This window comes from Nycticebus coucang, chromosome 5 (assembly GCF_027406575.1).
Source record: "Nycticebus coucang isolate mNycCou1 chromosome 5, mNycCou1.pri, whole genome shotgun sequence".
Lineage (NCBI taxonomy): Eukaryota > Metazoa > Chordata > Mammalia > Primates > Lorisidae > Nycticebus > Nycticebus coucang.
The window spans coordinates 140,688,742-140,741,343 of NC_069784.1; the positions used below are offsets into that span (position 1 = coordinate 140,688,742).

At 50.2% G+C, this 52,602-nt stretch overlaps 1 protein-coding gene and 1 long non-coding RNA gene across 2 annotated transcripts; one reads left to right on the top strand and one right to left on the bottom strand.

Moving 5' to 3' along the window:
* The first annotated feature begins 1,252 nt into the window (after window positions 1-1,252).
* On the top strand, window positions 1,253-9,081 carry LOC128586275 (uncharacterized). The gene is made up of 3 exons (XR_008380213.1): window positions 1,253-1,430; window positions 5,905-6,167; window positions 7,390-9,081. It is a non-coding gene; the product is annotated as an uncharacterized LOC128586275 (long non-coding RNA).
* Window positions 9,082-21,148: 12,067 nt separating this feature from the next.
* Window positions 21,149-30,646, bottom strand: DACT2 (dishevelled binding antagonist of beta catenin 2). The gene is made up of 4 exons (XM_053592844.1): window positions 30,201-30,646; window positions 24,872-25,004; window positions 23,887-24,165; window positions 21,149-23,098 (listed from the first exon to the last, which is right to left on the bottom strand). The coding sequence occupies exons 1-4, from the start codon at window positions 30,435-30,437 to the stop codon at window positions 21,438-21,440; spliced, it is 2,310 nt and encodes a 769-aa protein (XP_053448819.1). The 5' UTR covers window positions 30,438-30,646; the 3' UTR covers window positions 21,149-21,437.
* Between the last annotated feature and the right edge of the window lie 21,956 nt (window positions 30,647-52,602).

Below are 52,602 nucleotides of genomic sequence, written 5' to 3' on the forward strand. Positions count from 1 at the left end.
GTGATGGGCATGGCCCCGCCCCCCGTGGGCTTATGGCACGTGGTGGCGGTGATGGCATGGCCCCGCCCCCCCGTGGGCCGATGGCACGTGGTGGCGGTGATGGGCATGGCCCCGCCCACCCGTGGGCCGATGGCACGTGGTGGTGGTGATGGGCATGGCCCCGCCCCCTGTGGGCTGATGGCACGTGGTGGCGGTGATGGGCATGGCCCCGCCCCCCCGTGGGCTGATGGCACGTGGTGGTGGTGATGGGCATGGCCCCGCCCCCCGTGGGCTGATGGCACGTGGTGGTGGTGATGGGCATGGCCCCGCCCCCCGTGGGCTGATGGCACGTGGTGGCAGTGATGGGCATGGCCCCGCCCCCCCGTGGGCCGATGGCACGTGGTGGCGGTGATGGGCATGGCCCCGCCCCCTGTGGGCTGATGGCACGTGGTGGCGGTGATGGGCATGGCCCCGCCCCCCGTGGGCTGATGGCACGTGGTGGTGGTGATGGGCATGGCCCTGCCCCCCGTGGGCTGATGGCACGTGGTGGTGGTGATGGGCATGGCCCCACCCCCCCGTGGGCCGATGGCACGTGGTGGCGGTGATGGGCATGGCCCCGCCCCCCCGTGGGCTGATGGCACGTGGTGGCGGTGATGGGCATGGCCCCGCCCCCCGTGGGCTGATGGCACGTGGTGGCGGTGATGGGCATGGCCCCGCCCCCCGTGGGCTGATGGCACGTGGTGGCGGTGATGGCATGGCCCCGCCCCCCCGTGGGCCGATGGCACGTGGTGGCGGTGATGGGCATGGCCCCGCCCCCCCGTGGGCCGATGGCACGTGGTGGCGGTGATGGGCATGGCCCCGCCCCCCGTGGGCCGATGGCACGTGGTGGTGGTGATGGGCATGGCCCCGCCCCCCCGTGGGCCGATGGCACGTGGTGGCGGTGATGGGCATGGCCCCGCCCCCCCGTGGGCCGATGGCACGTGGTGGCGGTGATGGGCATGGCCCCGCCCCCCGTGGGCCGATGGCACGTGGTGGCGGTGATGGGCATGGCCCCGCCCCCCGTGGGCCGATGGCACGTGGTGGCGGTGATGGGCATGGCCCCGCCCCCCGTGGGCCGATGGCACGTGGTGGCGGTGATGGGCATGGCCCCGCCCCCCGTGGGCTGATGGCACGTGGTGGCGGTGATGGGCATGGCCCCGCCCCCTGTGGGCTGGACCCGTGAGCAGATTTTCCTGGGCTGATTTTTCTCCCCGGACTGCCCCTACCTACCTAGGAAGATAAGACGTGTCCGGTGCAGCTCTGGTATTTAGTGGAGCTCCAGACCAGAAATGTGGGACACACAGGAAGGATCACGGGGCTCACAGTGCTGGGGGTGAGAGGACACCCCTGGGGAAGAACAGATGCGGCCAATTTCAAAGTCTCCACAGCGTCAGTCCAGTGACGGCCACCAGGTGAGGAGACCGACAGGAGAAGGGACAGTGCAGAGGGACGGGAGGCCTCCGCCTGCCACAGCCAGACCCCGCTCAGGGCTCCTCTCTCCGTGTCGCGTGGGCGGCAGACACAGCCATCTTATTAAAGGAAAAACACACAGCTGTGAGCACAGACCACACAGGTGTGAGCACAGACACCGTCAGGCTTTACGGGTGGACAGGGAGGGCAGCGCGCGGCCCCGGCTTCCCTGCGTGGTGAGAGTGACCAGAGGGACCAGGGCGCCTTGGATGCGGCGCGTCTCCCGCTTTCTGCTCAGGAGGCCTCCTGGCCCGTCCAGGGCTGTCCATCAAGAGCAAGGCGCAGGGGTAGCCCCTCCTGTGGGGACAGGGCGGGCTCAGGAATTCCTTACCCGAAGTCATCCCCAAGAGCAGGCTACCGGGCCTGCCCGGAGGAGGTTTTTGCTGACAGAGGTGTCTGTTTATTTTAGGTTTCCCTGGATACCTGGCTACTCCAAATCCCCATAAAGGGCTGTAATTGCTGCCAATAAATACTTCTGAACATGGGTTCCCAGAACCATTAGGTATTTTGAGAAGAATTAAAAAAAAACAAAACGCTTTATCTTTTCTGACTTTAATTTATGGTTTACTCTTATTACCTTAAACAGTTGTTGCAGCTTGGTTTCTAAGTCTAGAGTACCAGCAGCTCTATTTTAAAATCGTTAGGCCAAAGTTCATGTTCTCCTGGAAGAAGTTCCTGATTAATTTATTACGTGAACAATGTCCATTGCAATGGTTTGATTATCCAGCCCCTCATTTGTAATATAGGTGTACTTGGGTGTCTGAGCACAGCCTGTTAAACGGCAGAAAGCCCACCAGGTGCTCTGCCCTGGAGAGCAAAGAATTTCTCCAGACCAAGATGAAGATATACAAGCAAAGACTTTTGTTTGTCTTAGAAAGAGGGAGGGAATGAGAGAGGGGAAGAGAGATGGCATTCTGAGAGAAAGTCCACAGGGCAGATCATGAGGTTACATGGGGACAAAAAAAGATTATTACAGCCAAATTCACAAGGCACTGTCACATGAACATTTTATCGGCTGGTTTCAACCTCCAGCAAGGTTGAAAACAGACGTTTTTCCGGGTGGTTCCAGTCCTGGGGTCTAATGTACATACCCCGTTGTTCATTATTCTGGGACCACTTGAGGCTTAAGAGAAGGGACACTTTCTAAAAGGCAGATTTTAGGTAGCTTGCTGCTGCAATCTTTGCAGTCTGGGAGGCTGAGGTGGGTGGATTCCTGAGCTCAGGAGTTCCAGACTAGCCTGAGCAAGACCCAGACCCCATCTCTACCAAAAATAGAAAAACTAGCCAGGTGCTGTGGTGGGCACCTGTAGTCCTAGCTACTTGGGAGGCTGAGGCAGGAGGATCGCTTGAGCCTAAGAGTTCGAGGTTGCTCTGAGCTATGACACCATGGCACTCTAGCCAGGGCAACTGAGTGAGACTGTCTCAAAACAAAAAAAAAACAAACAAAAAAGGCCGATTTAGTCGTAGGGCTAGTGATTGTGAAGAACATTTAAATTTCTTTTTAGTCTGCTGGGTGCCTCAGTGGCTTGTGAAAGCAGAGACCCACAGGCACCCAGCGTCACCAGCGTTTATAGGCTGGATCTTTGGCAAATTGCAGGAGTAGGTATATTCCTGCTGTTCTTCTGATGTCTGCAAGGCTGGCGGGAGAGTGTCAGCAGGGGCATCACCCCTGGAGAGGGGCTCTCTGGATGTCCTGTTTTCTTCTTCTCCTTTCTTTGTTTACCTGCACTTCGTACATTTTCTACAACGATTATATATTGTCATGTCAGGATAAATAATTAACGTGAAAAGAATGTTTACTCTGAATTGAAAGAAAGGGAAAAAAGAATCAAAATATACAAGACTAAATACGCGTGGGGTTTTTATGTGCCTTCTTTTAGCGCTTCATCAATCATCCTAACGGTTCATAGTTATAGCTACTGCAATTTTCAAGCTATTACAAAACTTAAAAAACCCTTTTGGGGGCGAGAGAGGATTGTAAGAGGGACTTTACCTAACAAATGCAATCAGCATAACCTGGTTTCTTGGACCCTCAATGAATCCCCAACAATTAAAAAACAAACAAACAAACAAAAAACTTAAAAAACCAGGATGCACTTTAGTGGCATCACAAGTTGTCATCTAAGTTCTCTGAACAGCCTTTCAGTCTTTTGTTGACAAGATTGAGAGAGCAAGTTCAGAGTGACAGTGAGTGTCCCAGGGCATTGCCTTCTGATCACGTGTTTTATCTGAAGGGAATCCTTAAGTGTCCCCTAAGGTTTTACCCTTTGTCACCCAAGGTAGCACTTCCCAGATGTTAGAGGCTTCCTGTAAATGCAGACTCTGGTGCTGAAGTCCAATCAGCTCCCAGCTGCCCCTGGTAGGAGACCTCTCTCTGCTCTAGCCAGAGCCTGAAGATACGAAAAATACTTCTCCATTTGGTGAAAAGCCTGGAATTGTGAAAAGAAAACAGCGAACACTTCTATATACCATTCACACTCCCAAACCTTTGAGGTTGTATGAAGTTGTCTGAGAAGTAATTATTACAATTTTGAGTGTTAGGTTTGAAGCTAGCTCGTGGGGAAAGGTGGAATGGTTCTTAAACTCTTCTTGTCTTGAGTTATCAAGAGATAGTCCTGTGCAGGTCACAGACAGGGTGGCAGGAGGGTGAAGTGAAGGCCGTCTGTGTAGCACCCACCCTGGTGCCCGTCTGTGGAAGGCACCTGTGCTAGTTAGAGTCACCCAATTTAACTGCAGCACAGGTGAGGCCACAGATCAAAATCTCTGCTCCAAAGTGACAAGCTAAGCAGAGAGGCATGTTACAGGCTCACATGCAGAAAGGACAGTGCGGCCACCACAGAATCCAGGGGATGGGACAGACGTCACCGTCTTGAGCCGGCGCTGAGCAGCGATGCTGGGCCCGGCTCTGTCTCTGTCTCTCCCTCTTTCTCTCTCTACTCCGCCCGTCACATTGTCATTTTTCCACTTGGCTTCATTCTTTAGTTTCTTTGCATCACTAAATGATCAGATTTGCCTGATTTTAGGTTAATAACCCCAGGAAAAGAGGATTTTAGGTTAATAACCCCGGGAAAAGAGGATTCTCTTTTTTCATTTAGAACGTGTCTGTTTTGGGGACTGTTAGTTCTGCCTGGATCACAGATCCACCCAGTGGGGTCATCTGAGTGGCTGTGGGCTGCACCCAGTAGACCAGCTTTGCTCACTTGCCCACTAGACCAGCCGTGCTCACTCGCCCAACACTTGCCTACTGGCGGGATGTGCAGGTGCCCAATGGCTCTGGAACCCAAGCACCTGCCTGCTAGGGTGGATAGCGGGTGCCAGGTCCCGGCTGCACCTGTGCAGGAGCTGCAGAGAAGGGGGCAGACCGGGTTCTTACAGGAGAGATTTGGGGTCAATAGACAACATTCTTCCACTCTAGCAGGTCTGCAATGTAGTTCAGGATGTGAGATGAGGGGTAGGGACATCACGTCACACTAGTCTTTCGTTTAGTCCCTGGATTAAATAAATAGAACAGCTTGGAGCCCAAGCACATATTGGGTGACCATTCATAACCTGGGTCCCCTTAACTGACCTGATTTCTTGGCTTTCACATAAATAATACAGGGATGATACATTTTGTTTTTATTTGGTCGGTTCAGTTTTCATGAGTCATCTGGCAGTCCTGAGCCCTGCTCTGACCTGTCACCAGTGGAAGCTGCACCTGATCTCTGTTTCTGCAGACCAAACAACCCCCAGTGCTTCATGTGTTTACTTAAAGGCTCTTTCTACAATTTCCAGTTTCTTTAAATTACTTTTGTTGGCGGGATGGTAAATATCATTAATCTAACCTTTCTCCAAAGACAATCAGAGACCCAACAGGAAATATATTGCAACTATTTGCGTTTTTTGAGTCACCCACAGGTGCAAATGTTTCTAGAATATTTTTAAGTCAAAGACCAGTTTGCTCAAGCTGGAAATTATTCACTCCTCAGAAAGTTGGCTGTCATTTTGCACACGTCTTACCTTGCATGCACCTGTCCGCTGTGGTGACTTGTTCCTTTGCCTGTCTGTGTCTGGGCTGGCCTGCGAGTGATGGCAGCATCCTGCCTTTAGCTCTTCCTTAGGAAAACATTCCCCTCCTTGGCCCCAGGGTTCTGAACTCCTCATCTCATGCAGGAGCCACAGAGCACCGGGTATGTGCTGCCTCCTGGAAGGGTATTTGGGGGCTGTGATGCTAGTGGGAAACCGAGAGGGTGGGAAGGAACTCTCCCCACACAGTTAGTTGGTGGACCTGGTGGAAGACTTGAAGGCCCATAGACACTGGCATGTGGAGAGAATCTGCATTCCCTGAATATCCCTTTAATTCAGATTTAAATTGTGATTTAAGCTCTTTTTAGGTAAACACATGACCTTTCCTCATGGAGAGTTTTGAATTTATAGGGAAATCGTCACACAGGGGATAAACCCTTGGCAATTAAGATGATGGCTCTCAGCATGGCCCAGGCCTGGGACAGCCAGAGGCCTTCAGCTGCCCAGACACTTCCTTGGGCAGGAGCGGAGCAGTGCCTGCGGCCCCCTCCCAGTGTGCAAGGGAGAGAACTTTACCAGGGACACAGCCGCACGTGTCTCACCGAGACGATCAGCGTGAAAGAATCAGAGTCACTCAGATATGGAGGAGAAGAATAGTGACGGCAAACGCAAAGGTATAAAATGATTTCTTTCACTTAAATTATTTCTAATTAGCATGTGGGCTCTTCTGGTTTACAATGTCATTTTGTGTAAGTGTGTGCACCAAATTACAGGATGTGTTTAATTATCAGGGCTTCAAATTGAAAGTCAGTATATTCTAAAAAGTAAAGAAACCTTGTCTTCCTTGGAATGTACTCAACGAAACTCTCACAGCTGCGCCTGGGGAGCTCCAGCCCCAGCCTGCACTACTGGGCAGCCATATTTGGCCCTGAGGAGCCTGCCGGGGTGAGCCCCTGACAAGAGAGGCGGCCAGAAGTTGGGCAGCTTGCTGAGACCCAGCCAGCCTCAGGGCCAGGCCGATGTCCCTGTGCTCTGAGACTGCCTCTGCCTGGTTGGGCTGCAGCCCCAGAGACCAGAATAGGAACAAGCACATGGGAGCTAATTGCATCTTTTAAAGTATTACAGACCTGCTTAATTATAGCATATCTGGCCCAAAGAGTCCTTCAGTTCTCAACATATGGTTTTTATATGTTCACACTTTACAAAAGTCTGCACATAGCATGGAGTTCCTTTTCTAGTCCATGGTGGTACTTTTTTAACATACTGTACTGGTGACTTTATTCCCAGAGGTACAATCAGCTGTGGCTGTTAGGGAGAGACCCTCCTCACAGGCCCGCATGGGGCAGCGAAGCACAGCCCCAGCCAAGAGGTGCCACACGCTCCCTGCTCTGATGGACACTTGCTGTGTCCCTTCCGACAGGTGCAGGCTCTGCTTCCCTGTGAGAAGATGAGGGCTCAGCTCAGATCCTGAAGTCTCTGTCCCATGTGACCAGGCTAGAACTCTATCTGATAATGACCTGACACTTAAAGCCTCTTTAACCAGGCCAGTGACTCGCACCTCCCTGCACCTGTAACTTGCCACGGTTATAGGGGAGTTGGGTCTCCCATCCTTGGAGCTGGCGTGACTATGTCCTTGGGGGTGGGGGGGCAGTATGGTCACTCAGATGGTGGAGAGCAGTGAGGCTGGGGTGGTGAGTTCTGAGACCTGCCTCAAAAATTACCAGCCCCCAAACACAGAGCTCACTCAAGCAAGGAGGAGCTAATGTGTTATGACTTGAAAGGTAAGTCTGTGTTCAAATACAGGATCCTATGGTGGTGAGCCTTTCCTCTGGCTCAAAGACGTAAATGAAAATCAGAGTTTCCTTTTTAAAATTCTTTTTTTCTATATTCTTCCAGGAAATTCACTCTCAAAAATGCATTCCATTAAGCTGCACGCGGGCTGTGCTGTGAGCAGGTCTCAGGGTAGTGTCAGCTTCTGCTCCTTGACCTTCAAAAGTCTGCAAAGGCCAAGTCCTACTGAACAAATTGCAGATGAAAAAGACTAATTGGTCCCCAGATGGAGGCAAATGGCTGCTTTCAGATCTTGGCTTTTAAAATGTTTGTTCAGAACAAACCTTTCAGTGCCCCATGAAAGGCCTCTGACTCCTCTTGACCTTCAGTGACCTCCACCGGGCTGAGCCCTCCCCCCCCCCCCCCCCGCAATGAAACTGGAGCAGCTTTTGTTTACCATCCAGGAGCCTCTGGGAGATCGCAGCAGTTTTTTTATTTTTATTTTTTTTATTTTTTTATTGTTGGGGATCGCAGCAGTTTTAAAAATTAACCTGGGCTCAGGTGGCCATGTGCCGTGCTGGGCTGTCCGGGTTTCTGGGTCACACAAGAGAAGGCTGCGGGCGCCCGGCCCCCACGGAGCAGAGTGGCCTTGTTGGAAGCCTCGCTTCCTCATCCTGATGCCCCTTCTGGAATCGCCAGACTGGGGCAGATCCATACTGTCTCTGAAGCTTATTGACATCTGTAACACTTAGTGCCCGTGAACTCTGCGTTTCCAATCGCAAGTGTGTTCTTTTCTACAAAGAGCCTTTGTCAGATGAACAGGCACAAAGCTGTCTGTGCTGTGACAGGCCTGAGCTTCGGGCTCACGTGTGTTGTGTTTGGGGTTCAGCTCTGAGTCTAAGTTGTATGTACGTGTTGCTGAGACTTAAGGCACAAGTGAGTGCCTCCTGACAAACGTGGCAGATGTGTGGTCACACTGTGGCCTGTGTGCTCAGCTGTCCCACTCTGAGTTGCTGACCAGACTTGAAGTTGGGCCCCTGCGTGCAGAGCCAGGCTCCCAGGTCCTGGCCTGCACTCCCTTCCTGGCTCCTGTTCCCGCCTCCAGACCCAGCCTGCTCTGAGTGGCCTCCTGAGGTTAATTCCCAGCCGTGAAGGGTTTGGCAGGCAAGGCTGTGGGTCTGACTCCCGTGAAGGACACAGTCTCCCCAGGAAGAGCCCTGGGACAAGGGCAGGAGCAAAAGGGAAGACTCGCTCCGGGGGAGCAGAGTCCCTGCAGGGCCTGCAGGTGGGAGTGGCCACGAGCTTCTTCAGTGTTTTGGGGGAGTAGGCCCAGTGTTGAGTCTGCTGAGGCATTCTGCTATTCTACAGGTATTTGCAACTGAAAACCAAAGTAAGCTGCTGCCTGTTAAGAAGAGAGCCTTCCCTGCCTCCCGTTGCCACTGTTAGAAATAGAATGTGTGGGATCTGAGCGCTGCACAGACTTTGGGGCGGGGAGGGAGGCCTGCTGAGTCACACTTTGAGAACAGTGGTGTAATTTAAATACACTTTGAATTTTAAAACCAATCTTCCCTTATATGCTTATCACTTCAGCAGTCATTTTGATGTTTCTTTGTTCTTGTTTAATATTTCTCTTTCGATCTGATCACAGTTATGAGCCATTTCCTGTTCTAACTCATTTTTATTATACAAGTGCTTCTATTTGTGATTAAGATCCTTAGATTTACAACTGTAAACTTATGAGATAGTCTAGTACGTGTACAAACAATACTTGCCTATTTATCCAATATTGATTGTTGAATATTATTATAGAGAAACAGACTAACTTCCTTAATAAAAGGTATTGGGGTTCCTTAAACTTCAAAAGTGAAAAAGCAAAACAACTATAGATGAACTATAGTATGTCCTCCAACAGTTTTTTTCACAAAGTAACTTAGTTCACACAGGGTGATGGCTTCTGTGTTTTCCTAGCGGAAGTGGCCTTGTTGGAAGGGAAGAGGACCCACGTGGCGGGAAGAGGAGCCCTCCCCAGCAGGAGGCCTGTCCAGAGCACTTTCTCTCTCCCATCCCAACATTTCAGACCTGTTGCTGTGGTGAATTACTTGGAGCTGAGAGGGGGCAGATTTTTCCCCTTCATTAGAACGATGATAAAGAGAGGGAGAGAAAGACTTACCCTGACAGCGTTTGGGGTGTGCGTGATGTCATCGATCACAGAAATGGGTAATGCATTTCCCCCAAATGCACCAGAACAGCCCGGTGACTCTCCACATAAGAGCTGGAAGCCTCAGTGACATCCCTGTCCTCTGTGCTGGATCGTTCTGGTCTAGTCTTGGTGGTGGTGGAGCCTGAGAGTCAGACGGTCTTGCACAGCCCCCCGAGTGTCTGTCTCCCATCCCCCTGCCACTCCTCATCCCCATTCACAAAACATGTAGGTTCATAGGAACTTGCCTTTGGAATCCACATGGAACTCTCCACGTTGAGTGAATTTAAAAAAAAATCCACTCGATATCTTCTTAATCATCCAGGAATGACTTCACCTGCTTCTCCCCTGCCGGGCTCGTTGCTAAGCAAGTTACCAAAATGCTGTGAAATGGGGGTCTCTGGGAAGACACCCGTTACAGGTGGTCAGTTCAAGCTAGGTGAGGCCCCTTTGAGCCACCAGCCCACCCTGTGCCAACAAGCCTGCCCCTGCTCCGAGTAACCAGGACCACCAGGCAGGGCACTCAGGAGAGCTACACTTTTCCAAATTTGCCTCTACTAAAAACCCCACAGTTTCCTGCACCCACCATGCAACAGCGTCCAGGCCTCACTGCCTTCCTCAGCCCCTTTCACTGGAAGACGAAGAATTCCCAGCGGAGACTTTGGGAAGCCCTCCTGTCCCCGATGGCTTCAGAAGACTCAGGATGGAAACCTCACCTGGAGCCCTCCGAGGCTTCACCCTTCCATGACTTCGTCCTCCCACAGCTCAGCCCTCACCTGACTCAGCCTACTGGAGCCTTGGCCCTTCGAGAGACTCGGCCCTCCCAAGGCACAGTCCCAAGGGTCTGGGCATCTGTGTTACAGGAGGGGTGTGTGCTGAGATAGACCTCAGCCTCATCAGTGAAGATGACTGGCCTGAGAAAATGCCATTTACAGGAAAAACTCAGCCCTGTGGGAATCCTAGGGCTCTGGCTCTGACTCTGTCCAGAAACCACTGCCCCTCCACACCCCTCCATGCCCCTCTGTGCCCCTCCACACCCCTGTGCCAGCCGTGGCCCCTCAGCACCTCCCTGCTGCCAGAAGGAGGGTGAAGGAGGGTGATGACAGGAATCTTTCCTAAAGGACCCAAATCAGAAGACAAGCACAAAGGGCCCAGCCCCACTGGTGTCGCTGACCCCAAAGAGGTCCCTGGGGCCGTCGTCACCGTGGCAGACGCTTGTCCTTCCATCATTTAAGGTGTCCAGGGTGGGTCCTGGAGCCCCTCATCTGGGTCCCACTTCCCAGCCCCTGCAGCTCTGCTCACTGTAGCTACTGGGTTGGAGAAGGGGGACATGCTCCCATCACTGACCAGCGTCTCCTGAGGATGGCTCCCGAGGGCACCTGGCCACCCTCCCCTGAGCTGACGTCCCAGTCACACCAGGGTCTGGGTATCTGCAGGAAAAGTGTCAAGATCCCCACAGGCTGCAGCACCCCTGGGCAGGCGGTTAACAGGGAGAATGCTGGGCTGAGGACCGTTCTCCCCTCGGCCTGGCTTAATGTTTAACACACGTGGCAGGCTAAGCTCAGCCCAGTGAGACTGAGTGCTTAACCCCAAACCCAGTGGGGTGAACAATACTGAATCCCAAGGCTTGGGAACAATCTCCCCTGACTCTGTGCCTGTCTTCCTGAGCAAGGCACAGAGTCCCAAGTTCCCCAGACCTCTCCTGGGCCTCTGGCCTGTGAGGAGGGAGGCACAGAGCCCCAAGTTGCCTTCAGAACAACTATCATGGCTGAATAGTGTCCACCCCCAGAAACGTGCTGGTGTCCTAATCCCTGCCCTCAGAATGTGGCCTTATAGGAAGACCAGGTCTTTAATGGGACATCCTGTTAAAGTGAGGCATTGGGCTGGGCCCTGTAGGACTGGTGTCCATATAGAAAGGACAGCTTCGGACCCAGAGACAGATGGGCTCAGAGGGAGGACGACGTGAACAGACACAGCAAGAAGACAGTCATCTGAAAGGCAGAGAAGGGCCTGGCGCAGTCCTACCTGTGCCTTCCCAGGGAGCACATGCTTCAGGACCCCAGAACCTGGGGTTGTCATCTCCACTGCTCACACAGCCCTGGTGAACTCACACAGAGCGCAGACTGGGGGCACTTACTGTACCTGCACCAGGCACTCACGCCTGCTATCTCATCCTTCCGGGGGATCCACACTGCCCTCCCTTCATGGGGCAGACCTGGGGCTGCCAGGAGGTCACGTAGCCCCCACACGACCGGATCAGCCATGTGGAACGTAGCTCCGGGGCTGGCATTGGAAAGTAATTCCATTTTTATCTGTACACACCATCCAGTTATAAAAGCACTTATAAAGTTATAAAACCTTACAGAAAACTTGGACAAAAGGCACTTTCCCACACTGATGAGTAAGACTATTACCATTTCTATGTGCACATATTTAATAGTGGAAATATCCTAAAACGATGATTTCTTATCCTCCTTTCTACTCTTCCATTTTACAAAGTTTTATAAAATCCTTTTCTGGTTGAGAAACCCACAATGGTTATTTCAGTGTCTGCGCTGTATTCCGAGCCGCAGACCTGGAGAGGCGAGACCTCCTGCCCTGGCCGGGTGTCGGGCTCCTCTGCCGTCTCCCCTGCGGCTGCTCGGAGCACTCACTGGCCAGGCAGCAGAACCTACTGTGGACTCGGGGCACCTTCTCAACAGTCTGAGCTCTGGGCAGCCAGCACCGTCCCAGCAGCCCTAAACTGACTCACGCCTGGAGCCCGGGGTCTGTCCCGCCGTTGGCTTCCACCTGGGACATGAGACAGATGGTGACCCCAGCTCTGAGGACAAGTGAGTGGGGTGTCCAGCACCTACGTCCCTGTTCTCCTGCCCTCTTTCCCCCACTTTTCTACTCCGTTCAGAGGAAACCCCAAGCCCGTGGGGGCTGATACAGGCCTGTGTCCTGAGCAGAGTGTGGGCAGCTACAGTCAGGACGCCCAGAAATGGCAGCTGCAGGTCCTGCCTTTGTGCCTGGTGGAGGGTCAGCAGTGGACTCGGAGTTGGGGGCAGAGCAAGAGGACAGTGTGGGGAGGGGCCTGGCATTGGGGCCCGAGGACGGCGCTGGGACAGCCGCCTTGCCATCCTGCCTGCAAGCGCAGTGCGAAGTTGTGGTTCCAGGAGGTACGGACCTGGTGAGACTCTCAACCCCATGGAACAGCACCCGTGTCCTCAGCTCCATGTTCCTAACCCCCTGTAGTGACACCTCCAGGGGACCTGAGACCTTCCTGCTGGAAATATCAGGCTCTCTAAAATGTCTCTTCCCTACATGGCACAGCTTGTAGGCAGGAGAGCCCTGCCAAGGGCCCTGGGTGCTGCAGCCTGCTAGGACAGGGCTTCTCTTCCTGCAAACACGGCAGGATTCCGGCGGCTGACTGAGCCATCTTCCCACGTGGCAAAGGAAACAGAGGGAGAGGAAGGTGAAACATGCCCATATGCGAGGAGCTTAAAATGTCCCTAAACAGAAGGACGGTGTCAGGAGGGATTACTGCACCCTCCAAAGGCCAGGGCGGAGGCAGACCGTCTGCGTCTTGCCCAGTGGCCAAGTCACGGTTTAGGGGGAGGAGGGCTTCTCACTTGGGTGCTCCTAAGTCAGGCGCTGGCCAGGGTGCAGCAGAGGGAAATAATAAAACAGACTAGGCAGCCACAGTGTTGAGACAGCCACATTGGCCACCTGGGGCCACTGTCTGGAATAGGCTGAGCAGTCTGAGCAGAGGCAGCCACACATAAACCCAAGCAGAGGTCAGCCCACAGAGAGGACACTTGTCGTCAGGCAGAAGTCCCCAAGAGAGGGAAAGCCTGCCCCGTGTCATCATGAGCTCAGCCCCGGCCTGTGTTGGTGCAAGAGTTGAGTCTGAAGCTGCAGGGCAGTTCCACTCTTGTGCAGTAAGGCCCCCCGTATCCTCCTGAGCTGTGCCCCTGGCATCTTGTCCAGCTTCTCCCTTGTCCTGGGCTGGACAACCTGTAGAGGGTCTGGGCCTGGATTCAGGTGTCGCCCTGCAGGTGTTTAGTGGCTGAGTTTCTGCCTGTAGAGCCCAAGCTCACAGGGGTCTTGTTGCCCTCCAGCTACTCCAGGGTGGAGTCAGGAGCGTGGGCATTAGAGTCAGGACCCAGCCTGTGCCCCTGCCTCTGGCCGCACGCTGCATGCAGGTCATAATCTGAGCAGAGCTGCCCCCTCAGTGTCATGGGCTTCTAAACCTGGGACAGCAAGCCTAGTTCCCCGGCCCAGCCCATCCCATAGTGACCCATAACAGCCCATTGGACAGAGACAAAGAGACTGAGCAGAAATGGGCTCCAAGCCTGTGACGTCGCTGGGTCGCTTGGCTCTGCAAAGGGCTTCTCTTGTGGTGAGTCCATCCCATCTCCTTTAGGGTAGGCTGGAGAGGGGTCGGCCCTGCCTCAAGTCTCCTGCCTGTGACTTCCTCGCTGGCCTTGCACACGGCAGGATTGTAACACTCCTGAACATGTGTCTGTGTGTTAGCTTAGCACCTGCTGACTCTTGGAGCTGGACCCTATGGGTAGAAGGACTTTCTGGAGACAATGGGCCCTGTTTATCACAATTATAAAGCAGAGATGGTCTGTGCTGACTTAAACCAAAGGGGAACGGCAGAGGTTTTGAACTGTGCCCAGACCCCTTCCAATGGAGCACGTGGGAGCAGAATGTGAGCCAGGCAGAATTTCAGGATTTCCTGGAACCAGGAGGTTCTAGACATGGCTTAGGAGGGGAAGCTCCTGAGACCTGCTCCCATGGAGTCCTGGGAAAATAAGTGACCTTTCCAGGCCTGGATTCCCTTCTCTGTTAAACAAAAGCAAACAAAGGCAAACAAGCCCGAAGAGAGTGTGGGGAGGGTGAGGAGCAGAGCAGCTGAAGAGCAGAGGTCCTTCTCCTGAGGCAGACAGAGTTTCTGAGGCAAAAGAATTTTTTAGTTCAATTATATAGCAGAGATCTTAAGAAAATATGCATATATAGAAAGAGTGAAAAAAGAAAGGAAGGAAAGGAGAGAAAGTAAATCTTCACAAGAGAGAGGATGGGGAGGAGGAGAGCAAGGCTGATCCCAGCAGGGAACAGGCCCGTCTGCGGAGTGACCATCGGGACACCACGCTCCGTGAAGGCAGCCTCCTGTCCTGGGCACTGTTGTTTCACATCAATTATAAGATGTTTTTGACTGTAAGATACATTCACATTTCAGAGATCTTAAAAAAATAAAATAAGTGTATCTGACAATGAGGGGATTACAGAACCAGAGACCAGGAAATGACTGTCTCACAGAGGGGACTCTGTCCACCCAGAAGTCTGTGTCTTGCTAATTCGCCATTCGTGGGTGAAATGAGGATAATTTCAGGCAAAGGAGGATTCTGAGCCTCTGCAGAAGGAACTTCTGAAAGCTGCTGTCCAGGAGGAAGAGAAGTGGGATCAGAGGCCAAGAGCAGAGGGGCTGCCGGGCCGAGTCAGGACGGGGCTGTGGGCGAGACAGGGTGAGAGGGGGGTGCCCGGCGACCAACATGGGGACCTGGGCACAGGAAGCCGGATGAGGAGTCCGTGGTATTTACAGGGTGTCAGAGGAGAAAAATGGTCCATTTAAAGTTTCTTAAGTATGTAAGTCAAAATAATGAAGAACGACCACTGAAATAAGAGAACAAAACACTGTTCCAACTGGTGGAGGAGATGCAAGGAAACAAAGAAATTACGGTCAGACCCAGGCAGGGGAAGCAGAGAAAAGATGATAATTAGCAAACGTAAAATGAGATTACTGGAAACACGTTTCAGTAAATTCAGTCATTGCAAGTGTGCCTAATTGGCCACTGACATATGAGAGAGAGACAGACACCATGGCACAATGTCCCAGGAATGCTGGACGAAGGGCGTGTGAGCAGAGCCAGCAGGAAAACACAAAGCCCAGAGAAAGGGGGAGGCGACGACAGGCAGGCTGGGCCGAACGTAAAGAAAGAGGCATTATTAGGGCCTGAGCAGCGGGGTGAGGGGAGAGAAGAGCCATCCACGAGGAAAATAAATATCCCTCAAGAGCAGACCCAACACGACAGGCTTCAACCCTACACGGCAGGAAGGATGGTAGTACCAGAAAATTGACAAATCATAGTCACACACAACAAGACATTTTGTCAAACCTCTGCAGACGATGGAAGCCCTCGCTCATCATGAGTGGAGCTGACATCCTGCCGACAGCAGCCCGCAGGGAGCATCTGCCCAGACCCACTCTGGGGAGGCCACGGGGGAAATCTCAGCGAGCCCAGCAAAGCCAGAGGAGTCGTCAGCACACGGTCTAGATGCTCTGACCTCACGATTAATTAGAAATTATTAACAAAAAGACAGGCCCGCACACATCCTTCTATTTGGAAGTGTTTTAAAGACCTTGTGGCTCAGTGAGTAGGGCGCCGGCCCCACATGCTGAGGGTGGCAGGTTCAAACCCAGCCCCGGCCAAACTGCAACAAAAAAATAGCCGGGCGTTGTGGCAGGCACCTGTAGTCCCAGCTACTCGGGAGGCTGAGGCAGGAGAATCGCCTAAGCCCAGGAGCTGGAGGTTGCTGTGAGCCTTGTGACGCCACGGCACTCTACCGAGGGCGATAAAGTGAAACTCTGTCTCTACAAAAAAAAAAAAAAAAGACCTGCATAATTCATGGTCAAAGAAGAAAGAATAATGGAAACTAAAAATATTTACTAATTGACACCAATGAAAATGCTGTGTACCAAAGCTGGAGGGTTAGCTAGCTTGGTACTAAGACTGAAAACCTGTTAGCTGAGTGGACCATCTGGACCCACATCCTAACCCCAAAGAAAACAAGAAGAAGGGAATAATAAAAGTAAAATCAGAAATAGAATATGGACGAAACAAAAACAGAAAGTGTCAGAGAAAGCCAGGTTCTTTGAAAAGCTGAGTAATGCTAACACACCTCTGGCAAAATCAATTAAAAAATAAAGTTAGAAAAAAGACAAAAGAATTCCTTTTGTAAAATGAATGATATTGGTACACATCTATCAAGATTGATCAGAGTAACAGCTAGGGAAAGGAGAAAGCAAATACTTCAGGTAGAAATCACAGAGCCACATGCCTGGTAATTATGTTTAAAAATCTTAAGAGAAAACCTTAAGTCATTTTATGTTATTAAAGTAGAACATTTAAATGTAATAGAACATTTCCTAGTGAAGTATCAATCTTCAAGATGATTCAAAAAGAAAAAGAAAACAGGACAAGACTTAGAAGTGTTAAAGATAGTGAGTAAACACCACACATCCTCGCAAGCCTGCCGAGGCCCTGACAGTCACACTAACTTCCAGGGAGCAGACGATTCCTGTATTTTACATGCCATGTGTTGAAATCTAAGAAGAAAAGAGCAGTCACAGGGTGTTATGTGATTAGCTTTGTTATGAATACCTGATATGAATAATGTAAGCAAGAGATTTCACAGGCCAATCTCACTTATGAGCATAAGACACAATTCTAGGTAGAACAACAGCCTCGTTCCAGCAATGTAGTAAAAGGCAGATCATAAATGATTGGATGTCTGGCCTCTGACAGGACGGTGGGCAGAGTGCAGGTGAGGAGAGGGGCCGCTGGCCTGGAGACCCCCTGAAAGTGGTGGAGTTGAGTTACGTGGCTCTGGAACAGTGAGAGGGAATGAATGTTTCTCCAGAGGAGACCTCACCTGAGTGACACTCGGAGAGGCAGGGCCAGTGGGACAGGCTGGTGGAAAGAGACTGGGCTACCTGAGGGCAGCCATGGGAAGCAAAGGGCCAGGATGTAATAGGCAGAGCCCATCCTCCCACATACTGCAAGTACCCTGTTTTCCCAAAAATAAGACATCCTCCAAAAATAAGACCAACTTACAGGAAAGATAAGACGTCCCCTGAAAATAAGACCTAGCTCATCTTTGGGAGCACACCTTAAAATAAGACACCGTCTTATTTTCGGGGAAACAGGGTAGCAGCGGACCACATCTTCGTAATAGACTAAACAGGAACTTGACGAATGAGATTTTTAAAAACCCACAAGCCACAAATGAAAAGATTCAGAAATCAGATGACATTGACATAAAACCTCGTGTCCAATAAAAACACCCACCACAAACCTAGAAGACAAATCTCACCTGGGGCAGTGATATTTCCAACACCTGTAATTCATCACTGACCAAGAACTAGTGGGCGAATTATAGAAACTCCTCTGCAAAAATGAAAAAAAGTTAGAAAAGTAAGAAAAAAGAATGTGTACAGGTAATGCACAAAAGAAACTCAGAAGACCAATAGAAATATGAGAAGATGGTCAATCTCATTTATAAATGGACAAATGCAAATTAAAACCATACCCAGACTCCGCTTATATTCATCAGCCAAGCACATGCTCCAGGGTCTGACCACCCTGCATCTTGGCCAAACGTGAGAAGCGGGAAGTTTAACACTCAGCTGGTGGGAGTGGTGGCCTGGTGTCCACAGTGTCAGCAGAATAATGGTCCCTTGGGGATGTCCACTTCCTAATCCCTGGAACCTGTCACCCTTTGCCTTAGCTGCCTAGCAGAGGAAGTTAATGTGCAGAGAGATGATGGGCTTTTGGCCCACGGACCTGAGGTGGGGACGTCACCCTCACTGTCAGGGGCCCAATGTAATCCGGGTGCCCTTATGAACAGAAGGAAGCAGAAGAGAGAAACCCAACACCTGCACATGAGGAGGGCTCGGCTCACCTCGGGACATGGGGGAAGGGGCTGAGGGCCGAGCAATGGCTTCTAGAAGCTGAAAAAGGGCCAAAACAACCAGACTTTCCCCTAGAATCTCTGGAAGGAACCACCCTGCTGACTCCTGACTTCCACCAGTGAGAGTGACTGTGGACATCTGAACCCCAGAACTGTAAGATGGTAAGTTTTCTTTTCCTAAGCCTCCAAGTATGTGGCCATTTGCTACCAGATAAACTCACAGGTCCGCTTTGAAGAGACAAAGACCTTTGTGGAGAGCACAGACAGGAAGCTGTTTACTGGGGTGACTTAGGTGTCCGTAGGTGGAGGACTGGGCAGGGGAGCTGTGGCCTAGCAGGGTGGGAGCCCCGGCCAGTAGGCAGGTGTGAGCGAGGCTGGCGTTCCCTGTGTGTGCGTGATCCCTCCTTCCAGTCCTGCATGTGTGTGCTCTGGGCTTCTCCCGTCAAGGCCCTTTGCTCTCCCCACCTCAACAGATGCTATTTTTTCTCTCCGGCTTGTCTTCCTGGTTAGAGTTAATCGTCTCTGAATAGGACATTGTCAGAGGGATTGAAACTGCAGCTTCGGCTCAGTAGGACTAGGATAACAGCTCAGTCTCTGTTGAGTCCCCGCTGTTAGCAGGGCCTGGTGTTATTACTGCCACTGATCAGACATTACCTGTTGCCCCAGGACACAAAGCACATCACAGAAACCAAAATATGAAATTCTAAAACATGTCCCCAGGTGGGACGGGGGCATGAAGATGGAGGAAAGTAATTCTTAAGGACGATGAAGTTACAGCACACTAAAATTAATTTGGTGTGCATTATGTCCTTGATTAGGAGACTATGGCTGGAAGAAAAATAAAAATAGAAACAAATGGAATTGAAAAATTGAAAGTGGAAATAAATAGACTGACTAGAGAATTATCTCTGTAAGGGTACTCTTATTTCAATAAGCATCCCCATTTCTGGCTGGGGATAAGTAAACTATGCTGAAAAAACCTTCTAGTTTTCTTGGTGTCCTCTGTCACTGTTGTGTGTGACAGCTTCCGGAGAACTTCCAGAAGCACCTGCAGCCTTGGGGTCTGAGGCTTATCAGGGAGACACAGTCCTGCGATGGCACCTCCTGCCTAGGTGCTGGGGCAGGTTGCTCATTTGAGACCTGAGCTTCCACGTGGACATCAGCATTTCTAAAACAAACTTCTCACCCTGAGCTCTCTGAAGACAATGGTTTTTTCTAAGACACAAATCTCATTATGTACCCCCGAGTCTGAGAGACTGCATGTACAAAGGACAACGGCCAGGCTATGTGTAAAGACAGAACTCTGACCCACACCTGTGCAGCCTGCCTGGGGAACCATCCCACCTGGAATAAACACCCCAGGAGCTGCCTGCTGTGAGACAGGCTTGCAGGAAGCCACACCATGCCCCAGTGACATCTGTGACAGCCAGCCCCAAATGGCTGGGATGGCGGGGATGCAATCAGTAAGTGACAGCCTGATTTTGTCCCTGCTCCTAGTTCAGGTCTTCTTTTCTTTATAAATCCCTAGCCCCAGGTGCCCCGCTGCAGTGGTGCTGCGGGGACTGAGCCAAGCTCTCTGCCTCCCAGGGCCACCACTCAGGGGCAGATGCGGGGACAGCCTCCTGAGTGTAGGGCATGCTACGTGACGATGGCACGTTCTATTTTCAAAGATGATACAGTATGAGTTGCTAACATACTGTGGGGTATTTTCTCTAACATTGTAATTAAATGTTTACCTAATTTTTATAATTTAGGAATCCTGATATATTTACTGTCTACCTTAGCCTGACTTTGATTCTTAGGGTAAGCTTACTCTTTTTTTTGCTACAATATTTGTATTTGAAGCATGCTGGAAGTCACAAATGATTTCTAAAGATTCAGAAGTTGAATTCTATGTTGTCAGTTTTCTTAACACTTAAGAGGTGGAGACGTAGCTCGCTGGCCTTCAGAGGCACTGGAAGGTCCTCACCATTCCCTAATTCTTCCTGTGTCCCAGGCCACCTTCTGCCCTGGAGGGTCCCCCAGTGGTTCTCCTTCCCTGGGAGCAGCAGTGATTGTCCCTACGCAGGTGGGAGGGCACGGTGGGGGGGTGGGGGGGTCCATGCAGACAGACCTCACAGATGTTTAAATCCCACAGTCCGAGGTGCCCCCCCAACGCGTCTGCACTCTTGCGAGGTTTGCACAGAGAGCAGACCTGGCGTCCCCTGTCACCGTCAGGAGCCTGGTGGCAGTTTCTCTCTCATCTCTAAGGCCAACTTCTTTGTTCTAAAATGCTAATCTCTGTAAACTGCATGCTGAAACCAGCCATTTGTTACAGGAATATTTAATATCTAATATAAAATCTACAAGTATTTTCAGAAACGTGGCTTCCTCCTGAAATGTCCCCTAAGCTGCATTAGCTCTGGGGGCACTAGAATGTCCACTGCCCCTAGGCATGTGGCCGGGACTTCAGTGCTGCCCCCAACAACCCCGTAGAAGCACTTTCATCATGAGGATGAAGTTGCTTCCTGAACTGAAAATCCTGCAGGGCTCACCAGAGGAAGCCCTGCCACCTTTCTCCTTGAAAAGCTGAGAGAATTTTTCATAGGAAAAATAAATACTCCTGAAAGCTAATTTTTCAAAAAGACTTTTTCACTTAATGTATCTGCACTGAGACACAAGTTTAGACTCTACTCAGATAAAATGCATCTCCCACATCAGGGGCAGTGTGTGCCCACAGGACGAGAAGGGACAGGGCTCACTGAGCGCCCGGCAGGGAAACAAGAAGCTAAAGGAAAATTTAAAAACTGTTCCTTTTATTTGAGAAGATAATGGCATAATTGGAGTGTTCATTCACACTGGGGCTTAAATTCAAATTCCACTCCCAGCTAATAGTTCTGCATCCATTCCATGAGGGAACCTTCTGGGGGGGGGAGGGTGGGAGGCGGGGAGGCAGAGAGACTGGGAGACGGCCCAGCCAAGGGCAGCAGTGTGGACAAAGCAACCTCTGGGGTCCCGCACAGAGCAGGGAGGCCCCGTGAGACAGGCCTATCCTGGGGAGATGCAAGTGGTCAGTAAGTGGCCAGGGTGGCTTATGAAATCTAAAACCTCCAGTCCTCACTGGGTGGGGACAGTTGCCCACAGCACTCAGGGCTGTGCTCCACAGGGCAGAGTCTCCAGACACTCCAACCGGCCTCCCCATGCTCTTCTCACAGGCTGGAGGGCTGAGAGCCTGCCCGGGCACAGTGGTCTTGGAACCTCACACTAGGGTTATGACCTTCAGCGAGGACGGCTGGAACCGGCGGATCCTCCTCTTCAGGGCCCTGGAGGCCTTGATGCGGCTCAGCTTAGGCACAGGGGGCAGGGGTGGCCTGGAGCCCGCTGGGGGTCCCACCTGGAGCCGGGCCCGCTGCCCGCGCCTGGACACTCCATGGTCCAGCGCCAAGCTGCATCCGCCACTCTGGACACCGCCCTCTGAGTCGCTCCCGCTGGACTCCCGGTCCCCAAAACAATTGACGGTGTGGTCACTGGCCTCATCCCCGCTGGTTTCTGCAACAGTGGAGTGGAGCGGAGAGGCACAGTCCACGGAGTGCTCAGAGGGGTCCGACTCACTCCTGGTGCAGGCGTCCTGATGGGCCTGTGTGGGCCTGCCCCAGGCGCGGGGGCCACCTGCTCTCCAGGCCGAGGGCCCGGGTATGCCTGGGCTGGGCTCCGGACAGTGGGCTAGGTGGGCTTTGGCTGAGATGTCCACGGAGGACTGCCACTGGCGCTGCCTCCGCCTGGCCGCCCGGCTGACAGGCACAGCTCCCAAGGGGAGTAGGGCCGGTGCCGCCCCGCACCCCTGCCTTGGGGCCACTAGCAGGGGCAAGAGGAAGGGTGCGGGGTACAGGGTGGACTCGGAGCAGGAGCGCCCAGGCGCCTCCATGGCCAGGGCCGATCTCCTAAGCCCATTCATCTCCTGGGTCCAGGGGTAAGGAGCCCACTCTGGGGGCAGCCAGAGGGCTGAGTAGACACCCAGATGTCTCTCTGGTGCTGGGGGCATCTGCTTCCCAAGCCTCAGCGCCCTGTCACTGGACCTTTTTTTGACCTTTGTAGCCTTTGCCTTGAGAGGCCCTGTATCCAGCTGGGTGGAGGGGGCCTTTCTGGCAGGGAAGGCCCCCGAGGCTTGGGGGCAGCTCTGGTCCACCCTCCGAGATGGTGACACAACTCTGCCCTGCCCACAGCTGTCATCCGAGGGAGGCTGCCAGGGCTTGGAGCAGAGCGGGATGCTCAGAGAGGTCTCCCCTAGGACACAGTGATTCAAGGGTCTGGCTTCCTCCTCTGGAAGGCTGCTGGGGTGTCCTGGCCACTTACTGACCAGTTGCTGGGCACCCACTGGCGGTGGAGGTCCCTGCTGCTGAGGGAAACTCCCACTGGCTCCCCTCCCTGGATCTAAGACTGGCTTCTGGAGCTGATCTTCATTGTCCATCCTCTGGTCACCCTGCTCCTGTGGGGATGGGGACACCTTCTGTCTTAGGGGGCTCTGCTCATCCACACTGCTCCTTGGGGGGGTCCCGTGGCCCCGCAGACTCAGCAGCCTATTGATATAGGCCCTGGCAGGGGCAGCCTCAAGGACCAGTCCGGTCTGGATGGTGCAGAGATTTTCAGGGCCCTGAAGGGACTTCCTAAGGGGCGGGGTACCATCACCCTGCGGGCTCTCCTTGGCCAGAGCGAACAGGGGGCTCTGCAAGGCTACTGCATGCAGGGGGCTGGGATACGGGTACACCTCCCTGCCTCCCTGTGACACCAGGTCCCTCTGGTACTGGGGGTCTAGTGCGTGGGGTGATGCATCTGTCCCCTGGCTGAGGATTGAGGGGGTCTGGGGGTCAGCACTGGCACTCTGCAGCCCTGTGTCAGCCGACTGGGCTCTGTCAAGATCACCTAGGGACAGAAAACAAACACATTTGTGAGTGAAAGGATGTGGGCCCCGTTAGCTTCACTTTTCATGGCAGGGGAAAGGGATGTTCTCCTCAGCCTCAGCCTTCAGCCTCAGCCTCCAGGGGCTCCAGGGCTCACAGGGGCACGAGGGACAGTCCAGGTGCACTGGAGAGTAAGCACACAGGGGACAGCCCTGTCCCAATCACGCTCCCAGCGAGAGCTCTAAAGAGCGGTCAGGCCCACACGGCATCTGTCTGGTGTCCTGACTTTACCAGAGAAAGAGGATGCCGCAGAGGGGTCTGCAGCCCACAGGGGGTCCAGTTGGGGCCCTTTCCTGAGGCATCTGCAGACACTGGGGGAGGTCACCAAGGGAAGACCAGCAGCTGTTACTGAGCCAGGCCTCGTGGCAGGAATTACAGGGGGCCCCAGGGGCAGCTTTTCCTTAACAACGATTTAAGACAGCACGAGCCCCTCCCTAGGCTGAGAGGGGAAGGCAGTGTGGCCCGAGTCACTCCCCCACAAGCACCCGCAACTGCTCTTAGTCCAAACATGGACAGGTCAAGAGTCTTGATGACTTTATTATTATTTTTTTTAATTTTCTGAAGTCCATTTTAAATAATTAGAGAAATCTGCTCTCATCAGCAGGCCAGCTACGTGGGTGGACACAGGCTGGGAGTCCTCCTGAACGGCCCGGGAAGCTGGTCTCCGTGTGGGGCCTCCCTGCTCCATCCCTGTTGGGCTGTGTGCTGGCACTGTCTCCACAACCCCTCCTTCTCCTGGCTATTTCTTACCTGTAGACACTGGCCTGGGCCGGAACATGCCCTGTGGCAGGTCTGTGTCCCCTGCACTGCCCAGGGGCCTGTTGCCATCCTCGGTGGCCTGGGGTCTCCATGCTGGCACAGAAATCTCGTCAGCTGACCGGGGCCGCCAGTCCCCCATGCAGGGCCTGGCCTTAGAGGGCTGGGCCGCAGGTAGCAGACTGACCAGGGAGGGAGAGACACAGTCACTGCAGACTGAGGCACAGGAGGTGGACAGGGAGCAGGAGCCACCGTCACTCAGCTCGTAGAAGCCTGGATGGGGCCAAGAGGGGCAGGTCAGAACACCCCTAGGTGGGAACCCCTCCTACCCCAGTTCCAGGTGCCTATCACAGCCAGAGGGAGCTCCGAGCTGGCCTCTGGGGATGGAGGGTGGGGTGAGTGTGCCTGGAGCCGTCTGCGCTGCCAGTGGGTCAGTCAGAGCCTGCCACATCTCACCCCAAAGCATGCCCCATCCCTTTATAATCTCCATGTTCATCTGACCTGAACAGAAAGGACTGTCTCACTCCAGAAGGAGGGGACAGGCATGTAGGTTTTTCCCATCAATAGGAATACATCCATCTCTCTCTTTCTCTCTCCATGTGTGTATGTGTGTGTATGTATACAAACTTCAAAATCAAAGTTTGGAAGGGAGAAGGGATGTAATGGTGGAGGTGTCTCTTTTTTCTAGAATACTTTACACACTTTTTTCCTAGAACATTTTAAAATCAAAGCATTTCATTTTTAGTATTGTCCAATAATATAAGCTTTTTTTGGCTTAAGCACTTTCAGATCAGCCTGGGAAACAGCCTGGGAACTGACTCTACCCCCTGCCCAGACGGGGAATTACTGGGACTTGGAGCCCAGGCCCCCAGGAGAGGCTGGCATGGGAAGGGCCACCTCTGCACATGTTCCTGCTGTGCTGGAGGCCAGACCAGCCTGGACGGCAGGGCCCTCACAGGTGAACTCAGGAGGCACCTACCTGAGCTGGGCCTGCTGTCACTGTCCAGGGCCTCGCCTGGGGGTGCACCCACGTCCAGCTGCAGCTGGCTTATCTGCTGGTCCAGCTGGTCCAAGTGAGTCTTCAGGCCGGCATCCTGCTGTCTTAACCGGGACTGAGAAGAAAGAATGAGAAAGAAAACCGATGCAAGTACAGAAAGCACGGTTTGCGTTATGAATAGAACTGAAACTCCCCAAATCGACGTGGAAGGCATCCTCGAATCCAACAGCTGCTCCTCAGTCACACCAAGGCCATTTCCTTGCTCTCTGAACACAGAAAGAAGGCCTCCTGCCCTTCCTACCCTCCACACAGATTTTTTTCTGTCCAAGTACAGATTATTTTATTCATCAGAAATTTTCAATTAGACATTTCTTTATAAGGATACAGAATAATATAGCTGTGAGAATAAGATCAGGGTCAAAACCAGCACAGAAAAACTTCATTTTGGCACCAGGTAATGTTTCCACCTTTTATTTCATTCTTTTTTTTTAGTTCTCAGTAACTGTTTTCTTTCCTGGGCTTGTGCAGAATGCATCTTGGGTGCTAGTGTCAGGGCTGCCTTCTTAGGCGGGCACTTAGTCCGTGGCACCTGGGCTACTAACCCTGTGACTTTTCAAGGGGGGTAAAAAAATCCCTGGGAAGGAAAGAGACACCCCCACCATTATGTCCCTTCTCCCTTGCAGACTTTGGAGTGTTACAGGTTTGGGCGGAGCTATTAGGGAAGAAGGTTCTCAACCAGGGGTGAGGCCCCACAGGAGATGAAAAATGCCTTCTCTGCTTGGAATAAATGCAGCCTGGAAATTGGCTGTGAGGACCTTTTTGACTTAGGAGCTCACACCCAGCTCTGCCCTGAGAGGCCTCAACTCCCTGCACTGGTGTGTGTGTGTAAGGTGAGCACACTATCAACAAGCACACATCGATAATTTATGTAAAATTAGCCCTGAATGTTTAATAAATGCTGATTTTTTTTATTCAATTATAGATTTTCACTCTGTTTTCAAGGTCCTCTGTATAATGGTTTTGATTCACAGGTAAGTTTAAAGCAAATGATTAATGAATGCAATTTTGTGGTTCATTCTGTTAAGAAAATGATTAATTATATTTTAATTTTACGTAAGAAATTAGGAATTCCACTGTGTCCCAAATAATGGGACTCAGGGAAATTACTTCAGTAATTTTAACAATATGAGGAATCATTACAAGAGTGACGCAGGTAGTCACAATGTCCTATTCTTACAGAAAATTAGTTTTGTACAGATTTTTCAATCTGGATGATGACTGCCAGCACTGGGCTGGACACATAGCACCTGTGCGAGTGATGGACCATCCCAGCCAACTCACCTTTTCCTCTAGGACCCAAGTCAGGATCTCAGAACAACCTGCAAGGTTTGTACAGTAACAGAATTTGAAGCCATAGGATCACCTGCAAATGTGTACGTGGCAAACAAAAACCAGTCCTGAATCTAATCAACATTTGATGCTCCCCAAACCACCCAGACTAAACATGTGGCTTCTTACAAACGGACACTGCCACGAAGGCCAGCATACCACGGGGAGGACAGGTCCAGCCCACCAGCACCTGCAGAGTGGGCTGAATTCACAGAGAGCCTAGCAGGCATCCTTACTGTTCTTCCTCTGCCACAAAACAAGCCCATGGGACCAGCAGAAAGCTAAGTTGCCTTGCTAGGCCATACTGCAATGTTTAAAAACACCTGTTAGAGCTCTTTTCTTTCAAATCTTGACTTTCTCCTCCTGCAACAGGAGGGTCCTCTGTACTCACCCAGTGGCCTTATTTCCTGCACCTCTAGCCCCCTCCTCCAAAAAGCAGCTGCCCGGTTGTTTGTGCAGGGGTGATTGCTTTGTGATTAATGTTTGGCCAGTCAGGCCTTCAGTGGCTGGTTTCTGATTAATAGTCTGGGGGCCTCAGGCACACAGGGCTCTCAAGGCTCACAGGTTTTTATTGCATCTGCCGGAGCTGAGTGCAGGCTCCACCACTGGGAGTTTACACCCTCCCTGTTAACCCTTTCCACTGTCCCTGACTCAGGCTGCCTCTGTGTCTGTCCTGCCTTGCTTTAAGGCAAGCCCCTAAGTGAGGACTGAGGATAGTCTGCTGAAAGGAAGCCACATAGCACTGCCCTGCTGAATCTGCACAGTCAGATGGTCACCCTGCATAGCAAGCAAGGTGGGGGGCAGGCAGCCTCACTTCTCTACTTTCTTGCAAGCTGGGGAGTGGAACCTGTGTTACAACCTCTGAGTGTGGGTCAGAGTACCTGATGTAGAGGGGTGTGTACCACCCTTGGGACCCCAGCACACCTGCAGACCCAACTCCAGGCCCACCATCTCTCTGAGACTCTCAGGGCAAGCCTGGGAACCTGTATTTTAATGAGCTTCCCAGGAACCACAGAAGTTTCCTATGTCCACAAAAAATTGGAGAACTTCTATTCTGTGGGTGTCATTAAAAACAACTATTTGGCTAATTGCTTTCTTTGAAATACTAACCCTCTATACCACAGAGAACAACCTGATTTCCCTTTGTTCTTCTTTCCCCCATCAACATTATAGCCACCAAGAAACCTTTATAGCATGTTCCCTGGACAAAAATTAAAAATGCCTTCAAGCTCCAGATGTAGAGATGGTATCTTTCCTTGAGAGCTAAGAATGCACGCAGGAAACACGTTATGCATGAATTCTCGGCTGTCGCGGTCGCCTCCGTTATGCAGGGCAAGTGCTACAACCTAAGTTGGAAAGAGGCCACAGACTGAGGTGGACAGGCCAGACGACTGACTGGGGGCAGCAGAGCCCGGTGGGGTCTGTGGGTGCCTGGCCCTGCCCTGGCCCTCACACGGGACGGTGAGCGAGGACTCCCCCCAGCCTTCCCTCAACCCCCGTGTGCTCACAAGAGCCCTGTCAGTCCAAAGAAAACATCAGGCATTGGGCTTACAGCTGCAGGACCAGACCCTGAGCTTGCTCTGGCAGCACTCGGGAGACTGGAACCTGCCAGGGAAAAGGAATTGTTTGCAAGCTGCCACTTTTAGAACAAGTCGTGACCAGTAAAGTCAGATCGGGAAATTCTTCAAGACAAGATCTCCCTGTGGAGTCCCTGGGCCCTTTCTTCACCTCCCACTGATACAGCCGCACCCACTGATGGAAGATGGAGTTTTCAGGCTACTCTTAGGCCCCAAGCACGAGTGGGTGTGTGAAGTCTTTCTCCCGAAGTGTTGCTGGCAAGCTTCATCCTTACAGAAGTGGAAATGCTAGCCCCTTCTGCGAGAGTGGCAAGTAAGCACAGGCAGCTCTGCCCGGCCACTGCCTGCTGGGGCCAGAGCGACAGAAGGCTTCAGAAGCTTAGAAATCTGGGATAGGGTGATCCCAAACACTGGAACCCGCTTCCCTTCTGCTCCAGTAACAAAAGGCACTCATTAATTTATTCAACCAAATCTTATTAAGCACCTTCTCCGGCATGCTCCTTTGTGAACTTCAACACAGCAAGTACAAGATGAGCACATTTTGATAAGCCACAGTGCCACGATGCTGCTGTCTTCCCAATGGCAGTGAGGACATGTGTCTAATCCCTGGAAACGCTGAAGCTCATTCACACCTGGGAACTCCCCTGGGACAAGGCTGCTGAGGTCAGGTGAACACTCTCCCTGTCTCTGCACCTGGATGGTGGCGGGTGGCCAGGCTAACGCCCAGGTGGTGGAGGGACCCTGAGCTAGCTGGGCCTTGCCGGAGCGTGCAGTGATTGTGGAGCAAGGCATTTTGACTGTATTTCACGTCGTAGGATTATTGTCACTCCTAATTTTTTCCCTGTAGGAGAAGTATGCAAGTGCTAAGCTCTGGGCTGAGGTCACATAAATTCAGTTCTTTCCCTTTTGATCACATAATGCAGTCGAACAACAAAGTTTAAGACAAAGTCTGCCTGTTCCTTCTGGTCCCCACGTTAAAAAAAAAAAATTAAACAAAAAACCTGTTTGATCTTCTCTTCCAAAAGGCTACTTGTAATTAGAGGCTGAGTGCTCACAAGTTTGATTTGTGTATTTCTTAAGCCAAGTTAATCATCAACTATGCTCATCCCCCCTTGACAGAACAATTTGGGCTGGCTTCCCAAGAGCACCTTCCACTCACTGGCTGGGCCATATCTGTGGGTGGGTCCTGGGCCCAGCTGAGGTGACACAGAAGCTGGGATGGCTTCCCCCTGCAGGCCCAGAAAAGACCCCAGACTGCTTTGCTGCAGAGGAGTCAGCATGGCCTGAAGGTCCCTCTTAGCCCCCCCCCCCATGTCCCCCTCTCAGAGGCAGCAGGTGATTCTGGGCAGGAGGGGCTTCTTCTCACCTGTCTGCCACCTCTGTCTTCCACAAAAGGGGAAGATAACAGGAGTCCTGGGATGCTAGACGTCCTGATTCACTAAGGTAACAACAGGACTGAACTAGGCCAACAGTGACTCCGCGCAACTCACCAGGATGGCTTTTGAAAGACAGCTACTTTTAACAGGACAGAGTCCTAATATTAAAAAAAAAAGTTCCTTTAGAGTAACAGAAGTGGTTCAATCAAAGAGACATCTTCCTATAGTTTTTTAATTTTTTCTTTAAAAAAACACTGCAAAAACTCTTTTTGAGTAGTTTCCAGTAAGTTAAACAACAGCATGCAACAGAGTAACAGCCAGAGTCCTGAGAGTTGGAGCGTTCTGATGGTGTAAGGAGCTCACAGACAGAGACGGCCACTGCGCTGGAGAAATCAAAAGGGCTCCCTGTTTCCGTAGAGGACACGCCTCTTCTTAACAGGCGGCTGCACTTTAGGGTTTATGGGGCACGCACCAGACGCTTGCTACACACACGCACGCACACACACACACACACACACACTCACACAGCTAGACCCCATCCATTCCGCCTAAGCACAGCGCTGAGGGCTATTCCGGGCGCTCTACACGCTGACATTTTGCGCCTAAACGACGCTGCAGGGAGGACCTGGCACGGAGCCATGAGCCTGATCCCGAGCCGCTCCCTCCAGGGGAAATCGAGTCATGCTTCCCATCAGAACCACACCGTAACTCAGACAAAAAGGGACGCACCCCCAGATCTGCCCGCGAGGCAGGCAGCAGGGTGGGCGCTCGTCCCACGCACGACAGAGCGCGGGGGTGCAATCCTGCGGCTACTTCGGGTGCTCACCTGCCCAGCCCTTCCCCACCGCCAAACGCGTTCCAACGACACCCCAACCCACCGCCCCCAGCCCACCCGGCAGCCCAGCCTCGCGCTAACAAACACCAGCCGCGCACCCCGCGCCCCCACGACCCGCGGCGCCAGGTCCTCACCAGCTGCTCCTGCAGCGCGGCCAGCGCGGCCTCCAGCCGCAGCTCGTGGCCGCGGGGCCCGCGGGGGGCGGCGGGCCCGGGTGGGTGTTGCATGGCCAGGGCGCCCAGCACCCGCGCTTGCTGTGTGGCGCGCAGTCCCTGCAGCTCGTGCAGCCCCGCGAGCGCCGCGCGCAGCCTGGCGCCCACCCTTCGGCGGTCCCAGCCTGCGGGCCCTGCGGGGCCGCCCGGAGCCCACATCCCCGGCCGGGGCCTCCGCGGTCTCCCAGCGCGCCGACCGGCCGGGAGCTACCGCGCGCCCTCCTGCGCCTCCTCTCCCCGCCCCGGCGCCGCAGGTCGCCGAGCTGGGGTGGGACCTATCGCGGGCCGCGCGGGGCGGCGTTGACACACGCCCGGGGTCGCGGCGGCCGCCCCGGACCCGCCCAGGCGGCGCTGCGGGGCCGCGGAGGGTGCGGGCCGGCGGGAGGGTCTGCGCGCTCCCCAATGCGCCCTGGGGCGTTGGGCAGGGGCGCGGCCGGGAAGGAGGGGCGGCGAGAGACGGGAGCGAGGCTAAGTGCGAGACAAGGGAAGAGGGTTTGAAAAAAAATTTAAAGATAACTTCTGGGAAAAGTATCACAGTGTGAGGACCCTGGTATGACTGTAAACTCATGTTTCCTAATGTCCGTCTGTAGTTCGGAAACCTCAAATTGACTTTTGCAATTTAAGTTTCACTGCGATATAATTCACATACCATAAAATTCACTGTATTTGAAGTGCACAGTTCACTTCAGAGTTTTTAGTATTAATATATGCACGACAACGCACTTTGGGAAGATGTTCACCAACCCCCAAAGTGGAATCGTACCCTGGGCGGCGAGCAGGGAGTTCGCAGGTAGAGACCCTGGCTCACGTGCCGGCGCTGGCTCCTCTGTTCTGGCCGAGTAATAGTCCACCGGTATTTGTTTACCCATTGCCCGCTGGTGGGCATTTGAGCTGGTTCCACTTTCTAGCTGTTCTGAATAATGCTGCCCCAATTACCAGAAGTCAGGAAGCCTGGGCCCTCCAGCCTTGACTGAACCTGCGTCCTTCACCATCCATGTGAATTTTGGGATTAGCTTCTCAATCTCTGCAAAGAAGCTAGCTGGACTTCTGATGGGACTCACATTGAATTTATAGATCAATGGAAAATATTGCTACCTGAAGGCTGAATCTTTTGAACCAAAAGCATGTCATTCCTCGCCAGCTGCTCCTGCAGCCTCGCTCCCGGCCTCTGGGCAGGTCTCCCTAGCTTCTGTCAATGGTGCTTGTAGTTTTAGTGTATTCCTACAAATCTCCCACTTTCGTTAGATTTATTCTAAGTATTTAATTGTTTTTGATAATTTTGTAAGTGAAATTGCTTTCTAATTTTATTTTTGGAATATCCATTGCTAATGTGGAAATGAAAAAATTGATTATATATGTATTAATGTTTGAGGGTGCAAAGAATTAGGACACTGATTGCATTTGTTAAAGTGCCTCTTATAATTGTGTCCCACCCCCACGAGGTGTGCCATGCCCCGTGACCCCCACTCCCTCCTTCCTTCCCTCCTCCCACTCCCCCATTCCCCTGCCCCACCCCTTGTATTAGCTCATCTACTGTCTTCATATTAGAATTGAGTACCCTGGGTTATTGCTCCTCCTTTCCTGTGATGCATTAATAAAAAGAAAGTGTTCCATTTCCATTGGGTTAATATAAAAATGTAAAGTCTCCATCTTTTTTATTTGCTAAATAGTATTCCATGGCATACATATATCACAGCTTGTTAATCCATTCCTGGGTTGGTGGGCATTTAGGCTGTTTCCACATTTTGGTGATTATAAATTGAGCTGCGATAAACGATCTAGTGCAAATATCTTTATGACAAAAGGATTTTTCTTCTTTTGAGTAGATGCCTAGTAATGGGATTGCAGGATCAAATGGGAGGTGTAATTTGAGTTCTTTGAGGATTCTCCATACTTCCTTCCAAAAAGGTTATATTAGTTTGCAGCCCCACGGCAAGAGAATAATCGCTCCATGCACATGGAGTAGCCCTTCATAACAGCTTTCTTTAATGTCTCTAAATATATTTTATAATTTACTGTGTAGAGGTCTTGTCCATATGATTTGTCCCTACTTTCTTAATTTTTTAATGCTATTGTCAATAGTATCTTTTTAAAGTTTATTGGAATGTTGTAGATGATATAAAGACACACCATTAATATATCTAACAGCTTTGCTAAACTTTCTTCCTTCCTTGAATATTTTAAACTTTATCTATAAATTCTTTTATATTTTTTTTCTGGGCACACATTCATATCATCTGTGACTAATGGTGGTTTTCTTTCTTTCTTTCTTACCCTTGCATGCTCTATTTGTTTTATCTTGTTTTATTGCAGTGGCTAGGACCTTCAGTAGAATGTTGGAAGGTGATGAAATCAAGCATCTGTTGTCAGTTTCAAGGGCAGTAAGAAGCTTTTTAACATTTCATCAGTAAGATGATCGTGTGTCCTGTACACTCCTTTTATTAGATCAAGGAAATTGTTCTTTATTCTTAGGAGGTCGAGTTTTATTAAATGTATTGTCTAAGATATTGAGGTGACTATATTATTTTTTCTCCTTTTTTTAATTAATTTTATGAATTACATCGACTGATTTGCAAATAAAAAGCCAACCTTGCATTTCTGGAATAAACCAACCTAGTTCTGACATATTTTCTTTTTTACATATTGTTAGATTTAGTTTAATAATATTTGGTTTTAGAGTTTTGCATCCCTATTCATAAGTGAGATTAGTTAATCATTCTTTCTTCTTATATATTCTTTTTCAGTTTTTTTTTTTTTTTTTGGCAGTTGTCATTGTTGGTTAGTTGGCCTGGGCCGGGCTCAAACCTGCCACACTGGGTGCATGTGGCTGGCGCTGTGACCACTGTGCTATCGGCGCCAAACCTCTTTTTCAGGTTTTCAGAAGCAAAGGTGTGCTGGGCTCATAGAATGAGTAGTAGTATTCCATCTTTTCCTATTCTAGGTAAGAATTTATGAGAGATTTATGTCATTTTACTTTCTAATATTTGGCATAATTCATTAATGAAGCCACTTTTATGTAACAATTTTATGTAAAAATTTTAAATTATGAATATAAGTTCTTAAGTATTTATGTAATTATTCATGCTTTCTATTTCTTCTTGTGTCAGTTTGTTCCATAGATTTTTTTTTTCTCATTTTGCCCACATTTTCAAACGTGTCAATGTAAAGGTTCTGTGACATCATCTACAACTGCTTTTGACTCTGCGGAGTCCCTCCCCACAGATCATTGGTTATTCATACTCTGTACACTGTTTTTCTTTAAGCCTTGGCAATGGTTTCATAATTTTATGTTTTTCAAAGAAATAACTATTGACTTGGATGCCTGTCTCTGTTTTTGTTTGTTTCCCGATTCATTAATGTATACTCTTTCCTTATTATTCTTATTGTTTCCTCTGGGTATAAGTCCCTAAATTAGTTTTCTAACATCTCCACACAGGTTTGGGGTACTCACATTCCCTGACTTTTTTTGGTGTGTAGCTCAGACCTCACATGTCAGGAGCTTGTAACTGGGCAAAGGCTGGGCCCTGCATATTGTAGGCTGTGTTCAGCGTGGATGCCAAGGACAGAACGTGGGGTCACTCCGTCTGCTTGAACTTCACTCACATCCAGAGTTTTCTGCAGAGGACATACCAGCTCCATGTGGAATAGCTGTTGGCAGGAAAAGGCACCAACCGATCTCAGACCGAGTCTGAGACTCTGAGGTGCACACGGGAGTTCAGTGATTGTAAAGTCCCTGCTGCTGCCTGTGTTACCTGTCTGTAGAGTCATAGGTTAAAAAGTTAACCTGAAAGGTCTGAAAAAGTTTCCTTTTGCTGCCCATGTCTCCTGTCTGTAGAGTCATAGATCAAAAAAAAGTCTGAAAAAGTTACATCAGGTTTATTTGTCTGAGATCATCCTCTCCCCATTTCTCATTTAGAAAATCTTTTTCTTTGAGCAGATTTAGGGTGTTGGGTGTGGTGGCTCACCCTTGTAATCCAAACATTCTGGGAGGCCAAGATGTGTGGATTGTTTGAGCTTAGGAGTTCGAGACCAGCCTGAGCAAGAGTGAGACCCCCATCTCTAAAAATAGAAAAAACTAGTCATGTGTAATGGTGAGTACCTGAAGTCCCAGCTACTTGGGAGGGTGAGGCAGGAGGATTGGTTGAGCCCAAGAGTTTGAGGATGCTGTGCGTTCTACCCTCTACCCAGGGTGACAGAATGAGACTCTGCCTCAAAAAGAAAAAGTATATTTGGGGGATACAGGGGTTTTTTGTTCATGGGTGAATTGCATAAGTGGAGAAGTCCAAGCATTTAACATACCCGTCACCTGAGCATGAACATGGTACCCAGCAGGTAATTTTCCGTTCATCTATCCCCAGTTTCCAGTATCCAGTAAGTCACTCTGAAAGACCAATTGTACCCACTGTCCAGCGCCCACTTGTAAGTGAGAACATGTAGAATTTGGTCTCTTGGGCCCGTGTTACTTCACTTAGAATAATGAATGGCCTCCAATTCCATCTAAGTGGTTGCAAAAGAAATAATTTCATTATTTAATGGCTAAGGAGTGTCCCATGGTGTGTGTATGTATAAAAAGTGTATATGTAACATTTTCTTTAACTAGTCACTTGTTGATGGACACTTAGGTTGGTTTCATCTCTTTTATTGACTTATGTTGTTAGTAGAATATGCTGAAGTTTATGCTCACTCTATGCCCCTCTCACACACAGGACAAAGATGCATTCATTGTCACCAGTGCCTCTGAGAATGGGTTTGAGGCCAAGAAACTCTGTGAGGCTCCCAGCAAGGAGGACGCAGGGGCTTCATGCTGACTGCTCCCACACTGTGGGCAATTCCCAGGCTGCACCGGCTCCCCACCCCTCCCCTTCCTGGCTTAATTGGTCCTCCTGTTCCTTTACCGTGAGTTTGGAATCCTTGCCATGCTTTAGAGCTCGGCTGTTTGCCTGCTCACACCCACAGAAAGCACGTTTTGCTCAAGGGAGGTCCCTTTGTTGTCTTCAGGCCTTCAGCTGACTGGATAAGGCTCAGCTGCCTTGGAAGGCATCTGTTTTCTTCAAAGCTCACCAATTTAAATGTCACTCTTATCCTAGAACTCCCTCATAGAAACATCCAGGATAATGTTTGACTAAATATTGGGGCACCGTGTTGGGACCTGGGTGGGGCAGTATCACCTCCGGAGCCCCACCTCCTGTCCTCCCACCCCTCAGTGCCCTCCACGAACTCCATCCCTGGAGCCTGAAAGGTGGGGGGGGGGGGGCAGCGCTCTAGAGAATTCCCCCCTCTCTGTTTCTTTGATAAATTTCTTTTTATTTATTTCTGCTCTTTCCTTACTATACCATTCTAGCTTTCATTTCGGACTTCCATGAGTAAGCTTTTCTGATTTTATTTTTTCTGTAATATTTTCTATCTGATGATTTTTTTATTTTTGAGAGTTTTCTTCAACTTTTTATTTCTAACACATCTTTTTTTTCTAAAATTTAATTGCTCTTATTTAAAAATTTTAGTGGGTCTTTGTTAGTCTCTGGATCATTTTCATCTGATACCACTTTTGTTTTGGAGATGTAATGCCTCCTCGGTTATTTTAGGGATGTATTTATTACTACAGTCCTGGGTCATTGTAGTTCCTACACGAAATTTGCTGAATAAACATTTGGTAATTTGTTCATTATTGAGCTGAAATAAAAATGTAGAATCTTTCGGTTTTTTTTTTTGGCCAGGGCTAGGTTTGAACCTGCCACCTCTGGCATATGGGACTGGTGCTCTACTCCTTGAGCCACAGGCACCGCCCTATAAAAATTTAAAATTTATGTCATGCCTTCTTAAAGCATCTATACTGTGTAACTTTTTTATATTATTATTTTTATTACAAAAGAATACACAGGGTACAACACATAAGAAAATTTAACGATTTCTCTGCATCCCCTGAATGAAAACTCTTGTATGTATTTTGTTCAGTACACATGATCTGTGGTCTGTCTCAGGAGCTATTGTCCATCCATCCATCCACCTGTCCATCTGTCCATCCATCCATCCATCCGTCCATCTGTCCATCCGTCCGTCTGTCCATCCGTCCATCTGTCCATCGTCCATCCATCTGTCCATCCATCCATCCAACCATCCCTTCATCCATCTGTCCATCCGTCCGTCCGTCTATCCGTCCATCTGTCCATCCATCCGTCCATCTGTCCATCCGTCTGTCTGTCCATCCGTCCATCCGTCCATCTGTCCATCGTCCATCCATCTGTCTATCCATCCATCCAACCATCCGTTCATCCATCTGTCCATCCGTCCGTCCGTCTATCCGTCCATCTGTCCATCCATCCGTCCATCCGTCTATCCATCCATCCGTCCATCCATCTGTCCATCCATCCATCCATCCGTCCATCTATCCACCCATCCATCCATCATGACCACTTGTCTCTGCTGTATTCACACTAAACGTGTTAGTCTGTAGTCCAGGCATCCTCTGGCTCTTAATGCTTGAGTATGTGGATGCACTTTAATCACCCCAAAGTAATTATTTTTTCCTGTTATACGTAGCAGTGCTATGAAACCCGGCTTGGCACATACGGGCCGAGTGTGGCTGGTTTATTTCTCAGGCTGTGTTGTCTAAGGTGAGACCACTGACATCAGTGGGCATGAGTAGTTTCATTTTAATATTGTGAGATTATTTTTCAAAAAATGGTAGCCATCACCAGTAATGTGTCATAGGGAAACCTTGAACCCCCTGAATGATGACACTGAATGTGATCATTTCCAGGATATTCCATTTATTGCTATTTTTATTATATATCTCATATAAATGAATTCAAAGTTAATACGACTTCATACATTTGGCATGGAGGGCTCAAAGTATTTAAAGTCACTTTAATTACTTCTTTTAAACCCCCCCACACCTTATTTGTTGGGTAGAGTTAACTGCTATTAAAATATTTCAGCGGCTATCACCAGTAATATTATGATTTTTGGTACTAGTTCAATACTGAGACATACTCTAGAAATAATTGAATTGATTATTTTTTGATCATTTTAAATGTGATTATTTGAAAACATTTTCCCCCCAATTCGAGTGGTAAAAAGGCAGTTTCAGCACACTCGGTGCTGTAGCCACAGTGGCGCGACTGAGCTCCTGGCTGTGGGCTCATTGGTGTCTCTTATTTCTTTCTCTGTGACTCTTCTCTGAGGGTGGCTCACTCGTCTGTCCCCAACATGGTCTCACTGTTTCACGAGGACCCTGTGTGTCAGGCTGCCAGGTCTCTCTCTTCCCTGAGTGTCACGCACATTTTCCCGTCTTTGTCTGTGGTGCCCTTGACATGTCAGCATTTATTCTGTGAGCTCCCCTCTCCCCAACTGAGCTGCTGGGCCTGCTGTGTGGCGCCCCCTCCCGCAGCTGATCCCGGGCCCTTCATCTTCCCCCACTACCCACCTGCCATAGACCCCAGGACAGAGCTCATTGAAGTGCACGCATGGTTGTGGACATGGAAAGTGTGATCATCCTGTATTATTAACATCCAAAGGCAGATTATAAAACACCTTGTTCCATCAAAATATAAGTAAGTTGTGTGTGTATGTGTGTGAGTGTATGTGTGTGTGTGTGTGTGTGTATGTGTATATATATATGTGTGTGTATGTATATGTGTGTGCACGTGTGCACGCGTGCCCCGTGCATGGTGTATGTGCGAATTCTGTGCACAGAAAGATGTGAAACATTGCACACTTAAAATGTTGTTAGTAATATCTGGGCAAAGGGATTATAGGCAAATTGCTTCCTTTTCTTGTGTTTTTATTTTTCTATAAGCATTACCTGTGTGATTAAGTGGAAATGTTTAAAAAATAGTGACTCTCCTTGACTCACAAAATAAAAGTCACAAACTTGGTTTCCTCTTCAAGCCTCACTGTGATATGACCACCTTGATACAGTAGTCAAGAGAAATTTCAAAGGGGCAAAAATTATAGGAATTCCTCACCCAGGTCTAGATAAACAGAGTAGTGGTTTCTCTTTTTTCATTAAGGTAAGTGACAATTATGGCAAGTACATGTGGCTTCTCTGTGTGCCAAACGGATCACAGGAATTTAGAATTATTTTATTGCTAAAGGCCAGTGGGGATTATGCTATTAGGTGCTCCTAAATTCATCAATTGGCAGGTAGGTTTCCCTTTGTCTACACAGCCCCTGGTTTCCCTGTCTTGCAGACTGCTGGTGGAGCTCTGCCTGTCCAGGGTGCAGGTGGGAGCCTCCCTGCTTGTGGCTGCGTCCCCCAGTGCCCCCTTCATGGCGTGTGGACCTACCAGTACCAACCATGGGAGTGGCTGCCTGCAGGGAGCGGGGAAGATGCCAGTGGTGGTGTGTAATTCCTGACTCCAGAGGGTTCTGGCTGCCTGTTTAGGAAGGAACAGGAGAGCTCTGCTGTGTTTGTGGTGACATCTAAATGGAACAAGCAGAAAAGCCCACTTAGAGGTGGAGCAAGAAGATGACAAATACTGCCTTTTTCACCAGGTGCTTGGAGCTGGTAAGTCTTTAGTTGTCTGATGAGGCCCACGTTTGACACAATGGAGAGTTTTTACATAACAGTATTGTTTGTGTCCAACCTAGAATGGTGTCTACTAAGTTTGAAGTCACATTTAAACCATTACCTTTGCATGAGTTTTCCACTGTTTCTCAATGTTCACGGGGTGCCTTATGAATTTTGTATATTTTGGCTTTTCAGTATAAACTTTGGATTTAATGATTTGGATATAATAATTCCCACTGTCCTGTTTCTTGAGAGAGGCACAGAGATGGGACTTTTTGCACATTAAGTTTCACTGAACTTCAGAAGAACTTCCCCAGAGAAAGGCATCCGGGGGGAAACTGCACAGGACCATGCGGAGTGAGAGGCATCGGGACAGGCTGCGAAGGGGCGTCAAGACGGAAACCTCCACTGCAGTTTGCCTAAAGCCACTACAGACCTCGTGAAATGGTATCAGTCTTCAGAGCAGGTGTTTTGACTTGAGGTGGCATGACTTTATTTGCAAAGTCATGAGAAATTTCTACAATCTTAAAGCCGCCTGTTAAGTAGACAAACAAACGCCACTTACGTATTGCTTCCTCCTTACTATAAAATTGGAGGCTTGTCTTAATTCCTTTTCTATTTTTAGTGTTTTTCCCTATATTCAGCACTCACAGTGTTATTTCAGTACTATTTTCATCTGATCTCCTTTCCTGAGGACCACCTGGAGGGTTGAGTTCTTTGGTTCCCCCGGACTTTGGGGGACGGTGCAGAGTCTGAGGTCTCCGGTGGGGCGTGTGCTTGTCTGTGATAGGGACAGAGTCATATAGTTCTGGACAGAAAAATCATTCAAAATGTTACATATACATGCATACTTGTGTGTTTATGTGTGCATGTGTGTAAGTGTATGCATTTGGGGTGTGTGTGGATGGGTGTGTGTTCATGTGGGGTGATGTGTGTGCTCACGTGGGGTGTGTGTGTGTTCACATGGGGTGTGTGTGTGTACATTTCCCCACTGACCAACAACAAGATATAGTGTATCCTATAGTTGTATTTTAATGTTTCAGGACTAAATTTGTAAAACTATAGCCTTTGTAAGGAAGGGATTGAATTGAAGATAAAACTACGCTATGACTCCACTTCTATTGTATTTTTTTTTTTTTTTTTTTTTGTGGTTTTTGGCCGGGGCTAGGTTTGAACCCGCCACCTCCGGCATATGGGACCGGCGCCCTACTCCTTGAGCCACAGGCGCCGCCCCACTTCTATTGTATTTTATTATTCCACAATAAAAGCAGCTCATCCTTATTGTGAAGCATGTAAATAGTAAGTTGCAGGGGGATGCTGTCTACTTACTCCCACCTGTTACTCTCTTCTGGTGGCTGGTGGTCACGTTTTACATCCTTTTAGTCACGTGCGAGGGTGCAGACAGGTCTAGGTTGTGTGCGAGTTTGTTACAGTCCGTGTTCTTGTAACTCCATCTAGTCATCTGAGTGCTACAGTGCTATTCATCCCCTGGTGTCCCTGTGCAAGGGGCATCGCCATGTTGTGCCACTTCTGTGACGCGAGTGTCCAGGTTAGCACAGGAAGCCTCTCCACCAGTGGGGTCGTGGGAGAAGGTCAGTAACGGGTCCGCCATGCGGAGGTCTGGGGCCGCCTTCATGGGCAGCCACTGTGCCCTCCCTGCTTACGAGTAGTTACCAATGAAAACATTTGCTCTTCACATGTACAAACATCTTCCCTGTTTTTGCTGATTATTAAAGAAAAGTGATGAAGATTAGACAGACAGCAGGAGAGAATTGTCCATAAGGCCTGCCTCGTTACCCACAGTCCTTCCAGAAGTTTCTGTGTACGTATAATTTTAATGCAGCTTTAATCTTGTTTTACTTAATATGCTTTTTCTGTGCTTGCTACGTTAACAGATGTGTGAGCACAGTTGCCCAACACCCCAGTTTGTGGTTATACAGTAATGCATTTAACTAATCCTCTATTGATGGACATTTATATGACTAATTATTTCTCACTGTTCTAAATCATCCTGTGTAAATGTGCTAATTTCTCTCCTTCCCCACAAAAGTCTTATTAAGGTGTTATTATGAAAACTCCACGTGGTTCTGAGGTGAGTATTGATATTGAGCCTTTGCTGAACATTGTGTATTTATTATATACTTTCTTTGGTCTTTTCTTTTTCTTTTTTTTAATTTTTAAATATACATATGTTTATTAGGTTTCCATATTTTTGCCTTCACAAAATTAAAAAGGCTTAAAATTTAATAACAATAACAATGTTTAAGATAAGGACTACAAACAAAAACCTCGTAAAGAATGAATGAACATAAATACATTCAGAAAAGGATTCAGACAATTGCTACATGGAAATATTAAGCAATAATAATAATAATGCAAAGAAAGTAACATTCACATTGTCAAATAAGGGTATGTCTAGTATAGAATACTTTGACTCTGAGATTCAGTATGGAGTCATCAGTTAACTTCTTACTTTTTCTTAAGTATCAAAAAATAGACAACTAATATTTATAGATAAAAGTAAAAGATAATTTCAAAAAACAGATCATGCAAAGAAAGATGGAGACTTTACCTCTTTCATGTTTACATGGATGGAGCTGGAACATATTCTTCTTAGTAAAGTATCCCAAGAATGGAAGAAAAAATACCCAATGTACACAGCCCTACTATGAAACTAATTTGGGACTCTCACATGAAAGCTATAACCCAGCTACAACTTAACAATAGGGGGAAGTGGGAAAGGGGGTGGGTGGGTAGAGGGAGGGGGATCGGTGGGATCACACCTGTGGTGCATATTACAGGGGTATTTGCGAAACTTGGTAAATGTAGAATGTAAATGTTTTGGCACAGTAACTGAGATAACGCCGGAAAGGCTATGTTAACCACTGTGATAAAAATGTGTCAAATGGTTTATGAAGTGAGTGTATGATGCCCCATAATCATATCATTGTATACAGTTATGATTTAATAAAAAAAAAAAAAATAATAAAAAAAAAAAAAACAGATCATGCCAAATCCTATAGACAATAGAAAAAGAAGAAATACTTCAAAATCATACTACTTGATCTGGGTACACCTGATATTAAAATTGGAGAAAAAAATTTTATTATAAAGGGGAAATTACAAACATATGTCACTTATAAATGAGGATGCAATATCCTAAACAACATATTAACAAGTTGAATTAAAAAATTAATGTTTAAGTAATGTACTTTGGTCAAAATTAAATCCAATTTATGTGAGAATTAGTCACTATTGTCTTATCTTTTCTTGTTTTTTTTCTTCTTTTTCTTTCCCTCGCCCCTTCCCTCCTTCTCTGTCTGCTCTCCCCTTCCCCCATGCCCCACCGTGTCATTAATTGTCATTAATTGTCTTCATATCAAAATTGGATACATAGGATTCATACTTCTATTTGTATCTTTTGTCAAAAAATTATTATATTTATTACTGGTGTGTAAGAACTGCATATTAAAGTCATGGGGAGAGATGGTCAAAGGTAATGTGAGGGAGAGGTCCAGCGTCACTTAAGGTGAGGGACAGAATTCAGTGCGTGTAGGAAATTAGCGCTAGAAAGTGTTCAGAACAACTGTTGAGAACAATCGTGAGAACTCTAAGTGATAGAGAGGAAACTAAATTATAGCCGGTATAATTCCTTTAAGTGGTATTTATGTATTTTAGGAAGATGCTTACTGTTCTCAGCAAGGCAAAGCGCACAGGACTGGTTCGCCACCAGAGACGCAGGACACAGCGCGCCCCGTCGGACTCCTTTGGTCCTCACCACTTGGCAACTTTTTTATCCAAGTGAGAGATGAGATTCGGGGGGCGAACACTGTGGGGAAAACAGGATGGTGAATGCAGAGCTAGGAGGAAGGCGCAGTATGCAGCCGCAGGGCGTGGGACACAGCGCCCAGGCCGGCGGGACATGGCACAGCCCCGGCATGGACCGCCATGTCCAGTGGCACTGCCCAGCCCGCTGCCCCCTGCAGCCTGACTGCGGCCCAGCCCTGCCCAAACTGCTGCCCCCTGGCCTCCTGCAGCCTGACTGCGGCCCAGCCCTGCCCAGTCCGCTGCCCCCTGCAGCCTGACTGCAGCCCAGCCCTGCCCAAACTGCTGCCCCCTGGCCTCCTGCAGCCTGACTGCAGCCCAGCCCTGCCCAGCCCGCTGCCCCCTGGCCTCCTGCAGCCTGACTGCGGCCCAGCCCTGCCCAGCCCGCTGCCCCCTGGCCTCCTGCAGCCTGACTGCAGCCCAGCCCTGCCCAAACTACTGCCCCCTGGCCTCCTGCAGCCTGACTGCGGCCCAGCCCTGCCCAGCCCGCTGCCCCCTGGCCTCCTGCAGCCTGACTGCGGCCCAGCCCTGCCCAAACTGCTGCCCCCTGGCCTCCTGCAGCCTGACTGCGGCCCAGCCCTGCCCAAACTGCTGCCCCCTGGCCTCCTGCAGCCTGACTGCGGCCCAGCCCCGCCCTCCACACGGTGATCAGACTGTTTGTGAATTGGTCTTGTTGAAACTCTCCCGTGACCCTCGGTGCCGGGGCCTGGACACAGCGCCCTCTCCTAGATCGGTCCCGCTCCGTGCGTCTCTGCCCGGGCTGCGCCTTCACTTTGGCTCTGCTCCGAGCGTCTGGGACTTCAGGCGTGGGCGGGGACCTGTGCGCAGGGGAAGGTGTGAAATGGAATTTATGTGCCCAGACTGCCAGTCAGGTTCGGATGTCGTAGACACATGTCTGAGAACTTGAGGCAGGAGGCGCAGCTGGCTTCTCAGGCTGGTTATTTAGCCGGTAATTAAACTGCCAGTGATATTTATTAGTTTTGTTCTTAAAGTGTTGTGGAAGCACCCAGAGGCGTTCTAGCACAGGGAGTTCTATTTTATTAATCAGATAAAATATCAAAATCCCTGCAGCTGCTCTTCAGAGGGCGTTTCCTGTCATGGAGGCGAATGGCTCAATTTCCTTGTGGAGCTGCTGACCGAGTTCCCTCTGAGTGACAAGTGACAGGTGGCCAGGAGGCGCTTTCAAAGGCAGCAGTCCGGCCCTGCTGCCCTAGCACTGGTGCCGCCAGTTAGGGGGAAACTTGAATTCCTGGGAAACTGCATAAAATTGCATAAAGGATGCTCCATTGGGGGAAGGAAGGCTTCCTTCCTCAGAGCTGTTACAAATAATGACAATCATCCTTTTCCATCTCCAAGAATATGAAGAAATTATTTTAAGAAGCAAAGTGGTTGAGTCCACACGTTTGTGGTGAGCGTGGTGGGAATCAGGCGCAGGCCGGCCACTCTTACTGGCATGAAATCCCAGCTCCACCGCTCCCTAGCTATGGAACTGCGGGCCTCTACACCTGTGAATTGGGCCCCCAGCAGGTGCCGACCTCATGAGGGTTGTAAGGAGTATATGACAGGAGACATGTGAAGTCCTTGGAACAACCTCCCGCTTTGCACTCAACAGGTGACAGTTGTCACCTAATAATATTAGCAATATGGGGATCGGTTTGCTATCTAGACAGAAAGAATCATAATACCTCCAGCTGTCACCTGAGTCTTTCTTTTATGACAGTCAACAGACTAGAACTTTTCCTAAGTTATTTTAAGAAACGCTAACAGCGGTGTGGGGTTGTCCATAGGTGCTCAGAGCAAAGGCCTTGGGTTTGTAAACCACCATGGGATTTATTTGTGAAGCTTCACCCAAGCAAAAGATTCTTCAAAGGAAGAAGCTTTGGGGACCTCTAGAGCACACACTGGCCTGAACCTCAGACCAGCACGTGGGACGCCCAGGCAGCAGCTGGGAGCAGGGGTTGCTGGAGCAGAAGGGGCTTCTTTGGGGACTGCAGGCCCCTTTCTTAGATGTCTTTAAAGCCAAATTCATCCTCATGTTCCAGGGAGGGGAGGTGTGAGGGCTGTCTCCTAGAAGGATAAGGATGGAATTAAATATTTTCAAAGCGCTCTTTATTATAGTTTAACTTTTAAAAATAGGGGTAACAGTAAACAACTGGAGCTTCCTACGAGGGATAGTTTGTGCTTGTATGAAAACTATGGTGGGTGAATGAGGGCAGCACCAGTGATGGGTCCCCTGACCAGGCCAACCAGCAGCATCCCCATGGGGCAGGCAGAGTCCCCTGGGCAGGGACAGTCCCCCCACCCCAGGCAGGTAGCATCCCTTGGGCAGGCACAGACTCCTCTAGGTCAGGTAGGCAGCGTCCCCAGATAGGCAGGGTACCCCAGGAGGGGTAGGCAGCGTCCCCAGGCAGGCAGGGTCCCACAGGCGGGGTAGGCAGCATCCCCAGGCAGGTAGGGTTCCCCCAAGCGGGTAGGCAGCGTCCCCAGGCAGGCAGGATTCCCAGGCCAGGTAGGCAGCATCCCCAGATAGGCAGGGTCCCCCAGGCAGGGTAGGCAGTGTCCCCAGGCAGGCAGGGTCCCCAGGCCAGGTAGGCAGTATCCCCAGGCACGCAGGGTCCCCAGGCCAGGTAGGCAGCGTCCCCAGACAGGCAGGGTCCCCCAGGCAGGGTAGGCAGTGTCCCCAGGCCAGGTAGGCAGCATCCCCAGGCAGGCAGGGTCCCCCGGGTGGGGTACGCAGCGTCCCCAGACAGGCAGGGTCCCCAGGCCAGGTAGGCAGCATCCCCAGACAGGCAGGGTCCTCCAGGTGGGGTAGGCAGTGTCCCCAGGCAGGCAGGGTCCCCCAGGCGGGGTAGGCAGTGTCCCCAGGTAGGCAGGGTCCCCCAGGTGGGGTAGGCAGTGTCCCCATGCAGGCAGGGTCCCCCAGGCAGGGTAGGCAGTGTCCCCAGGCAGGCCGGGTCCCCCAGGCGGGGTAGGCAGTGTCCCCAGGCAGGGTCCCCCAGGTGGGGTAGGCAGTGTCCCCAGGCCAGGTAGGCAGCATCCCCAGACAGGCAGGGTCCCCCAGGCAGGGTAGGCAGTGTCCCCAGGCAGGCAGGGTCCCCAGGCCAGGTAGGCAGCGTCCCAGACAGGCAGGGTCCCCCAGGCAGGGTAGGCAGTGTCCCCAGGCAGGCAAGATCCCCCAGGCCAGGTAGGCAGCATCCCCAGGCAGGCAGGGTCCCCCGGGTGGGGTACCAGAGTCCCCAGGCAGGCAGGGTCCCCAGGCCAGGTAGGCAAGCATCCCCAGACAGGCAGGGTGTCCCAGGTGGGGTACACAGCGTCCCCAGGCAGGCAGGGTCCCCAGGCCAGGTAGGCAGTGTCCCCAGGCAGGCAGGGTCCCCCATGCAGGGTAGGCAGTGTCCCCAGGCAGGCAGGGTCCCCCAGGTGGGGTAGGCAGTGTCCCCAGGCAGGCAGTGTCCTCAGGCAGGCAAGGTCCCAAGCTCCCTAATTCTTGCTTCCTGGCAGATGTGGTATAAACTGCAGCTTCAGGGTCTTTCATTTCTAGGTGGTGTATTGGTTATCTAAAAATCCTACCTATCAGTTATGATATTTTCATTTTCATCATATTCTTAATATTTTGTGTCTTTAAAAAGACCTGTGGCTCAGTGAGTAGGGCGCCGGCCCCATATGCCAAGGGTGGCGGGTTCAAACCCAGCCCTGGCCAAACTGCAACAAAAAAATAGCCGGGCATTATGGTGGGCGCCTGTAGTCCCAGCTGCTCGGGAGGCTGAGGCAGGAGAATCGCATAAGCCCAAGAGTTAGAGGTTGCTGTGAGCCGTGTGACGCCATGGCACTCTATCCGAGGGCGGTACGGTGAGACTCTGTCTCTACAAAAAAAAAAAAAAAAAATAAGACCTTATTCTACCTAAATTTAACATCTGTCATCTCTGGGGTTGATTCTGCAGCTGCTGGCCGCAGCCGTTGGCCTCAGCCGGGCTGTGCTCTGTGGCTCTCACTTGTGTTTGGGGATGTCTGCGTATGGTCCTGGGTTCCTCTGTACTGTCAGGGAACGGTGGTAGGGTTAGCACTGTCCTCTCAGGGAGGACTCCCCGTGCCCCCGCCAGGCACTGGGGACTGTACCCACCAGGACCCCCCGGCTACTCACTTCACTTCAGTTTTCTGGCCACATGGGCCGGAATCTGGCTGCAAAGCATGTCTGCTTTTCCCTGCCCAGCCCCAAGCCAGGACCAGTCTGGGCAGCATCTGCTCTGGTGTCTCCTGCCCTGAGACAGGGCTCCATGTTCTCTGTGTTCGGGTCCCTGCTTTGGGAGGAGGACACACGAATTGGCCACCTGGGACAGGAGTCAGCATCGACCCCTGGGAGGCGCCTATCATGTCCCCCTGTTCTGCTTATGCCAGAAGTCTTCTCCTCGTCATCTGGGGAATACATTTCCCACCTTCTCAGATATGGATTAAAAAAGGTTTCCTAATTTTTAATCCAATAAGCCATTCACAAAAGGACAGATATTGTCTAATTCCACTTCTGTGAGGACCCCCAGGAGTCAACTCGGTAGTGTCAGGGAGGAGCAAGGTGGGGGAGGGGAGGCTTCACTTTTACCAGACAGAAGGCCCTGTGAGGGACGGTGGTGACGGTGCCCAGTGATCTGAATGTGCTTAATGCACTGATCTGGACCCTTAAGAACGGCCACAGTGGTGAACTTTGTTGTGTCTGTTGTACCCCAGTGCCCTTAATCCTGTGTTTCTAGGTGTGGGGTCCCTGGAAGGGCTTCCCAGAAGGCGTGGAGGGTACAATGGCCCACTCATGTGTCTGCCCAGCCTTCAAATCTCTCTCCAGATCCCTGCAGCTGAGCAGATTCCTGCCAAGTTTAGTTCTGGTCATTTGTAAGAAGAAGGCAGGAAGCATTTCAGATGCACCCAGGCCAGGTTGGGCGTACAGATGCATTAAATCTGGGGAGAAGGGGGCATTCTGAGACCATGCCATATTCTAAAGGTAAACCTTGTAAGCAGCAGCTCCCTCAGAAGACACCGGGGCTTTATTTCTATAAGAGAAATGTGTTGACAATATGTGCTGCCTGGAACAGGACCTCTGAGCCTGTTGACACAGCTGGAGCACCTGCACTTCTGCAGAGCCCTGTGAAGTCTGCATGGAGGTGGCGTCCTGAAGTGTGCACAGAGGTGAGGCTACGAAGTGGAAGTGTGCACGGAGGTGGGGTTGGGAAGTGGACGTGTGCACGGAGGTGGTACCAGGAATAGTGCATGGAGATGGGGCCGGGAAGTGTGCATGGAGGTGGGGCCGTGGCATGTGGGACGACCTTGCTGGCTGAGAGTGGCCACTGAAGCTCACGAGCATCAGCAGTCTCATAGCTGTTTCTGCCTCAGGCACCACCTCTAACACCAAGTTTATGTGGAAGACGAGCAGGCTTTAGGCTGAGCTGATGTCATGACTGTTACCCAACCATGACATGCAGGCCAAAGAAAGATTTAAGGAAAAGTGATGGGAAAGAACTTTTAAGTTGAGAAAAATCACTTTTTATTTTTTTTACAGTTTTTGGCTGGGGCTGGGTTTGAACCTGCCACCTCCAGCATATGGGCCCGGCACCCTACTCCATTGAGCCACAGGTGCCATCCGAGAAAATCACTTTTTTTCTCTTGACAACAGAAAAAAAAAAAAGACAAAATGAAACAAAGCTAAACACAGCACTGTTTATTAGTTTTCTCAGCAGAGTGCCCCACCCCACTTGAAAGGATGTGTCCTGGGATCAGCGCTGGGTCATCCTCAGCTTCTGTCCAGTATCTGAGACGGGAGGAAAACCATCCCCCAGCAGGGAGGCACCCGCCAGCTGGGGCATTAGTCAGACTGACGGATTCTGCTGACGTCTGCCTCCCGCTCTGTGCTAACTCATCACTCATCAAGATGAGCCCTGAACAACATGTGGCCTCATCACCTCTCAGGGGAGGGCCGCGCTGGCCCAGAAAGAAGTGACCAGCATCTGGAACCCAGCCCCTGTTTGCTGAGAGGCCAGGGCTGGTATGGACAACGCCTTTCAGCAGGCAATGGTGGAGCTTTTCTTGCTGGTGGGTCATCCTGCTGGGCAGGGTGGGCAGCTTGTGGCAGGAAGGGTCAGAGGTAGGTCTTTTGTCTCTGTGGGACAGGACTCAACCGAGGCTATTGCACAGGACTTCGGTGGCAAGATAGAGAGTAAAGATGGGATTTCAGACTTTATTTGGGGCATGGACATTTATTTAAATTTCATGTGATTTTCACGTCATGGAACCTTGCTCTGATTATTTTTCTAGCCCTTCTATGATGTAAAGCTATTCTCAGCTCAGAGATACCACCGAGACAGCTGGTTGGCTGCAGTTTGCTGTCCCTGCCTGTAAAGCAGAGCAGCAGGGTGCAGGGGGCACAGTGGGGTGCAGGGGGTGCCTGGGAGCTGCCCCCAGAGTTCTCTCCCACCCAAAGCTCCCACTTGGAAGGTGCAAACCATTAGATGCTTCCATCCAACTGGGACCTTGAATAATTTTTACTCATTATAAAAATTATAGTCATACAGTTTTAACTGCTAAAGAAATTAAAAATAAGGCAGTCATACCACCCAGCAGTTGTTCTTCTGGCCACACACACAAAGGAAATATTAAGCCCTGTACTGGGCTTGCGGAGAGCCAGCTGCCCTCCGTCCTTTCAGAGCCACCTCCATGTCCCCTGCCCCAGGTGGACGTCAAGGGCTGAGGGAGGCACCAGAGAGAACTAAAGGGCATCCGTCTCGGCCCGGCCGGCTTCCACTGCAGATCTGAGGTGCTGGCGTGGACAGCAGATGGCTCTGCTCTCACCCTGAAGCACTCGCAGGAGACATGGGTTATGCACAGCTGGTTTGCTCGTAGGTTCTGCTGGACAGGTCCCTGGGCTTGCTTCTCAGGGAAAGTTAGATGGAGCGTGGGCAGGATTCTGCCGCTTGGAGACGTCAGAATTGATTCCACATGGCGGTGTATGTAAGTGGAGAGCTGGAGAAGGGCAGCAGCTGCCCAGGCCTCCAGATAACCTGGCCTCTTCTAGATCCAGCTGCTTCCTCCTTTCTTTTTTTAAAACAAATTTTATTCGAGGTATAGATGGTGTTACATATAGACAGTAAAATAGCTGCTATGCTGGAGCTAACTGATGTCCCATCATCTCACAAAGTCACCTGACTTTTTGTCTTTGTGGCAAAAGCATCTGTCTACGCTGCGGGTGGTAACTGTGGTCATTCAGCTCGAAACTGGCTCTCTGGACTTGCTCACCCTACCTCACTGCTACTTTGTAACCCCACCACCACCACTGGCAACCACCCCATTGTTCTCTATTTCTGTGGATCTGAAATTTAAAAAGAAAGTTTTAGGTTCCACACCTAAGTGAGATCGTGCCATGTTCGTCCTGGGTCTGGCTGTTGCACTTGGAGTGATGTCCTCAGCCCCATCCACACAGAGGCCAGTGACAGGACTCATTTCTTTGTAGGGTAATACTCCACTGTCCGTGTGTATCAAGTTCCTTTATCCATTTGTCCATGGACAGACACTTAGGCTGTTTCCTTTTCTTGGCTGTTGTGATGGTGAGGCTGTCAACACCAAGTGCAGGTGTCCTTATGAGGTGGTGATTTTACATAAATCCGGAAGAGGCTTTGCCTGGTCGCCATGTAGCTCTATTTCTAATTTCTTCAGAAACCACCATACTGTTTTCCATCATAGTTGCTTCCCCACCAACAATGTACTAGACGGGGAAACTAGAAACTTTTCCAGAAAGTTCTGGCACAAGGCAAGGACACCTACTCTTACCACTTCTATTGAACGTGGCACTGGACTTTCTAGCAAGAGCAGTCAGACAAGAAAATAAAAGACACACAAATCAGAAAGAAAAACGTAAAATTATCTTATTTGTGGGAGATATAATCCTGTAAGTAACAAAACCAAAAGTTCCACAAAGAAACTGTTTGAGCTAATAAATGAATTCAGTAAAGTTGCAGGTACAAAATCAGCATACAAAAATCAGTAGCATTTTTATACATGAATAATAACCAATTATAACCTAACAGAAAAAGAAATTAAAAGAACAATCTCATTTACACTAGCACCAAAAACCGTAAAATACTGAGGAAGAAATTAACAAAGGAGGTGAAATGTCTATACGTTGAAAACTATAAAATATTGATGAAAGAAATTAAAGAAGACACAAATAAATGGAAAGATTTCCTGAGCTCATGGACTGAAAAAATTAATGCTGTTAACATGTCCGTACTACCCAGAGTGATCCGTGTGTTCAACCCAACCCCTTTCAAAATCCCATTGGCATTCTTTACAGAAACAGGCAAAAAAAGAAAAAGAAGGCACGGGCAGCACACACTTCCTGGTCTGGAATCACATTGTAAAGCTCCAGCCGTCAAAACCATGTGGCACCTTCCTGAGGACAGACGGACCAGTGGAAGGGCACGGAGAGCCCAGAGAGAGGCCCAAACATGTGCAGCCGCCTGGCTTTTGTGAAGGTCGGCAAGATGGGGAAAGGATAGGCTCTTCAATCAATGGTGCTGGGAGGCTGGATTTCCTCCTGAAAAAGCATGAAATTGGACCCTTATCTTCTGCCACACACAAAAGTCAACCCAAAGTGGATTAAAGGCCTAACAGTAAAACCTGAAACCATGAAATTCCCTGAGGAAAGCAGAAGGAAAGCTTACCAACATCAGCTTTGGCGATGATTTTTGGGATAGCACACCAAAAACTCAGGCTACCAAAGCAAAAAATAACTAAGTGAGGCTGTCTCAAACTGAAAAGCAGCCCGCGTAAAGGAAAAATCCACAAAATGAAATGATAGCCTGTGGGGCGAGAAAAAAGATTTGCAAACTATTCATCTGGTAAAGGGTTGACACCCAAAATTTACACAGACCCATACAACATGATGAAAAATGGGTAAAAGACATGTTTACAGAGAAAATATAAAAACGTCCAATAGGTTTGTGAAGAGGTACCAAACTCACTGATCAGCAGGAAAGCCAGGTGAAAATCACAGGAGGTCCCACCTCACGTGCGGCAGGACGGCTGCTGTCAGAAAGTCAAAGCTGGCCACAGCTGGCCAGACGCCGCTCACACGCTAACACGACATGCCTGTCGTGCCTCTGCTTCCTTCCAGGTAGGGAGAGGGGAGGGTTACATTGTTCATCACTGACCACCTCTGTTGGATCTCCGTAAAGCTGATATGACTTATCTATGACAAAGCGCATATTAAGTGTGTCTTTTTGTGTGTCTGTGGGCAATTCTGACGTTGATTTTTCAGACAATTGTGAAGCTCCCCGTGTTACATACAAGAAACGCATAACTCTATCTTAGAGAAAAATATTCAGTACTACTCACCCAAAGACCTGGTGGGGCTCGTGAGCAGCACCTTACTCTGGCTTTCTAAGTGCTGGAAGGCCCATGCTTTTGGGAAGAACACAAACTCAATTTCTTAATATGTCAAAATGAGTGAGGAGAGAATGGAGGGGTGGGTGGGGAAACAGCACCTCGCTCACTCTTCACAGCCCAGGGAGGAGCGCCCTGGGGATGCTCATATGCCTGATGGGAAGAAGAAATGTTCATAAATGAATTAGTGTTGTGTCACCCAGAGGGACAACGTGCCCCTGTTGCTACTGATGCTTGGGGCTGTACTTGTCTCCTTTTAAACCAGGGTTTCAACATGAATTCTTTCTCATGAATCTTTACATAGACCTTACAAGGTGTGGAACGTTTTCACACCCATTTCACAGATGGGCAAACTGATGCAAAGAGAAGCTAAGTGATTTTCCCAGGATTCCTCTCCTGGTCGTGGATGGGCCTCGCATACCTGGGCTGCAGGCAGGGCCTCATGCCTCCACTGACCCTGGCTGTCCCTGCTTTATCCTGGTGCCTGTGTCTTGTAAAATCACTCTCCTGTGTCCTGTGAGCTCCTGCTCAAGCAAACTTAGTGGCTTTCTACCAAACAGCATTCAATATTCTCCT

Coding starts and splice junctions, on each gene's coding strand:
- DACT2 (XM_053592844.1), bottom strand. CDS start 30,437: ATGTGGGCTCCGGGCGGCCCCGCAGGGCCCGCAGGCTGGGACCGCCGA. Junction 25,005..30,200: donor CCGCGCTGCAGGAGCAGCTG/GTGAGGACCTGG, acceptor CTTTCTTCTCAG/TCCCGGTTAAGACAGCAGGA. Junction 24,166..24,871: donor TGACAGCAGGCCCAGCTCAG/GTAGGTGCCTCC, acceptor GGCCCCATCCAG/GCTTCTACGAGCTGAGTGAC.